Source organism: Muscardinus avellanarius (genome assembly GCF_963383645.1).
Source record: "Muscardinus avellanarius genome assembly, chromosome: 5".
NCBI classification, from domain to species: Eukaryota; Metazoa; Chordata; class Mammalia; order Rodentia; family Gliridae; genus Muscardinus; species Muscardinus avellanarius.
In genome coordinates this window covers 62343922-62406913 of record NC_137790.1, presented here as the reverse complement: position 1 = coordinate 62406913, position 62992 = coordinate 62343922, and the positions used below count along the sequence as shown (strand labels likewise).

The window sequence follows — 62992 nt, the reverse complement described above, 5'->3', positions numbered from 1 at the left end:
AAAAAAAAAATGGGCTGGGAGTATAGATTGGAGGTAGAATACCCCTTGGTTCAATACCAAGTAACTAACACATATACATGAAAACCCTAAAGATATCTATCTTCTCTCTCTCTCTCTCTCTCTCTCTCTCTCTCTCTCTCTCTCTCTCTCTCTCTCTCTCTCTCACACACACACACACACACACACACACACACACACATACACACACACACACATACACCTATTAGGGTTAATAAATTCAGCAAAGCAGTAGGATGCAAGCAAAGTTATCAAAAAATCAGTTGCATTTCTATACTAACAATAAACTCTAAAAAGAAAATTCAGAAAACAGTTCCATGTAGAATAGAAAAAATAAAGTCTACTTAGAAATTACTGTAGTAACGAAAATAAAAAACTTGTAAACTGAAAAATACAATATACTTCTGGAAAAAAAAAGAAAGACATCTCATGTTCATGAATTGGAAGACTTAATTTATTAAGATGCTAATACTATCCAAAATCATCTACAGATTTGCAATTCTTATAAATAATGTCAGTGACTTTTTTTTTTTTTTTTTGCAGACATGGGAAACCCAGATAAAAATTTACATGGAATCTCAAGGGGCACTGAATAGCCAAAACAATCCTGAAAAAGAACAAAGCTGAAGAACTCACACTTCTGAATTTCAACATTTATTAAAAAGCTACACTAATTAAAACAATGTGACAGTGGCATAAAAACAGACATGCAGACCACCAAAATAGAATTAAACCCTCACATATATAGTCAAATGCCTTTTTTTTTTTCCAGTCTTTATTTTTAAACTGGGTCTCACTGATTTGCAAAGGGCCTCACTAAGTAGCTGAGGCTGTCTACGAATCATGATCCTCCAGTCTCAGCCTCCCAAATGCTGGGATTACAAGCGTGTGCCACCACGCCCGGCTGGTATCAAGTATGTGGAGAAACGAGGTTATGTACGATGTTGGTGAAAGTATAAAATGGTACAGCCCCTGTGGAAAATAGTACAGTAGTTCCTCAAAATATTAAAAATCGAATTACTATCTGATATAGCAATTCTATGTCTAGGTATACTCAAAAGGATTGAAAGCATGGTTTTAAAGAGACATTTGTACACACATTTAGAGCAGCATTATGCACAAAAGCTAAAACATGAAAATAACCCAAGTGTCCATCAATGGATAGGCAAAATAAAGCAAATACATGTAATAACTATTATTTGGTCTTTAAAAAAAAGAAAATTTTGATATGCTACAACACTGATGAACATACTATTATGCTAAATGAAATAAGCCAGTCACAAAAAAACAAATACATGATTTCAATTATATGACATACTTAAGAGTAGTCAAAATTATAGACAGAAACTAGAATAATGGTTGAATAATGAATAATGAATAAAAGGTTTCAATTTTCCAAGAAGAAGAGTTCTGGAGATGGACCGAGATGGTAGTTATAGAATATGACTAAGATCTTTAGGCTCATGTAAAATAAATTATACAGTTAAAATGATTAAGATAGTAAATTTTACATTATACATATTATTCCAAAATAAAAAATCTGGAAAAATTAAAACAGTTAACTTACTTTTTAGAAAAACCATTCATATATAAAACTGCAAATTAGAAAGAAAATAGAATCACAGTAAGAAGAGATGAAAAGAATTGTGAGACTCACAAATTCCTATGCAAACACAATACAAAATACTCCTGAAAAAAATGAACCTAGGCAATTTTACTGGTGAGTTTTTGAACTTCAGAAAACATACAGAGATAGTATTTAAATTTTTTTTTTCTTAGAGCACCAAGGCCAGTGGGAACTGACAGCCTGCCTCATGTCATATCTATCAGGGACTCTTAGAGACACGGCTGATCAATTCCTGCAGAATTAAATGCATTACTGGAAATATCAGCAGGTTTTGGCTATCCTGGCACAGACATGATAGTACTTTAAGCAACTAAAATAGTGAATGAGGGCGGAAGTTCTGCAGGGCCATTAGAAGGTCTATTGTAAATCTATTGACCAAAACGTTTTCTCATTTAATTCTCAGCTGAATTCAGAACTTACTTGTTTTATAGCTTTGTATTTTATTTTGTAAACTCATTTTCATTTAAGAAGTATAAATGGAGAATTTAAACTTCATATATATATATATATTTAAGTAGCAGTAAAATAGAAAAAAGGTCTAAGCTGAAATTTCTGAGAAAAAAGTTTTTTCTAAAAGGAGGAATGTGAGTCGGGCATGGAGAATCACAAGTTCAAGACCAACCTTGGCAACTTGGTGAGACTCTGTCTCAAAGTAAGTAAGTAAGTAGGTAAGTAAGTAAATAAATGAATAAAACAGACTGGGGATGTAGCTCAGGTAAAGATTTATGGGTTTATGGGTTCAAATCCCAGTGCTGACAATGAATGAATGGCCTATGGCAACACAATGCATCCCTAGGATTTGGGATCTTGGTCTAAGCCACTTTTCCTTGTATAGCCAAAAGCCACATTCCTGCTTCCCCTCAGGATTAGGTGTATTCCTGGACAAAAGTTCAGTCTTATGACTGAAGACAGAATTTGACCGGTTATCTACTACGGGTCATACTTATGCTCCAACGAATGGCTATTCAGAAACTACGGAGTAAGCAGGGCATGGTGGCACATGATTGTAATCCCAGCATTCAGGAGGTGGAGACCAAAGGATTATAGTTCATCAACAGCCTCAGCTACTTAGCAAGGCCCTTAGCAACTCAAGTGAGACTGTTTCAAAAATATAAAAGACTAAAAAAATAAATAAATAGGGCTGGGGGTATAGCTTGTAGGTACATTGCCCCTGGGTTCCATCTCCAGTACACAATAAATAAATAAATAAATAAATAAATAAATAAATAAATAAATAAATAAATAAAATAGGGCTGGGGATATAGCGCAGAGGTAGATTGCCACTGGGTTCCATTCTCAGGACCACCACCACAACAAAAACAAAACAAAACAAAAAACTAGGGATTAGATTTAGTGCATTAATTATAACTCCTTAGAAGAGAAACTAAAAATAGAAAGGACTTTACAAAATTAGTCTGATTTTTTTTTTTTTTACGAACAAAGGGATCTCTTCTAAAAGATTCTGAAGATATAATCTCTCCTTAAAACATGCAATAATTTATTACATCTGCACTCTGCTCTTTCTGAAGGCTGTTTCTAATGCTGAAAAGTATGATTTGTTGGGAGTTTTTTTATAATGTAAGAAAAATAACTACCCTATAACTCTTATGTAGTTTATTTCTCTAGAGTTGGAAAGATGTCTACTTTTCCACATAGTTGTTCTTCTCTCAGGTTATATACTTGTTTCCAAGAGCACCCAAGATATGGTTTCTGGATCGCTCAGGTTCAAATCCTCCTCCTTTTAAAAGGTGATGCCCATGAAGTACTGTAGAGCATCCACTTTAGAACCTACCGTTTTAGTTTCTGCTGACACCATTAAACCACACATGTGGCAACAAATGGTTTCCAAAAATGAGCGTTTAAAAAAGTGATTATAAATAAGGGCAATTAATTTCCATATTCTTTAATATTTAGTGTATTCTTTGGGTTATACTATTAAAATAGTATTTGTCTGCTGTGTAAGATAAAAATATTTTGTATGTTGTATTTCCTGAAATTCAGGTTCTTCTATACCCTATTTACCATACCTTTAAAATAAATTGCCATAATATAATCTTCATATAACTGATAGGAATGCCTATGATAAAGTATGTGCTTTTGCTATTGTTACATTCAAAATCTACTCAAAGAAAAGTTTTAAAAATCTTTTGAGCTTTTGCCTTAATCTACTCTTTGAAATTAGGTTTCCCATATCTCAACTCATATAACAGAGTGGTGACGCAGTAATATGTTTAATAATTATTTTAATTACACATTCCTAATTCTTGCCAATCATATTATTTTGGATTTCACAGGTAGATTACCTCACAGTATGATCTTATATACATCTGCATGAAAATTAAGAAGAAAAAAAAGAAAATGTTGTAGGCTCCATAACACCTTTATAACTCATATTTACAGTATATGACTTTGTAAACATACAAGCTTGCCAACTAAAGCCTGCCCTTTGCCCTTCTGACTATCCCGGGTGTCTGACCTTGGGCTAGTTACTCTACTCATTTTTAATTATCTATCAACTGACTGCTTTACCTAATAGTTAATTAGTTGCATGCAAAAGTACCTAGAAAAATACTATGCACTTATATGTAAGGACTATTACTATATATAGTTTATTGATTAATGGCTATCCTATTTTATAGTAATATTCATATTTCATTAAAAGTCAGTGATTATTTGCAAAAGAATCATTTTAAAAGCAACTATGAGGCATTGGTCTTATTGACAATCTGATATGATTCTGAAGCCAGTGTGTTGACTCTTGTGAATATCTATGATATAAAGATATACAGTCAAAGCTTTAATAACTAATAAAATAAAATCTTATTAATTCTCCAAAATATCATAATCTAAGAACACTGATGTCAAGATGTTTTAATGTACATACTGAAGAGAGGAATAAAAACCCACAATATCTTAAATGATTTAAAATATATGTGGCAACCATGGTGCTTTGGGAACCCACTTTCAACTATATGAAGCTTATTTGCATATAAAACATCAAAAGAGTGGTGATTTTGTTCAAAGCACCCCCTCATGTTACCCCTGGGTAGCATGAGGCTGTAAATGCTTTCTGTATTCCTATCTTTTTAATAAACTCCTTTAAATCTTCAAAAAAAATCAAAAGACAAATACTAAAAATAAAATTTGCAATGAATTCCTAAAAATTAAAATTCTGAAATTTTGTTTCTGAAAATTACTTCTTTGGCAAAACAGAAATTATCCTAAATCTATGGCATAGTCAGATATTTAGGTCTTTCAGCCAACATTTCTATAGTTTTGTTGCTTTTTAATTGCAAAATTACTGTCTCTAGTGCTTCAAAATTTGAAAGACAACTTAGATAATATTTATAGTGATTAAAAAAAGAAAAGGTTGTGGCATGCAGATAAGAACCATACATCAATATCTAGCAAACTGATATCTAGTTACATATTTATAGAGTCTAGCCAACATGATCATTGCAAGGATTTTTTGGAATCTTGGAAGACAAGGGAAATAACCTGCAAATACATCTTGCTGACTTCTCAAACACCGGGTATTAATATAGTCTCCATGCTGTCATTTCCACATCAATTCCTTAGAAATCAGTCATTCCTTGGGTACTCTAAACTACTCTAAACCTTGAATGATACTGTTTTGGAAGCAATTAGATATATGCAAAGAGTATTATGCTTTAGAACATCCTTGGTTTATCAAAGTGAAAAGATAAATATAAATGTTGAAAATGTGGAAACATGGTTTGTCAGAGCTGCCAACTATTTGGGTGGCAATTAAAAAGTATCTTCATCTGACTCATCACTCTTGGATTTGGTAAGTCTTTCCAGTTCCTCTCCATCCTAAAAGGAAACAGATAAAATCAGTACTTAATTAATACCAAAATTAAAATAAAACGATATATATATATTTTTGCAGAACAGGGCATTGAGCCTAGGGTATTCTACCTCTGAGCTACACCCCCAGTCCTATGTTTAATTCTTTATTTTGATACAGGGTCTCACTAAGTTGTGGAGGGTCTCTCTAAGTAGCTGAGGCTAGCCCTGAACCTGTGATCCTCCTGTCTCAACCTCCCAAATACTGGGATTATAAGTCTGTGCCACGATGCCTGGCACAAAAAGGTTCTATTTTTAAATGAATACTAAAGAGAAGTCTTACTAAATATATAAATCAGAGGTCTTATTCATTAAACCATGGGTCCTATTTCATTAAGGTGAAACATCAATCAATGAATATAAGTAAAATCTGGCTGAGTTGAATAAACATCTGAAAAGTTAACTTTAGAAACATGAGATGATTAAAAAGTAAAATACATTCAACTGTCCTTGAATTTTAAAGTTAACCTGAGCAAAGTAAGGAGCACCATCTGCTGGCCTTGAGAAGAAATGATTAAAGGCTGAAAAACAGACATAAATTAGATCTTGTTGCCTGAATTGCTTTTATTGTACTTAAAAATTAGGGCAAAAAGTATTATCAGCCCTTGGAATCTACAATACTCCAATCTCAGTCTCACAATTACTGAGATTATAGGTGAGCACTGCCATACACACAGCTAAGTGTTTTCATCCTAAAATACATTATATCACCACCTCAGAGCGATGAAATCCAAGAAAGGTCTGCCATGAACTCTAGTTAGCAACAAATTTTCCCAAAGAGTGAAATGGGTTCATTGTGTAAAATAGTTCGTATTTTTGTATATTCATGAAAATTGTAAATCTAAAGCTATATAGTAGAGTTTGTTCCAGTTTTCACTTAATAATGATTTAGTGCTTTAGTTGATATCCAAAAGATTATTATTTACTTATGACTGACCCTTCCAAAGCAATTAGAAACAACTGGCATATATTCAGAATAGCTACATAAACATTTTTCTAGGAAATATTTCTTAGTGAAACAAACCCTGCCTTTCTGATACTCTGTTGTTTATGAGGACAGGAAAGACTAAGGAGCTAGGTTTCCCATTTATTTTTTTCATTTTTTTTATTTTTATTTTTGGTGGTACTGGGGTTCCTGGAAACCCTTCTACCTCCGGGCTACACTCCCAGACCTATTTTATATTTTTATTTGGAAACAGGGTCTCTTAAGCCCGCAGCTGGCTTTGAACCAGGACGATCCTCCTGTTTCCGGCTCCCAAGCGTGGGGATTACAAGTGTGTACCACCACACCCAGCTAGGTTTCCCATTTAATGAAATTGATCAAGGTAAAAGGCCAACTCATCTTACAACTGAGGCTTATTTTTTCCACCTATTGTACAATCGAAAGACCAAAAGATAGGAGTCAGACCTTATGGGGATTTCACTTATTACCCAGAAAGCATTTAGACAGTTTCTTCAATGATAAAACTAGGGAGACTAGACAAGATGACCTATGAAGCATCGTCAAAGGTCTGTGATTCTGTGATATTCTATGTTGCAATCAATACATCCCCCCAAAAAATGCTTAAGACTGTGATGTAAGCTTTTTCTCAATACAAATGCTTAAGACTGTGATGTAAGCTTTTTCTCAATACTTGACAGCATTTATCATGAGTCCTTGTAAACGTCAATCAATGAATGTCTTCTGACTGACTTTCAACAGTCACAGAGAGATCCACTTTTTGATAAATCAATGCTTGTCCACCCTCCTTTTATTGGACAACCATATTTTGAATCTGGAACAAGTAAAAAGTAGTAGCCCCACAAACTTACCCCACTGGACCGCTCCCAAAGATTGCCACTTAGATCTCGGATCCTTTCTTGCCTAGGTACATATTCCAGACTTTGAGGCTTGCTGGCATTATAAATAAATATGGAGAGCAGGACTGATGGGGCTTCCAAGAAGAACTCCAACGAGGGTCTGAAGTCAAAGACCAGGACGGACACTGTTGTGATGATGACAGTGGTGACCTGAGCCATCAAGACATGGAACATGTTATCCAGAAACTTCAGAATAAAAGCCACAGAAAGGCCCTGGAATGCAGTTACAAATATAAGGGCTACTGAAAATACATTGTGGCCATAAAAAAACCCACAGTTCTTAATCTGGTTACGGTTACTGCTCTGAAGGCCCAGCGTCAGCCCATTAAAAAGAATGCCAAAAAAATAGAGTTTGCTGTTCTGGATGAAGATGCTTTCAGTTGCCTGGTTCCCTTCCTTCAATATTTTTTCATTATAGATATTTGCCATTGAAGAAACAAAACACTGTACTATGATAAGAATATGGCCCAAGCCAAGCCGGATATGACTGAAAACTCTGGCTGTGGTGTTCCATTTATCTTCTGGAAAGGTCCACTCCTTGGATGTGCAATTGTTTTTTCTGGAACATTCACTTCTGAAATGAAGGCAGGAATTGGTTGGGCTGAAGAAGGCATCATGATGAAATCCATGTCCTGCTAGGTTATGCTGTGAAGTTTTAGTCCCAGCAGTTAGAGCCACGATAGACAAAAAGAGAATGAGGAGGGAAGCCCACTGTATCCAGTTGAGATGTCGCCTGTCCAACGAGAAACAAGATTTTACTACTGTTTTCCCCCTGGTATTAATGGAGGAAAATATACAGGGATGTGTGCATATATTATTGTATCACTTAGAATTTCGCTATGTTATATAATTATAATGTGCCAATAAATTTTAATAAAGAAATCTTCCATTTTTCTGCATATGGTCAACCAGTTTTGCCAATATTTGTTGAATAGGCTATTTTTTCCCAGTATATGTTTTTGGCCCTTTTGTCAAAAATTAATTGTCTGTAAGTGTACAAATTTGTCTTTCAGTCTTCTATTCTGCTCCATTGGTCTATGTATCTATTTTTGTACCAGTACCATGCTGTTTTTATTACTGTGGCTTTATAGTTTACTTTAAGTCAGGTATTGTGATTCTTCCTGCATGGTTTTTGTTGCTGAGAACTACTTTGGCTATTCTGGAATTTTTGTTGTTCCAAATGAATTTTTTTTTTTTTTGATGGTACTGGGGATGAAACCCTTCTACCTCCAGGCTACACTTCCAGACCTATTTTATATATTTTTTTAAATTTGGAAACAGGGTCTCTTAAGCCAGCTAGGCTGGCTTCGAACCTGCACCATTCTCCTGTCTCTGCCTCCCAAGTACAGGGATTACAAGCATTCACCACCACGCCCAGCGTTTCAAATGAATTTAAAGACTGATTTTTCTATGTCTGTAAGGCATGACCTTGATAATTTAATGGGCATTTCATTGAATCTGTAGATCACTTTTAGAAGTATGGCCATTTTGATATTTATTTTACCTATCAATGAACATGGAAGGTCTTTCCATCTACTAAGGTTTCCTTTTTTCATTATTTTATAATTTTCTTTGTAGAGGTCTTTTACCTCCTTGATCAGTTTATTCCTAAGTATTTTATTACATCATTTACAGGGAAATAAATAGAACTGGAGAACATATTGCTAAGTGAGATTGGCCAATCACAAAAAAATAAGAAATCGGAAGCTCTCCAATTTCTCCACATATGTGGAAGCTACAAAGAAAATGGGTCACAGGAGAAACACTAGATGAAGGAGATACTATAGATGAGTAAATAAAGTGACTTGAGGAAGATGAGAGGGAGAAGAGAAAAATTCCTTAATGTACATGATGTACATTCACAAATATATCAGTCAATCACTAAGCCAAACATGAGAAGGAGGGAAGGGGGAGGGAATGGAGTGGGATTTGGGTAAGGGGTAAATGAGTGATGAGTGCTTGCATGCCTCTACTATCTTGTACTCCATGAAGATGTACAATTACAATGCACCAATAAAAAAAGTTAAAAAGAAGGAAACTTTTGTTCTCCCTAACAAAGGGATCAAATCTTCAAAGATGTCTGTGATGACCCACAAACTATTTAAGAATGTTAGATCAAAAGCCTAATCATAAAACATTATACAGCAAACTACTGGCTGATAAAGCATGAAAAAAATGATATTTGGCATAGTATTTCAGTTTACAAAGCCTTAACAATGTCTTATTTTCTTTAAATAACAACAAACTTGTGAGATAGAGGATATAAATTTTATTCCATTTTGCAGATTTATTCAGTTCAACAGCTGGGCAAACTGGGAAGATAAAATCTGATTTCCCTCCTGAAGAAAATTATACTTTAATAAGCAGCCATAAAACAAAAAGATGACGGCAAAATATGTGACAAGTGATCCATAAAATAACTAACTGGAAGTGATCCATAAAATAACCAATCAGGAAGGAACCCTTGAATCTGTAAGTGAAGTAATATATTGCTTCAAAGAGAAGATGGAACTTGAGATGAAAGATGAAAAGTAAATCAAAGTTTGCCAGGTAAAAAAGGACACTGTGCATATATCCAGGCAGAGGGAAGTGTCTATGCAGAGGCAGCAAGAATATTCAATGTTAACAAAGAAGTGAGAAATTATCTACCTCTGGTTAGGGTAGCCTGAGAGGCTTCTGGGGAGAACAAAGTCTTGACTTAGAAGAAGCCAAGAAAAGAGAGTGATATACCTAAAGGCGTAAGTATAGAGCTATAAGTTATAACCAGAAGTTACACATGTTACAGTATTATTGGAGCGCTTACTGAGCATTATAGGGTCAGGCTATCCCTATTCATAGGGAGCAAAGCTGTCTGAAAAGTTAAGTGACTTCTCGAAGGTCATATATTATGAAAGAGTAAGAAAGAGATTTCAGTCATTGTCTTCTATGTCTTCCTCCTAGACCATTATACCTTTTTATTTACTTATTTATTTGTGATGTTGGGGATTAAACCCAGGGACACTCTACCTACAAGCTTCAACCCCAGTTCTTTTTTCTTTTTTATTTTTTAAACAGTATCTCACTAAGTTGCTAAGGCTGGCTTCAAACCTACGATTCTCTTATCTCAGCTTTCCAAGTACTGGCGTTACAGGCATGTGCCACCATGCCCAGCTAGACCATCATGCCTTTTAAGAACAATTCTGAGCTCTCTGGATGCATGTGTAGGAAAATATGTGATTTCACTAATACCTATACAGAGGAACTTCATGCTATAAAACTGTGAAATGCACAAACTGGCCTTGATAGTAGTATACCTGTGCACACTCTCCTATCTTTTTATATATAATTTTCTAATAATTAGATCTAGAACTTACAGATAGGGCTAGCTATAGCTTTATGTCATGAGATAAAAAAATGAACTAGTCATTAAATTTCTGAAGGCATAGCTGATATATATTAAATAGTAGAAAGCAAATAGAAAATACAAAGATAAAAAAAAGATGCTCAATTTCTTAAAATCATTATATAATCAACTATTATACATAATAAATGAGCCAATAATATAATCTATAAAGCCTTTAGAAGTCTTTAATTCTAGCAGATATTAACATTGAGAATAATGAATCTAAGGAAACTCTTAAACTAAATAATGCCAACTGCCAACAGCTACCCATTCAAGGAAATATTCTAAGGAAGGCAAAGAATTACTAAGGATTATGCTAAAAATGATGGATTTTCAGATAATATAAAGTTTAGTAAATTACTGGGCAAAATCAGCTAAAGATCTGTGCATTTATAAACAATGACCAATTATGCCTGGCGGAGCTCACTTAATCATCTGTCTATTGTGACAGCAAAATATAGTAATTGGTGCATGGTTTGGTGCATGGTGCTTGGAGCTGAAAGCTGTGGCTAGATTACTTTCCTGAGGACTTTTGTTCCCATGAAAATTATTATTAGTATTAGTATTTTTGATACTGGAGATTGAACCTCTCAGTCACATCCTAGCCCTTATTATTTTATTTGTGGTACTGAAGAGGGAACCCAGGGGCATTCTACCTCCAAGCTACACCCCCAGCCTTATTTTTTATTCTTTATTTTGAAACTGGGTGTCACTGAGTTACAAAGGGCCTAAGTAGCTGAGGCTGTCCTTGAACCGTGATCCTCTAGTCTCAGCCTCCTGAATGCTAGGATTACAAGCCTGTGCCACTACTCCTGGCCTCATACTAGCCCTATTTAATTTTTATTTTGAAATAGGGTCTCTTAAGTTGCTAAGGCTGGCCTCAAATTTGTGATCCTCCTGTCTTAGAATCCCATGCAAATTGTTTATTCACAAAATCTTTGTTCCTAAATGTGTTTTTACATGGCAACCTTGTTGTTACCATTATATATATTAACAATAAATAATAAATTATGAAAAGAATTGCTAAATTTTTATAAAAACCAAGTAGAAGGCTTTGGAAATACTGACTCAAAGAAAATCACTCAAAGGATAAAAAGCTGACTGGAAATTACATATAGGTAAACTCACTGAGATAGGTTAGGGAAAATAATAAAAATCTAGACAAGTCCTATTTTTTTTTTTTTTTTTTTTTTTTTTTTTTTTTTGGTGGTGGTACTGGGGATGGAATCGGGCCTTCTACCTCCAGGCTACCCTCCCAGACCTATTTTATATTTTATTTGGAAACAGGGTCTCTTAAGCCAGCTGAGGCTGGCTTCGAACCTGCACGATCCTCCTGTCTCAGCCTCCCAAGCAAGGGGATTACAAGTGTGCACTACCATGCCTGGCTAGACAAGTCCTATTTTAAAAGTGTTTTCAAAGACTTGATGCACTTTAGTGTAACTAAAATCAAAAGGTATGGCTGAAGGACAACAGGTTCACATAAGAAATAAACCAAAGAATTCCAATCAGCAAATTCCACACATACTCAAAGGACAGGCTCCACCCCAACATCAAAAAAGTAAACAGATGTAGATTTATATTTTGAGCTAAAAGATATATGTAAGCAGGGCATGGTGGTGCATGCTTGTAATCCCAGCATTTGGGAGGCCGAGACAGGACGATCATGGTTCCTGGACAGTCTCAGCTACTTAGTGAGGCCCTTTGCAACTCAGTGAGTGATACCCTATTTCAAAATAGAGAATAAAAAACAGGGCTGGGGGTGTCACTCAGAGGTAGAATGCCCCTAGGTTCCATCCTCAGTACTGCAGAAAAAAAATATATATGTGTGTGTGTGTGTGTGTGTGTGTGTGTGTGTGTGTGTGTGAGAGAGAGAGAGAGAGAGAGAGAGAACACTTTATTCTCTTGCTAAATAATGAATATTTTTGTTGAACCAATTTTTTTTTCTTTTTTGGATATGTAATCTCCAATTTTATCACAAGAATCAATATAAAATATTCTTGCTTACATATATTTTTCTTAGGAGTTAATTTTCATCCTATAATGTTAGTTCATTTTGATTTGTAAGGCTTCAAAACATATTTGAAATATAATTACTTAATAGCTACAAAATTATTTTCACAACTCACAATTAAAATAAAGAACATGTTGGGCATGGTGGCGCAGGCAGGCTTGTAATCCCAGTCCTTGGGAGGCTGAGACAGGAGGATTGCTCAGGGTTGAAGCCAGCCGCAGCTACTTAGTGAGGCTCTCAGCAACTTAGTGCGGCCCCATTTTCCAAATAAAATAGAAAATAGTAGTGTAGCCCGAAGGTAGAAAGCCCCTGAGTTCCATCCCTAGCACCACAAATAAATAACAAATGAATAAATGAATAAATACAAAAAATAAAGAACATGGTACTTATAACGTATTTAATGTATTCTAATATTTAAACTGTATTAAGTATAATATTTATTTTATCAATCTCTCAATTTAATGTTTTCTTAAAGTAAAATAAAATGTTTTTAAAATTTGACATAATTTTCATATTAACTGTATCATGGAATTAACATACTTAGACTGCCTGTGTACAAGACATTTATCCTTTTGTACACATAAATTAGGAAAGAACACCTATCATATAGCACAATTAAAAGTTTAAAAAAAGAGAATATAAAATTTAAAACAATGAATATAAAAGAAGTTGATTTCTTCTAATGATAATGATTTTTCATCATCATTATTATTATCATTAACCAATTAAACTGTGACTAAGTACCTACATCTCTGTATCATCCTCAAGCCTAGGTATATCCTGTTCTTCAGTTTGCAGCAAGGTCTATTTACTGAAAAATATTTATAGTACTCAACGATATTCCTGAACACAGTGAAGACTCTTGGTAACATTTTTTAAAGTTTAAAAAGCTAGCCAGGCATGGTGTAATCCCAGTACTTGGGAGGCTGAGAGAGGAGGATCACAGGTTTGAGGCTAACCTCAGCAACTTAGTGAGAACTTCTGTAACTTAGCAAGATGCTGTTTCAAAATTTCAAACAGGGCTGCAGTACAGCTCAGGGGTAGAATGCCCCTGGGTTTAATTCCAGTAAAACACACACACACACACACACACACACACACACACACACACAATTTAAATACCTCAAACTAGAAAATAAAATAGTTGGAGGTGTGGCTCAGAAGCAGAATGCCCCTGCATTCAATCTCCAGTACTGCAAACAAAGCAAAACAATCATTCTCATTTTATTAGTAGATTCCTCATATAAACTATCTGACAGAGTTAAAAATTAAATACTCATCTCAAGTGGTTTAGTAAAGAGCTTGCTGCTCTAACATCTCCAAATATATTACATATCTAGGGTATTAAATATCTTAAGAATCTCTTGGTTCCCTGTTAGTGTACACATCAAAAGTTCATTAATTCTTTGTTGAAATATGGCACTACAAATTAAAGTACCAATTATAACCTAATCAATTATCTTGCTTTCAAAGTACCAAGCCATTTCATACATCTGGTCACAGAGGATGTAGATAGGCTGGTGCTGGAGCTGCTTTCTACATGGGTTAAACGACACTCCCAATGCACAAAGCCAATTAGGATTAAAAACCTGGCTTTGGGATTCTGAGGCTCTGTGCTTTGGGTGTTATAATCTGAAACCAGACTGTGTCATTTTAAAGTATGATATATATGCTTTCACAGTAAGTTACTTACTTCAGCACTATCCTGAATAGAAGAGCTGTTGTTATAATGCTAAAATTTGAGAAGATAACAGCCATGGCCTAGAAAAGAAAGAAGATAGAATTACAATCCAAACAGAGTACTGACCTCAGAAATCTCCCAGTTTGGTAGTTCACCTGACAAAAAGCTTTTTAGTAAAAACAAGAGGGGTTATTAGGGCAGCTATTTCACTAGAGGATTATATTCCATTTTTATGGCTTGTGAAGTTTATGCAGATATGATCCAACTATTGCTTAGGCTTTGAAACTATGTGCTTAAGTTCAGGTATTGCCTGTGTAAATGATCTTATGTGTAGAACTGCAAACACTTATGAATTTTATGCTTGTGAAGCATATTTTTCACAGCTCTCAAAATACTATTAGATCTATTGATATGGTAATAATATTTAGAAGGAGTTTTAAACATTTTTATTATTCTAGGAATTGAATCAATTTTCCAAGTTGAAATAATATGATTCAAAAGACTGTCAGAGCTGATAGTGTTTTGGATTAACTCAAGTTATTCTAAAGACTTAGAAATGTGTTAGCCAGGTCATAGGAGAAACTCTAGCCGAAGAAGAAGATATTATAGAAGGAAATAAGGCAACTTAAATGAGGGGATGGGACTGGGGACGAGGGAAATTCTCTAATGCACATGATGTACATTAACAAACATATCAATGTCAATCACTAAGCTAAACATGGGTGGGTGGGTAGGGCGGGAATTGGGTAAGGACTAAAGGGGTGATGTGTGTCTTGTACCCCATTAAGATGTATGACTACAATGCACCAATAAAATGTTAAAAAAAAGAAATGTGTTAGCCAGATTTAACAGTGGTCTATTTTTGTGAATTGAATTTCTTATGAAAGTATTAATTTAAACATGTATACATTTTTCTCAGAAAGTATAAAATTCTATTATTGCTCTCCTAGACTGGACCTGACAATAATTTTTAAACCTATATCCTATGAATTAATCCAGTTTATCTTCCTCCTTGCTATTACTTTGAGTTGTTTAAACTCCAAAGAGTATGAAAAGTCTTATATAACCACTAATAACAGCAAACATGGCTAATATGCAGCTAAAGTGAAGAAAAAAGGATGGTGGCACACACTTGTAATTCTAGAATTTGGGAAGCTGAGACAGGAGGATCGCGGTTCACAGAGTCTCAGCTACTTAGTGAGGCCCTTGGCAACTCAGTGAGACCCTGTTTCAAAATAAAGAATAAAAAATAGGGCTGGGGTGCAGCCTGGAGGTAGAATGCCCATCCTTAGTATTGAAAAAAAAAAAAAAAGTAAATGCAGCAAAAATTTGTAATAATTCCAAGACTATTAGCATTGTTGTTTTCTTATTGAATTAATAATTTTTAATTGACAAAACAACAACTGAATATACTTATGGGGGTATAGAATGTGATAATTTGGTACATATATATATATAATGTGCAATGATCAAATCAAGGTAATCAGCATTTCTACCTTAACTTTTTACCATTTCTTTGCGCTGGGAGACATTAAATTGGTTTTTTCAGTGTACTTCTCTGTAAGATAAATGCTTAGAAATCCCTGGTGAAGAAAGTAAAAGGAGATGAGGAACATAGCTGGTAAGAGTAGGGAAATAGTGGCCTTGAATAATCACATCAAGGGTAAATACACCTATCAGCCTGGCTGGTTTGATGAATTTTTAAAACTTTCCCATGTAACACCCCACAATTAATCAAACATAAGAGCTCTTTGCCCTCAAACTTTAATGCCCCCAAACTTTTTCTATTTTAATTAAATAGACAAAGGCACAAAATACAGAGTAGGTCATGTGATATGTTTTGTAATATTCACAATTGTACATCATTAGGAAGGAAAAGCAAAGCAGTTAGTACAGAAGAAAAATAAAAAAAGCTGACATTATGCTTTGGCCCTGGGGATGTAATAAAGGGGTATAACTTTAGAGGTAATTTTTTAGATATAAAATATAACAAATATTTATTTACAGAACATAAATAATTATGTTGAGATTAAGATAAGAAGTTGGTCATAAAATGACTCAGAAAATAGGCAGGCTGATTAAGGTTACACAAAGAAGGATGGCTTCACATTCTTTGGGCCATGGAACAACTCCCCCATAGCAATCAGTTTAGTATGGTGATCTTTAACAATAAAAGAATCTGGCAAGTTTATCCGTCAATTCAGTACTCAGATGATTTTTGGAAAATTTCAGCAAGGCCAGTGAGATCAATAGGAAACTAACAAAGCCAAGGAAAATGATAAAAAAGATTAATTTCAGGACTCTTCCCTGTATCTTTTACTGGTATTTTCTCTGTTTTCATATTTACTTACAGGCTGAAGATAGGATAGGACATAGAAGACAATCAAGTTATCCAGGAAATAGAGAAAGGCAGGAACGGACCACTTCATGAAATTAGAAAATTCCTTCCAGGAAGCACATCTCAAATTTCTACTTTGATCTTCTGGAAAAAAAAAAAAAGTAAACAGCAATAAGTAAAAATAAGTAAATAAACTTAATGGGAATTTCTATATTTTTAGAAAAAGTACATTATGTTTGATTACTGATACTATTCTTTAAAAGGGACTTTATAAACTTGCCCCCATAATAGTCACTATTAACATAAGGAAAAAAAAAGATAAAATGAAATTTTATTGGTCTCTTTTTAACCCACCTCTGTGTCCCATCACTGACAACCAGAAAACTTCTTAGGAATACTGATTATCCTAAAGTCTGTTAACTTAAAGCAATAGAAGTAACAATCTCATAAGGTCACTCAGTGATACACAAGTGGTTTCTCTGACTACTATGAGAGCATACAATCAAGAGGAAGATCAACAAGTTAGAATAAGTAAAGGGAAAAAGAAAAATCAAGCCTTCTTCTGGGATCTGCCCCCCACCCCAGACACCAGAAAAATGTAAAAAATCAGTATAAATTGATATATATGGGACTAGAGACAACTATTACTAATCCTAGTGTGAATTATTATACCAGATCCATGGGGAAGTAGCTTGGGGGTAGAATGTCGCTGGGTTTTCGATCCCCAGGAACACACACAAAGAAAAGGAAAAAGAAAAGAAAAGAAAACAAATGTATTCCACTAACTAGAAAATGCAGTTTGAAACCTTCAAGTATGAAATGACATCTTCCTGTACAAGTTTTTTAATTATGTTTACCTTACCAGTGGCAAGAGAGCAAAGAGGCAGAGAGCTAAGGATTCATAACTGGGAACTGATGGAAAATTAATGCACAGATAGTGCCCATACATCCTACAAAAGGCTAATACTCTATCCGAGGAGGGGACTAGTATCCCTATTTAAATAGTTCTGCCTCAGATCATAGCTCTTAGAACAGTGAACTATGCAGGAAACAGCAACTATTTTGCAAAACAAGGCATATCACATCCCATCACCAGAATGATTTAGGAAATCCTGAATTTGAATATAAACTAACTTGCTATGTGAAACAATCACAAGAACAGATAGAGTAGTGGGCACGACACTGGGAAATATGGGTTGGTATCCTAACTGCCCCTTCCAACACAACTCTGCAAGGCACTTTCGCTTTGAGTTCATTTCTCCATTTATAAAACATATTTAGGTTTGTCTTAACTTCCGATATATAAAATTAATGGATTACACTAAATGATATAAAAAATTCCTTCTAGTCCTCATACTTTTTTGATTCTATGAATTTAGCATTACACGGAACCATTTCAAGACTCACCTTTCTTTATGACACAGAGTGACACAAGAGCACAGAAGATGAGCTTCACCAGTTCTGAGCACACATTCACAGTAGTTGGAAGATAATCATACTTGCTCTCTGAAAAGTAACAAAAATGGTGTTAAATTATAAATTTTATTCTATTATTTACATATAGTTCATAATTTAAAATTGTTTTTTAAACTTAAAAAGCTGGATTTGATACTGATTATATTAAACACCTTCCAGGTAGCTTTGCTTTTCTGAATTTTTGAATAAATTCATCCAATGAATTAACCTTCCCTATTCCATTCAGCTTTTCATTACCTTTGAGTTTGGTGAACATGCCTCATGCTTCATCCATGTTACTAATAAATACATTGAGGAGGACAGGGCCGAGGGCAAATTAAGATCTGTGGTAAGGCATTACAGACTGCCTTCTAAAAGTGAACATAATCAACACTCAGTGCCTGACTCATCAAGCAGTTGTGATTTTACCTGCTGAATTACTGTATGTTTCTTCTTGTGTGACTTGTTTACTTTGCTAAAATCAAGGTACACTTACTTTGTCTATAACATTTCCTTAACTTAAAATTTTCTGTTTTATATCATGGTCTACATAAAAAGGTAATATTTTTTTCTCCTTCTGGTATAAATGGCACATTGGGGTAAAAGAAGAAAGCTACTTGAGGCAAGAAGCAACTGGCCAAAGACTTCACTACCTTTGGGGTTAAGAGGAAGTATTTTTAGATATCCAGATCCCCTGATAAATTGGGAAGCTAGATCCTAACTAACAAGTCAACTGAATTAGAAATGAGGTTTGGTTAGCATGCCTTGGTCTCAACTGTTACCTGTCGTCTTCTGTTTGCTAACAAACATGCTTAAAACTCTACCCGATAAAATACACTAACCCTTCTAATTACTGTACCTTCTTCTCTTCACACAATAGTGTCAACTCATTTTCTAGGAAGGTCTTATCCCCAAGCGGTCATGTTTCTGATTTCACAACTGTCCTCAATTATCTAATTTTCTGAGATTAACAAATTATCTTCTAGTTACTAATTCTAAAGGCCATGTTTTAATCTTTATCATACTGTTAAAATTCTGTCTTCAAACCTTTCTTCCTTCCTATGAGTCATATACATTTAGTTCTTTCATCTTTTCTAGCAATTTCTTCTTCAAGTTCTTCTGAGCAATGGTACACAACTCAAATGTTGATATTTCTCAAAGTTCATCACTCTTAGTTGCTCATTCTGCATGAGTCCTCTGCTCCTAGGTTTTATTATCAATTTAATATTAATGTACATAGATCTATATTCATGAACATTTGACTGTGCACTAAGCTTACCAATATGAATAACTACTTACTATTTATTCCTTTAATTGATATTTCCTTAATGTATATGAGGCAAACACTACAAAAAACTATATTGAACAAGGACGTAGTTCCTGGTTTCTTTCTGAAAGGAAAACTGCTGAAACTGTAATTCTCCAAACTCGGTCCAACCTGCTCTTCTTCCTAATCCCCGTTTGCAATTGGAAACCTTATCAGTCCACTCAGAATTCAAATTAGAAGTTTTTGAGCAATCCAACATTTTGTCTCTAATCTCCACATTTGCCTAATTGTCCAAATCATGTCTTCTGTGTTCTGAATACTTTTTAATCTATCTTCATTATTCCTATGTCTTCATCATTTGAGGTTTGAATTCTTTTATAGTTTTATTGGTGCACTGTAGTGTCATATCAAAATGTAATTCATAGTTATGTGAAATACATGCATGCAGAACTTGGTGGGCTTTCCCCAAGCTCCCCCCTTCCGCATACATTATATTGAGATTGGTATTCTCACATATGTACATAATGTCAATGGAAGTATTTCCTTCATTTATTCTCTACCCCTCACCCCAGACCACCTCCCTGGCTCCATTGGAGTTTCTCCTTCACCATCTCAAGTTCCTCTGGTCTTCTCATAATTCCCCTAGCTTCCACATATTAAATATTTGACCCTTCACTTTCTGTGACTGGGTAATCTCACTAAACATAATAACTCCCAGGTCCCTCCATTTTCCTGCAAATCACATAATTTTGTTCTTTTTTATTGCTTAGTAGAATTACATTGTGTATAACCCCATAACTTTGTAATCTCTTATTATATGTTGATGGACACCTATGTTAGTTCCATAATTTGGCTATTGTGAATTGTACTGCTAAAAACATAAATATGCATATATTACTATATTTTGATCTCAGTCCCTTTGGAAAAATACCCAGGAGCAGTATAGCTGGATTATATGGTGGATCCAGTCCCAATTTTTTGAGGAATTTCCAAAGCAGCTGCACTAATTTGCAGTCCCACCAGCAGAATAGAAGAGTTCCTATTTCCCCATAACCTTACCAATATTTATTGTTGTTTGACCTATTGATGACTGCCATTCTGAATGACGTTAGATAGAATCTCAGTGTAGTTTTGATTTGCATCTCCCTACAGCCAATGATGTTGATTTTTTCATGTATTTACTGGCCATTTGTATCTCTCTCTCTCTCTCTCTTTTTTTTTTTTTTTTTTTTTTTTTTTGGTGCTACTGGGATTCCTGGAAACCCTTCTACCTCCGGGCTACACTCCCAGACCTATTTTATATTTTTATTTGGAAATAGGGTCTCTTAAGCCAGAGAGGCTGGCTTTGAACCTGTGTGATCCTCCTGTCTCTGCCTCCCAAGCGCAGGGATTACAAGCATGCGCCACCACAGCCTGGCTGTATCTCTTCTTTATAAATTTATTTTTAAAATTTTTATTGGTGCATTGTAGTCATACATCTTAATGGAGTACAAGATGGTGGAGGCACACATGCACACATCACCCAATTAGCCCTACCCAATTCCACCCCATTCCCTCCCACTCCCTCCTTCTCATCTTTGGCTTAGTGATTGACTTTGATATGTATGTTAATGTACATACTGAACATTAGATAATTTTGTATCTCTTCTTTTGTGAGGTGTTTATATAGTTCAATTGCCCATTTCTTGATTGGGTTATTAGGTTTTTAGTGTTAAGTTTTTGAATACTTTGTGTATTGTAGATAATAGTCCTCTATTGGAGGAAAAGCTCCTGCAAAGATCTCTCATTCTGTGGGCTCCTTTTCTCTTTCTCCTCTCTCTCTCTCTTTCTCTCTCTCTCTGGTGGTAATGGAGGTGGAACACAGGGGCCTTTTACCTCTGGGCTATATCCCCAGACCCATTTTTATATTTTATTTGGAAACAGGGTCTCACTAAGTTGCTGAGAGCCTCACTAAGCTGCTGAGGCTGGCTTTGAACCTGCGATTCTCCTGTCTCAGCCTCCCAAGTACTGGGATTACAAGTGTGCACCACCATGCTCGGCTCTAGTTTCTCTCTTTAGAATCTTGATGGTTTCCTTTGATGAGCAGAAAATTTTTAGTGTAGTGTTATTAATTCTTGTTTTCATTTCCTTATCTTCTTGGGAATCAACTGTCACCTAATCAGGGAAGTGTTTCCCAATCCCTTTGCATTCCACATCATCCTCATCCATCTTCTTTGGTTTCTCCTCTAAAGTGTCTCTTGTAGCAACTTCAGCATATTTCTATTACTGCTTTTATTATATTGTATTTTCTTAATGTGTATACATGTATATCTTAATCTGTGAGTTACGGATAAAGGCCTATGTCTTATGCACTCTGAACTCTATAACTAATACTTAGTCTAGGGCTTGACCGATAAATGTTAACTGAAGTTGAGATATACAGACACATGTGTCTTCCCAAGCAGTCCATTTATGATGATGATGTCATGGTGTTGTGTTGTCAATTACCGAGTGAAAAGTACTGAATACAGTTTTGTGGATTGAAGTATTTGCTTAAATACTTACATTAAAAAAACCCAGAATATTTCTTGAATACCTACTTACCAAACCTTATAATCTGTACTATACCATTGATACAATAATTATGATAGTAAAAAAATCCAGAATATTTCTTGAATACCTACTTACCAAACCTTATAATCTGTACTATACCATTGATACAGTAATTATGATAGTATCTCACCAATGCCAAGTGACCAAATATAACCTTCTGCTGATTTCAAAATATGTTGTAATTATACCTTTGCTATATATCCTAAACACCTGCTGATTGAAGCAGATATTAATGATATGTTTTATATATAGGGTTTGATTTGTATTGGACTAACACAAGTGCCATCATCAGTTTTAATTGATTCTTGTTAAGAAATAAAATGCTTTATGATTCACATGAAGCAAAGTACCCAATAAGGTATTAAAATTATCTCCATTTTATGCACAAGGAAATCAAAGACAGGAGAGATAACATGTGATTAAGTACTTCATGTATTTCAAGTCTTAACTTACCTTCATTGGCAGAATATTTTACCAGTAAGATGCGACTTGAGCTTAAAGCAACAAATAAGGCACCTAGCAGGAATGTATACAATGTTGAGAAGGGGCATAACAGAGGCCGTCTACAGCACTTTCTTTCCATTCCGGTGTTTTCAAATTGTCTTAAAGAGAAGAACACTTTGATGAGGAACTCTACTGGCAAACCTAAAAATTCAGCAAAACAGAAAAGGAAATTTCTAGAAGTTTGGCTACGACTACATCAGAACCAAGAACGCTGAGGACTATAGGAAAAACAATGGGGGAAAGAATTAAAAAAGTCAAAATCTCACAGGGCTGCTGGCTCACACTTGCAATCCCAGCATTTGGGAAGCTGAGACAGGAGGATCCGGGTTCACAGCCAGCTTTAGATACTTAATGCCCTTTGCAACTCAAGTTAGACTGTTTAAAAAATAAATAAGTAAATAATAGGGCTGGGGGTGTGGAGGACAGAAAGAAAAAAAAAAAAAAAACAGGTCAAAATCTGATCGTAGTGGGTACTCTAGAGACAGAAACGGGAGGACCAGACTAAAAATGATGACAAAAGGTAGTAAGTGAGTAACTGACACCTTAGGATAGCACAACTTTTATTCTGCTTAGCAACTTCGCTTTAGGAAAAAAAAAAGATTTTGGAACTGTTATTTTTTTCCCTATTCAGTAGTAGCTCTTTCCTCGAATGAAGAAAAATGACTTGCTGGGAAAGATTTTCTTATAATAATGACTGAGATGGGAAACATCTGAAACACTGCTGTCAATCTTTACTGAGTCAGTAAAGACTCTTTGAGTCTTCGGCCCTCTTTTGACAGCGTGAGAACCCGAAATGCCGGGAATACTTGCCCAAAGCCTCCCAGTGTGCAGGTAGGGGCAGAGAGAACCTGCGGGGACCCGCGAGCTGGGCCAACAAAAGCTGGGGCAGCGACAGGGCCCAGGACCCGCCTCCCTCCTACCCGGAAGCCGCGCCCGGCTCCCTCGCCTGCGCCCCCTGCACATGCGCAGTGGGGCCTCGCCGGACGCGCAACTCCTCGTGCGCACGCGCGGTACCTTGCTCGCGGGGCGCGGTTACCTCAGTTGGTCCAAAAATCTCCCAGTGGCTGAACGCACATCCTAGAGCTGAGACGGCCGCTGTCTAGCTCCGTAGTAGCAGCAGTAGCATTTTAGGGTCCATGGGCGGGGTCGCTATAAGAAAGAAATAAAAACGAAAAAAGCCTCTGCCCCGAGACTTCCTATTCCGGCACCAAAAACGCTATAGGAACCCGACTGGGCAAGAGCGTAGCCGGCGCCCATTGCGCAGGCGCGCTCAGTGTTACGCTTCCGGCGGGAGGGGAGAAGCGGCGCGTCCCGCCCAGCGCGGCCTTTCTCGCGTCACGTGTCGGGGGAAGTCTCGGATCACGTGGGGCCCAGGTGGCGGCGGAACCACAGCACGCGAGTGAGAGGAGCTGGGGGAAGCCGGAAGGGTGCGCGGGAGGCCGGGGGCACAGGGCTCCCGGGAGGGCCAGGGGTGCGCGTGCTCCTGCCTCTCCCCAGCTCGGCGCCGCCGCCCCTCGGGGCCCGTGACAGCCGGGCGGCGGCCCCGCGCGCGAGCGCGCTCTCCCGCTGGCCGCCCGCCCCGTCCGGTCCCGGCGCCCCGCGAGTCGGCGCAGCGGGGCGGCTCCGACCCCGGCCCGGCCGCCCTCCGCACCCCGCCGCCCGGGCCCAGGATGCAGAATGTGATTAACACGGTGAAGGGAAAGGCGCTGGAAGTGGCTGAGTACCTGACCCCGGTCCTCAAGGTAAGCGCCGTCGGAGGCGGCGCGGAGCGGGCGGCGGCCACGCCACCCCGGCCCGGCCCACCCGCCGCCCCGGCGCCGCGCTCGGGCTCCGGCTCGGGCTCCCGCGGGCTTGGGCGCGCCGGGGCCGGCGGCGGGAAGGCGCGGGTGTTAAGTCTTGACTCGAGAACTTGGGGAAACTTTTTAAGCGAGAGTGTTGCCTGTCTTTTTTTTTTTTTTAAGTAATTCAGTGTGTGATAGAATGATGGCATGACACTTTTTCTCACAGGTTTCGTAAGTGAAGGGTAAATTCTGATGGAGGTCTCGACTCCTTTAGGTTTCAGAGGAACGGAGCGAAATTGTTAACATCTCCGCCGGTCACGTTGACCCAAACTAAAAAGCAAAGCTGCTCTTTGCCCGGCTTTTAGAATAGCTCCACCTGATCTTCAGTGCTGAGACTTTCAGTGATGAAATGGAGCAGCTTAGCCCTCCTGAATATGTAATTTTTCTTTCTGTTGACAAGAGTGTAGCGTTTTAAAAGTAAAAGTACAGCTGTTTCAGCCGTGACTCAATGGTTTCTTATTTTCAGAAACAAATTTCTACAACTGCAACTGTTTTGGTTGCCCTCCTGGGGTACTTTTTTGTTGTGACTTTAGTTTTGCTTTCTGAAACGGGAGCGGTGATAATAAATGAATGGCAAGCCCCTGCTTAGTTTTCATTTTTGTTTTGCTTGTTCTGTCCTTAGCTTTTGAATTTAATTTTATTAATCCTAGTGTGGGAATGAAATGTTCCACTATGCTATGGTATACAGTTTTACATTCCTCCTTTTTCTTGACAAAGGGCAATGTTAGGTCTGATATATATATAATTTCGAAGACTCATTTTAAAAATGCCTTGTTGGACTAAGTAAGAAAAAATTTTGGACCAGGTAAAATAAATGAGGATCCTAATTCCTGCTTTTATACATACATACATATATATATATATATATATATATATATATATATATATTCATATTTATATATATTTTTTTACTGTGGGTCATTTTAGTTATGCTATTCAATTATTTAAAATTTGAAAATAATTTTGACTTTGAATCAAGTGCTTTTGCCTGTTACTTGAGCAGGTGGGTATCTTCCCAGGTGTACAGCATTTCAATAACGCATAATTGTTACATATTAGTTTCAGGAAGAAGAAAAATCTTTCAAAATTAAATATAAATAGTTCTTTTATAGGCCATTTGTGTTTTATTGAACTTATGACATGGAATTGCTTTGAAGAATCAGGAATCAGTTTCACAAAACAAAAGAAATGTTAGCATGTAGTAGTATGTATTCTGTATATTTTTAGAATAAAGGGAAACAAAATTAATGACCCTGTAGTTTTTACTTCTGTGCTGTTGATTTACAGAGAATCCTTAGAGTTTCCTGCTAAATTAAAAGAAGGCAAGCAGAAAAAAAGAAATGCCTAGGAAAGAAGCAGTGGCCTTATCCTAATTTGTAAAAGTTAAGAAAAGGCATATTTTGTTTAGAGGATACACATGCATTAAAAGCCTTAGGTCCTGATGGTGATTTCAGAGGCTCTAGTTGATCACTGGAGACCTCACTGTCATCTACTACTGTATCTCACAATCATGCTTGCTTATAGCAGCCTGACCTCTTTAGTGCGCTAAGCACACACTTGCTTCTGACTTTTTGCATTTGTTTTCAAACTGAAACGCTCTTCCTCAGATGGCCTTATTGCTTGTTTATTGACATAGGTGTGGTAAAGTCTTTATTCTCCTTTTAATGTCTGTCTCTTCCGACCACCTGACATATTCTTCCTCTCTGCCTCATTTTTAAATCTCTTTTGAAGGACAAAGATGAATTTATTTTATTCACACATAGAACCCATTGCCTCAGATAGTGCCCAATACATAGTAGTATTTGTTGGATGGATAATGTTGATAAATGGATTTTTTCATTTTTGCAGGCTATCACAAAATTTTACTTACAACTTAAAATTTAGAAAAATGTAGTAAATAAGCATCCTTGCTTTAGAGGAGGGAATACTTCTTTATAACTTGAAGATGAGAATCATGAGAAATATTAGATAATTTCTACATTTGGTTTCTAATATTTAAATAAAACACATCGTGAGTTTAAACATCTTTAATGTATTTTTACAGAACTATTAAAAGTATTCGTTCATTGCACAGAATGATTGTAAAGGTTCATTTTAAACCTTTAGAGCTGTGTTTTATTGTAACACTGATAGAATTATATTGTCACTTAAGTTTCCTATGACAGACTTGTCTTAGTCAAGTACCAGTGACATATATATTCAGTATACACTGTGTGTGTGTGTGTGTGTGTGTGTGTGTGTGTGTGTGTGTTTGCCCGAAAGGATTCCAAGCAAATAGTGTCCCCCCAATTTTTAGTTGAAAGTGGGAAATGTTATAATACTGTTACTATTTTTTTCTTTAGGAATCAAAATTTAAGGAAACAGGTGTAATCACTCCAGAAGAGGTAAGTGTTAAGATATTCTGAAACTTTTCTATAATAGAATATCTTGAATATTTTGGTGTGTGTGTGTGTGTGTGTGTGTGTGTGTGTGTGTGTGTGTGTATTAAGGTCAGGGTGTTTTACCTTTGAGCCCTACCCCTATTTTGCTTTTTATTTTGAAACAGAGTCTCACTAAGTTTCTGAGGCTGGATTCAAACCTATGATCCTCCTCTTTCGGCCTCCCAAGTACTAGGATTACAGGTGTTCACTGTGCCCAACTATCTTGAAATTTTTTACTTCGGGAAAATTAGATTTGAGTGACTGCAATTTATATAGGAATGTTTTTACTTCCTATAGAAGAAAAGATGTAACTTCCTTTTCAGTTTGCCACTTCTCATATTTCTCTAAGGTTCCTCTTTGTTGAGAAACAAAGGTCGGAGAGGGAAAAGATTCCTACATTCTCTTATTCTTTATGCATATCTGTGTTAGATTGAGCTGTGTAGTAGGCTATGTAGTATTTGCTGTGCCTTTGCTCCAGCTATATCAAATTAAATTTTTGTGGATTTCCATTTGGAAACTACTTACTGCTTGGATATAAATTTTCACTTAATATTTAGCTTAAAGATATTATTACATACCTGACACTGTTTTTCTTTCACTTTTTCTACTAAACAAGTAGTATTAAAGCTGTTTAATGCTGGAGCTAACAACTATATCATAGGTGAGCTGAATTTTGTTGAAGTTTTAGTGTAGAATTATGGAAGAATCCTATCACTTTTTCACCAGTTTGTATGGATCAAAGTTCTCTTATATTTAGGTGATTTATCCTTGGAGAAGTAAATACTGGGTTAAAAATCCTTTTAGACTTCATATTATAAACAGGGTTGTATCATACATACTTTGTTAATAAAACACAAATAATTTATTTAAGCTTATTTTTAACTGTCACTGAAAATAGTCATTGGCAGTATTCATTATATTCAAACATTTTGAAATGAGCCATATTATATGATGTGATTGCTGCTTTGGCTGTAAAATTAACTGATCTTTCAGTTTTCAGTTATGATGAAATTTCTCCAATCCCCATTCTAAAACTGCCTTTTTAAAGTGAAAACACGGATGGGTGTGCAGAATGGACTTAGGGAACCTTCTTCATAGCCTCCTTTCTCTAAATTTTGGCAAAATCAATTAGGGTATCTAGGTGTAGGCCTCATGTTTCCTCAGGTGTAAGATGAATGGTTTGGGCTAGACATTCTTTGAAGGACCTATTCTACCTTAGGCATGAGTTCAATGCCTCAAATGCTAAATAAAATTAAGTTTTGATCTTAAGGGTATCATTTTCTTGACAAAGGTATAATTTAGACATGACTATCTGAAATCAAGAGCAGAGATGAAAAAGTATGCCATTCTTGATGCTTTGGCTTTACCTTCACTGTCTGAAGATGACTTCAAGTTAGAGATGCAAGTCCATGGTTAGTGGATAGAATTAAGCTGTTTTAAAATAGGAATTCATGCTAAAATGAGTAACTGCTGCATTTAATAGCATGAAACAAGTTATGATTTTTCCTCTTTAAAAACAAATTCAAGGCAAAGCTAGATGAGTTGGGTACCAAGCACAGAATCTTGGGTTGGGATAGAGCACAACTACAGGATTAAGTTGGATTAGAATGAGCCTGGAGAAGAAAAATGAGACGGCATCATTGTTTTGAGTTAACATTATATGCTGAATTGACTTGTTTATTCACTTATTTTTATTGTTCTTGAACGTCTGCCTATCATTTCTAGCTATGGTCTTCTTTTCATTGAGAGTTATTTGAAGTGTGTTTGTTTGAAAAGACAGGCAGCTAGTATCTAATATTTTATTGTTTGGAAAAAATTAATCTAGGATGTGTATTTGACTATTAGGATTCTATTAATAGAGGGTAGGTTGAAGAATAAAATTGCTCATTAAAATGTAAACATTGATTTTTATTGGAGTTATTCAGTATTATATATTGATAAATCTCACAAGAATATTAATCACTAAGAGCTACAGTAAATATTGATTTTAAATCTGATTCTAGCTCTTATATGTTATTTCATTTGAACATTTGAAGCAAGTAATAATGGTCACTGCTAATGGGGCAAATATACACGTGTTAATTACTAGACAATATAAAAGTAGTTTCCTTACTTTCTAGTGTTATTTTTTAAATAGATACTACCAAGCTGAGTGTGTGCTGCACGCTTGTAATCCCAGTACTTGGGAGCCTGAAACAGAAGGGTCACTGGTTCGCGGCCAGCCTCAGCAACGTAGTGAGGCTCTGTTGCACAGTAAAAATAATAAAATAAGCACTAGGGTTGTAGCTCAGGTAGAATGCCCCTTGGTTCAATCCTCAGTACCACGAAAAAAAAAAAAAAAAAGTTGCCACCAGTGGGACTATGGAATGAAATTAGAGCTTTGTGACTTCAAGGCAGTATAGTTAAATTTATTTTTTGTTTAGCTTGCATTTTGTTAAATTATTACTTTCGGTATTTTTAAGTCAATTCCTGATAACCACAAAGCTAAAAGTAACATTTGTTTGCAGAAACCCCAAAATGTTTAAAACTTGGATGGTTTTTGTCTTTACTTAACCAGCTTACATAATACAAAGACTGTTGGAAATAAGAAACGTGTTTCTTTTAGATAACAGCTGCCAAATATTGGTGATGTGTCATTTTAAAATAGTTTATTCTCAGAATTTTTATTTGATAGTTTTACTCTCTCGGAGGAATATTTTATATAGACATACTACTCAGACAATAGAAGACTAAATATATTGTGATTTTTTTTTTTGCTGTGTAATAAAAGCATGAATACAGTATTTTCAGTTAGAACTGTTGAGAAATAGAAGTATGTGAACACTTGAATTTCAGCATTACAGTTATGTTTAACACACTTTTATTTTCTGTTCTTAAAAATAATCAGGATTTCTATCCTTCAATAAGATCATCTTATGTCCATGTAAAGTGGAATACCTCAAAAGGCTAACCAATTTCTCCCTGAGTCTGTTTTTAATTTTTGAAGAAAAATTAAAACTTAGACATTGTTCCACCTGCTTAGAAAGCACAAGCATTATTAAAAGATTTAATTTCTTAATTTTGTAGGTGTTTTCAGTCAGTCCTGTATCTTCTAAACTTTTTCCCCATTGTTTGCCACATTTGATTGCTTATTAAGAATGCAATAAAGTTTTCAAAATTGACCATTACTTAAATTAAAAAAATAGAGAAGAGTGTGTGCACATGCGTGCTAGGGGTGTAGCTCAGTGGTAGAGTGCTTACCTAGTATATGAAAAGGCTCTGGGAATGAGATAAAAGAAAAAGGAAGGAAGGTGAAAGGGAGAGAGAGACCGAGTGAGCGCACACACAAGACTTTGTCTCAAAATAAGGCTGCGGAAGTAGTGTGTACAGTGCCACTGGGTTCAAGATCCAGTACTGCAAAGACAGTCAGTAACAAGAAGAAGAAACATGCTGTGATATAATAAAAGTAGATTTACATCCTAGGCTTGTACTGTTTGAAACTTTTTCAAAGATTTTCATTGACTTTTTTACTCATTAGCAAGAATCTATTTTTCATCTAAAAAATGATTTTTGACATTTAACCTTGCCTTTGTTCATTTTGTGAAATTATATATTTGGGGCATTATTTAATCCAGTAATAAAATTTTGATTTAAAAAATAGCACTTCATTATATTTCTTCAAGAATTAATTTGAATTTTATGAATATTAAAAATTTTGCAGTTTAATGATAATGGGAAATAAATCTTAAGGCTGATAATGTAGCTTTGGTGCTATTTACATTTCAATTTATTATTAGGTACAAGGTTACTTAGAGTAGTCAGTTTAGTATTTTGCTACTGTGCATTCAGTGATGGTCATTTTTTCTTTCCCCCTTTTTTTGTTCCTTCCAAATCCTGAATAGTTTGTGGCAGCTGGAGATCACTTAGTTCACCACTGTCCAACATGGCAATGGTAAGTAATGATAAGTTGCAAAGAGAAAACTAGTAAAAAGAATGGATTCAGAATTATGGCAAAATAGATTAGTACAGCTGGTGGTGTACTAATTGGTGGTGTGCGTGGTGGCGCACACTTGTAATCCCAGCAATTGGGAGGCTGAGGTAGGAAGATTGCAGTTTAAGGACAGCCTCAGCTACTACTTGATGAGGCCCTTTGCAACTCAGTGAGACCCAGTTTAAAAAAAAAAAAAAAATAGGGCTGGGGGTGTAGCTCAGAGGTAGAATCCTCCTGGGTTCCATCCCCAGTGCAGCCCCCCCAAAAAAAAAAAAATCAGCTTTTTTTTAGTATATTTTTCAATTACGTAGTATCCTATTGATCAAAGTATAATAAAGTATATCAAAGTATAATAAAGAAAAAGATAGGTGTAGGTGTTGTACCTTCATTTTGCTTTATTAGTACAGAGGATGAGTATATTTGAAGTAAATCTATTTACTTTTTTTGTTTACTAGCATTTCATTTTAGTTTCTAGATTGGATCTTAAAACTCTAAACAATAATGTTCAGATGCTTAATAAATTTGATCAGTTTCTTTTTTCAAGTTAACAAATACTTTTTGAACTTTTTCTCTAGTTATGTTCTTTATCCCTTAAGACTTAATGAACATTTTTTATTAAGTTTGAAAAGTATACCTATTGTTTAGGAATTAGCTAAACTTAGAAAGTTCATGATACCAATTAAGGTTTTAACCATAAATCTGTTTACAATAGACTTTTTTTTTTTGGTGGTGGTGGTATTGGGTTTCCTGAAAACCCTTCTACCTCCAGGCTACTCTCCCAGACCTATTTTTTATATTTGGAAACAGCGTCTCCAAAGCCATCGAGGCTGGCTTTGAACCTGTGCGATCCTCCTGTCTCTGCCTCCCAAGTGCGGGGGTTATAAGCGTGCACCACCACACCTGGCAATTTTTTTTCCCCTCTTTTAAGCATTCTTTCAATTACTAAAGTAATTTTTTGTTGTTGTTATTGTACTGGGGATTGAACTCAGGGCCATTCTACCTCTGAGTTACCCTCTCATCCCATATTTTTATGTTAAAACAGAGTCTCACTGTTTTATATCGAAAGAGGGCCCTACATTGCCCTCTAACCTACTAGACAGGACTACTAGATCAAAGAATTCTTTTGGGTTCCATCCCTAGTACCGCAAGGAAAAAAAAAGAAAGAAAATTTAAATGATAGAAGCTCTCAGATTTAGCAAGAGTGGCTTTCCCAGGCCCCATCTTAAATTACCTGTTAAAACTACTGTAGTCTACAATTTCTACAATTTATATACATTTCAAGTCAAATAGTTATAAAATTTATATAGATATATATATATATATAGATGTCTATATATATATATATATATATATATATATATATATAGATGTCTAGATATGTATATATATATATATATATATCCCCCCCATGGTATTGGGGTTCCTGGAAACCCTTCTACCTCTGGGCTACACTCCCAGACCTATTTTATATATTATTTTTATTTGGAAACAGGGTGTCTTAAGCCAGCGAGGCTGACTTTGAACCTGCAAGATCTCCTGTCTCTGCCTCCCAAGCGCGGGGATTACAAGCGTGTGCCACCATGCCCTGCTAAATCATTATAAAATTTTTAATGTGATATTTATTTTGTGAAAAGAATTGATTTAGGATTTCCTCAATATGATAGGCATTTACTTTATTGAGATTTCTTTGTTGTAGCATTTGTCTAGTTTAGGGATCTGATTTTATAGTATTGCTATAAGGGGTCTGTAATTATGGATAAGATTTTTAGAAATTAGTAGTTTAGGGTTCTAATTTATGAATTGCTGAAATATTTTATTGTAACACAACTCATCCCATTTCATTGCCCACACTTATGGGTTAATTGCTATGGCCGAAGGAATGATTAATTTTAAATCAGTGCTAGAAACAGATAATTTCACTCACTTTCTTTTGCTGCCGATTGAAGGCACACATTCAAACACAACAATCAAGGAAACCCTCATTTGGTTCTGCACCAATAAATATACTGCTTGGAGAATGAGACAAGATCCATCCTTTAATTGCAACAGGGATTCACATATCCCAGGATGAAAACAGGAGCAGCTTGTTCCTATATGCCACTGAAACCTACCCAACATTAATAGGCACTGTTGCCAGTAACCTATGATGGATATAAGGGAATGTGAATGTATGTTCAACTCCAGGCTGCAGGTTAGAGATCTGAAGAAAGAGTAACCAAGGCAAACAAGAATGTGGAAGCAGGCCTTTATTTTTGAGCACAGCCCCTTGGAACCTGCATATTTGTTTTCTATCAAAGTTTCCTCAAAGATGATCAAAGTCTTGGATATCAGAGTAAATTTGCAGATATCTTCTCATACAGCCCATTTGTTAATGCAATTATTTTTCTAATAAAGTTTTTTAACCTTTATTGTATAAAAAAAAAGATTAATTCCATGCAATGACTTTGTGAGGACAAGTGCCATTGTGAACTTATTTGAATTTCTTCCCTCAGCACTTGAGGCACTGTCTTGGTAGTATTGAATTTGACAATTAAAATTAGTTGATAAAAGCCTACAAGGCACTCAGGCATTTGCTAGCTTTATCTTACCCTGAAGACTATGGTTTGGAGTTTAAACTGAAGCCTGCAAAGGAAAGCAGGATTCCTTATTCATGTTTGTGAAAGACAACATATGCTACTACATTTCTGGCCAACTCTAGTAGATAGCCTGGAGAATAATTTTTGAAAATTCTTGATGAGAGATGCCAGAATAGTTCAGAAATATTATGTTTTTTGACCTGCAGAGAGAGTAGTTTAAGAATAGGAACTCTGTGCTGGGCACTGGGCATGGAGGCTCATGCTTGTGATCTAGCATTTGGGAGGCTGAGATACAATCGCAGTTTGTGGCCAGCCTCAACTGCTTAGTAAGGCCCTTTGCAACTGGGTGAGAGACCCTGTTTCAAAATAAAGAATAAAAAGTAGGGCTGAGGGTGTAGCTTGGAGGTAAATTGCCCCTGGGTTCCATCTCCAGTACTGCAAAAAAAAAAAAAAAAAAAAAATTAGGAGCTCTGGCATCCCTTGGCTGGATTCTGGCTCCTCGAAACGTTTAGTTTTGTGACCAGAGTTTACCTGACCCCTTTGAGCTTTATTTTATTTGTGTATAGGATGGAATATTAGTGTTACCTACCTCATAATTATGGTAATTGATAAAGCCATATGCTAGAGTTCAATGTCCTGTACATAATTAGCATCCAATTAAAGTAGGTTATTTTGTTTTCTTTTGAAGCATTCTTCTCAATATTATCATCTTAGGATTCAAAGCATCTTTTGTGTCTTAGTTCTAATTTTAATATAGTGGTTAGAATCTTGCCAACCACCTACTTTGTTATGTAACTACACACAGCCTTTCCCCTCCCTCCATGCCTCCCACTTTTCTTCCATTCCTTTTCTTAAATTCAAGATGAATAATGCTTTAGGATTAAAAATCTGGGAAATTATACACTGTCCAAATATAATATATATAATCTTGTCCAAAGCTCACTTGAGTGTAGCATTTGTTTATTTAGAGGCAAACATAATGGCTTCTTAATAGTTCTATTTTCTTGACCATTTTTGTCTAATATTTAATCCAAATTTTTTTTAATCTGTCCGCATCTATTAGTGTATTTCACTTATATTTCTCTTAGGCTTTTTTATGCCCTGACATATATCACTTAAGGATATCTTTTCCCAGCCAAACTCCAAATAATTTCTTAGTAGTGTAGTAGATTCTATAGTTTTGAGATTTATGTGTGATATATTCTGTTCTATATTTGACTTTAAAATACATATTTTGTATCTTGGTTTTAAAGGGCTACAGGGGAAGAATTGAAAGTGAAGGCATACCTTCCAACAGCCAAACAGTTTTTGGTAACTAAAAATGGTAAGAATTATGTTAGTAAATTTTACACAGTTATATTAAAAACATTTTATACTATTCCTGATTTATTCTTAAAACGATTCTTAGACAGAAATTTGGACATATCATAAAGCTTTGAGTTTTCCTTAGTGTTTTTATTTGGGATGTGTGTGTGTGTGTGTGTGTGTGTGTGTGTGTGTGTGTGTGTGTGTGTGTGTGTTTTACCAGGGATTATATCCAGGGCATTCTACCTCTCACCTATACCTCCAGCCCTATTTTATTTCTAAATGGTTTTGCTAAGTTGTAGAGAGCCACACTTAACTAAGGCTGGCTGCAAATTTGCGAGCCTCCTTTTTCAGCCTACCAAATACTGGGATTTTTTTTTTTTTTTTTTTTTTTTGAAACAGGGTCTCTTAAGGCAGCGCGGCTGGCTTCGAACCTGCGCGATCCTCCTGTCTCCGCCTCCCAAGCACGGTGATTACAAGCATGCGCCACCATGCCCGGCCAAATACTGGGATTGTTTCTCTTTTTTTTTTTTTTTTTTTTTTTGTGGTACTGTGAATGGAACCCAGGGGCCTTCTACCTCTGGGCTACACTCCCAGACCTATTTTTATATTTTTTATTTGGAAACAGGGTCTCTTAAGCCAGCTGAAGCTGGCTTCAAACCTGCGCTATCCTCCTGTCTCAGCCTCCCAAGCACAGGGATTACAAGTGTGCACTACCACGCCCAGCCATTTTTACCAAAAAAAAATCTAGTTGCCCAAAATGTGGAAGGAGAGGACCCTAAAGAAAGTTAAATTTCTTCTAATTAGGTTCTTTTTAAGTTGGCTTCAAAATTATAATCTTGGCAGCTATTTGATTTTAATCTTTAGATGTATATTTTTTATAACCAGTGAAATTGACACTGAAAGCTGAAAATTGATGATTTTATTATTCATTGTGCCATTGAAAGATTGCCTACAGGTAAAAAAAATAAAGTTTTAAAGCAAACAGTTTCAAAGGGTGTGATAATTTAAAAAAAATCACATAACAATATAATGATTTCTGGGTTTTTTTTTTTAAACCCCATAACGAAAAAGGGAAAACAAAACATAAAAAAAAGTTTTTGTTTTGTTTTTGGTGGTACTGGGGTTCCTGGAAGCCCATCTACCTCGGGGCTACACTCCCAGACCTATTTTTTCTTTATATTTTGAATCAGGGTCTCGTAAGCCAGCGCGGCTGGCTTCGAACCGGCGCAATCCTCCTGTCTCCGCCTCCCAGGCGCGGGGATTACAAGCGTGCGCCACCACTCCCGGCAAAAAAAGTTTTTAAATTCAAAGATTTTTTTGCAGTATATTTGTTTTTAGAAAAAAATTGAAAACAGGAAATTAACAGTAATTTGTTAACCATATATCATGTTTTTGCCTTTTAGTTGCTGAATTTACTTGGTGTGGGAAAATTTGGCACCATTGTTAAAATTAAGCAGCTTGGTGAATTTTAAGTTATTTTATCCATTAGAATGATTGGAATTTAAATGTGAATTATGAAATTCATAATGACAACTACTTTAGCTAACCCAAGGTCAACTCTGAGTATGATAGGTGGTAGTTTCATAATTTTGAGAAGAAAGCCATTATTATAAAGTAATTATTGTTTGTTAACCTGAAATTGAACAGTGTCATATGGCTTTAGCCTGCTGTTCTTCACAGACCACCATTGTAAAGGAATACATAGGACACTCTACCTTTCTAATATTTAATACAAATTATAACTTTTCCAATTGTTTTTTGACAATGTAATTAGGGAAAGATTAATATGATCAAATAATTGTGTTCTATGACTGAATGTAACTTAATCACTTTAATTAGAAGTGAAATATACATACATCTGTAATCCGAATACTTGGGAGACTGAGACAGGAGGATCATCGGTTCAAACCCAGCCTCAGCAACTTAGGCTGTTAGAAACTTAGCAAGACTTTATTTCCAAATAAAATAAAATAAAATAGGGCTGGGGGTGTAGCTTTGAGGTAGAATGCCACAGTTTAATCCTGCCCCTCCACACACACAGAAGGGAAATATATTCATTGAGTATTTGGTAGTATAAATGTATTTTGTAGAATAAGGTTTTTGTTTTTCTTAATGAATTTGTGGTTAGTAGATTATATACTGTTAACTGAATTTGACATTCTTCTATAGTTCCATGCTACAAAAGGTGCAAGCAAATGGAATATTCAGATGAATTGGAAGCTATCATTGAAGAAGATGATGGTGATGGGGGATGGGTAGATACATATCACAACACAGGTAAGAGATTAAAAGACATATATTTAAATTGTTTTAAATTCTTTCAAAATCTTTTGCAATAGCCTTAAGAAAAAAGAAACAAAGATAAGTAGAACATAGTTTTGTCCCAGTAGACTTTTACCTGAAAGGAATAAGATAAATTGGGAAAAAGAAACAAAGAAAAAATAAAACACAGTTCTTGGCATATAACAGATTTCTGTAGTACTTTATGTATCAGTTGCAATATGAAAATAGGCCTATTTTTACTGTTCTAAATAGAGGAAAAGTTTAACTAATAAAATACCCTAATACATGCAACTTTGCCTTAGACCTCTTCTTTACATGTCATTGCTTGCTGTATCATGAGCACCTCCCTGACAAGAACTATACTGTATTCATATTTTTTCCAGGTAATTGGTATCTAGAAGTAGTTAATAATTACTTGTTGAATGACCATTAGAAGAAATCTAAAGTATTTTAAGCTCCATGAAAGTAGAGAATCTGGGTTGAATCCTCCATATCTGTCTTGTGTCTGACAGATTTCAGTAAATATTTGTTCAACACATTGAATTTAAGGAATTCATAAATGTGTGTTTGCATGCTACTTGAAACTCTGAATTTAGTTTATTATTCCAACTTGTAAAGCTGTTTTGCCCTTGTATTTACTCAGCTATTTAAACCCACATTACTAATTATTGCTTATTACTTTCGTTTTAATGAAGAAAACATGTCTTAAGTAAATATTTGATCTAAAAACAAATTTTTACTCTGAGTTCTAGAGACAAGTAGGTTTATATTCAGCAGTAGTAAAACAGTAGGGTTTTTCAACCTTAACACTGTTGATACACTTAACATTGGGAGCTGGGTAGTTCTTTATTGTAGCATTTCCTGTGCATTGTAGAATGTTTGATAATATTTCTGGCCTCTACTAAATTCCCATAGCATCCTTCTGGTTATAGCAACCAAAAATTCCATTGCCACATATTGGGCAAAATTGATGTTCTTTTTTTTGGGGGGGTACCAGGAATGGAATTCAGGGGCATCGTATCTCTGAGCTACACCCCCAACCTTATTTGTTAGTCTTTATTTTTGAAACAGTCTCACTGAGTTACAAAGGGACTCGCTAAGTATCTGAGGCCATCCGCGAACCGCCATCCTCCAGTCTCTGCCTCCCTAATGCTGGGGTTACAAGGGTGCACCACCATGTCTGGCCAAAATTATTGCTCTTAATTGAGACTCCTGCAGTAGATGGAGGTCTTAGTAATCTGTACATATAGCAGTACCTCCTTAGGTCAGTTTCTCCTCTACTATAAGAAAAAAACATTGCCATGTTTCTTTATAGACATACAGTCATAGATTTAGGACTTGAGCTCTTTGACTTTTAGTTTCAGTTTGTGTGCTTCTGAATGAGTTAAGTGTTATATCAAAGCCTAGAGGAAATAACAGATCAGTAGCTTCTTAAAATAATTTTAAAAATTATCCTATTTTCTCCCACTGATCAATGCTGGTAGATTTATTTTATTCCTGGTCCTTCCAGAATCTTTCAACTGCTCTTAATTTTTTTCATGGCCTGAAGACATAGGCAGCACATTGGTGGTCAATTGCCTAATTGCTTTATTAGAACAATTTGTCATAGCACTGTTTCTGATGTCAAAGTTAATTAATTCTATTGTTTGTTGTGTTCTATTTCACAATCACTACCACAGACTCCAGGAGCATAATCACAAGGTCATTTATTATGGAGATTAGTAGGTGTTAGTATGATAGGCTTGACAAAAACCTATTGACATTTGACAAAAAGTTCACCTTAGTGATAGAGGACAGGTAACATTTTTACATATGGAAAATAACATAGTATTATATTTCAATTCATTTAATGTAAATTCTAACTAATGCTTATATGAGATACTTTTAGAATTTTAGCTTTAGATTATATGTACAAGGCCAGTCACTTTATTCAGCTCAAGTTCCCCTTCATCTCTTCTTTTACTAGATTGATTTGTTTTTCCCTTCCTCCATCCCTCTTCCCCTTTACCTTTTTTCTTTTCTTCTCCCCACCCCCTTCCTTTATCTTCTCTTGTATTAGTTACAGTTTTCAAGAGAGATAAAGCCAACGGGATGTTTATACATGTATAAATTTAGGTAAATTTATTTAAAGAGATTAGCTCACATGATTATGTACATTGGCAACTGAATTTTCCAGGGCACTCTGGTATGCTAGAGACAAAGTGAAGGGTTCTGTTGCAGCTTGAGCACTAAGACAGTCAGTCTGGAAGCCCTCAGTTTTTTTCTCTAAAATCCTATACCTGATTGGATGAGATCCACCTACATTTTGGAAGATAATCTGCTTTATTCAGTACTGATTTAAATATTTGTCATATTGAAAAAAAAATCTTTTCACAGAGACATCTAGACTTATATTTGAACAATCATCTGGATACCACAATGTAGCCAAGTGGACATAAAGTTAGCCATTATACTACTTGAGTGTATTACCCTCATTAAAATTATTGACACTTTTTCTTTGAAAATTACTATAGGAATTTTAGAAATTACTATCAAGTGAAAGCTTTACACTGAACTTGTGGATTGTGACATCTCCCATTTGTGGAAGTGAACTATTTATTCATTGTTTGGTTTAAACACGTTGAACAGATATATCAAATTTTTAGAAGATGAACAAAATATGCTTGGCATATTAGGAGATAAATATATTTTGTATATAGGGGCTTTTCCCTCCCATAATAACTTTTGCTATTGTCTTAGTGAAAGTAGTCTGATTGAGAACACTGATAGTTTTTTTAATTAGAAATGTTATCTAATTTACTAGCACTACTGCCACCTACATACTTTGATTGAGACAGGTAGGTTGTAAGGTACATTGGAGAATCATTGAGCCAAAATTCAGTTGCTATGGATTTTAATCCCAGCTTCTTCAGAGCTGAATATGACACGTCAATGGATCATTTTAACCTCTGTAGTGACTTTGTTTCTTCATGTTATTAACATTTTTGAGAAGTCATGTTTAAACATTAAACACCATATGACTGTAACATGGTATTATGCTACCTTTGGATGTCCTAGATTTCTGAAGCAAATAGCATATTAGTATAACTGATACCTAGCTGAGAAAATTTTGATACAGATTTAAATAAATGAAAATGAGTCCTGTAATCTTTTAATCTGTTTTCTTAGAATATATCATGATAGAGATTGAAACAAAGAAAGAGAAGAATAAAGAATGGAGATAATTCATGGTGTAGATATTAAATTAGTACTTTTAAGTGTTTTTATATTGTTTTATTCAAGTAAATAGGATGTTTAATGGCATAATTTCAATTTTTTTGGCTGAATTTTATGTAGGTATCTCAGGAATAACTGAAACAGTTAAGGAAATTACACTGGAAAGCAAGGTACGGCTTAATTACTATTTCTAAAGTTATTGACCTAGTTATTTGCATATATGTATATTTTAAGGTCATGCATATCTTTCTTATCCAGACACATAATTTCTGACCAGACTCATTAAAATGCTAGCCATCAGGCTGGGCATGGTGGCACACACTTGTAATTTCAGTTTTTGGGAGGCTGAGATAGGAGAATCACAGGTTCGAGATCAGAGGGCCTAGTGAGGCCCTCTGCAACTTAAAGAGACCCTGTTTCAAGATAAAATAGGAGTGGGGGTGTAGCTCAGGTAGAATGACCCTACAGTCAATCCCCAGTACTACAAATGAATAATAAACAAATTACATCTGTCTTTTTTCCTTTTGATTTTCTACATTAACATACTAAAACACTAATTCTTCCCTTATTTTTTTTTTTTTAGTTTTATAATATGCTTTAAAAAACCTTTTTGGGCTGTGGGGTAAGTTCTGTGGTATAATGCTTGCCACTCATGAGCCAGGCCTGGGATTTGATCCCTAGTATTGCAAAAAAGAGAGAAAAACATTTTTAAGATTGTGACTAGTATAAACTAGTTTTCACTGATTGGGAAGACGTCTAGACTAGTTTAAAAGAGATGGGTTTTGCTTTAAGTGTATTTGATAGTAGATGTGTGTACATGGAGTATTTGGGAAGAGTTTTCTACATGCTTACTGGTAGATGTTAATGGTATATTAACACTTAGATTTTGTAGTTAAAATACTATAAGCAATTTAATTCTCTGTATATTTATAAATTACTGGTAATGTGAAGGATTTTTTTGGTTTAGTTTTTGAAATTTTAAATGTATACTTTAGCTTCACATTTTCCAAAATCATGGTACTTTGAATGACTGGAACTAAATTAGTTAAGTTTCATTATATAATTTAGTTTGAGGGGAGGGTAAAGTATATAACTGGGTAGAATTTTTCTGTTTTTTATGTAATTTAGGTTGTACATATTAGTTTTTCCATTTCTTGGAGAGAATGATTACAGTAGTTTTCATATTTTATAGTTATTTGAAGTGATAGGAAAATTATACCAAATGCCTTTATTCTTATATTTTCTTAAATTTTCTTTTTAATCTTAAAGACTCTTAAAGGAATAAAATATTTGGACAGAATAGCTACATCCTTATTTTAAACATTTCTGATAACAGCTACTACTTTGGGGATTTGTAATCGAAGCTTAAAGTAAAAAGTTTTATTTTTCAGTGTTATCACACTTGGAATTAAAATTCAGTTTATTGGCCTAAGAATTCATTATTTTTGCCAGGCGTGGTGGTGCATACTTGTAATCCCAGCGTTTGGGAGGCTGAGACAGGAGGATCACACATGTTTAAAGCCAGTCAGAGCTACTTAGTGAGGCCCCCAGCAACATAATGAGACCCTGTTTCCAATTAAAATATAAAACAGGTCTGGGAGTATAGCCCAGAAGTAGAAAAGCCCCAGGGTTTCACCCCCAGTACCAAACACACAAAATGAAAGAATTCATTATTTTGAATTTCTGTATCTTGGAGAGTTTGAATGCCTATGGGGAAATCACAGAAATGGTTTTACTGCTTTAGACTATCTTACTCTGGCTAAGTTTATATATTTCAAATTCAGAATGATACTTGATATAGTAATGTAGATGACTTTTTTTGGATAGGTTACTGGTATTCCTTTCAAGATTTTATAGAGTAATGTTATGATGCTTACTATCCCACTTAACATCCTTTATGTCCTAAAGGATGAATACTTAAAATAATTTACAACTAGAATATATATTTCCTGTCATTTCTTATTTAATGCTGTATAGTATATATTTAGCACTATATATGCTATGTGTGTGTGTGTGTGTGTGTGTGTGTGTGTGTGTGTATTATAAGTCCTTAGAAAACTTGCCATGTAGAGTCAAGTATTAATGTGTTTTGTTTTTTTGGTGCTGGGAATTGAATTTAGGGCCTCACACATGCTAAGCTCATACTCTTCCTCTATATCACCAGCCTCTAAGTATTAATCTTCATTGTTGATTTCTACTCTGTTCTACTGTATCAACTATGAATATTATCAGATGATTAAAATTTCTCCTAAAGATTAGTTTGTTATATATTAGCTCATTTAATAATTACTCAAGCAGTGAGTAATTATCTTTGTTTTACTTTTGCAGTGTCAAGTTTCTAGTGGTAAATGAAACTAGATGTTCATAATATTCACTTAACTGTACCAATTTTATATTTTCAGAATGCTTGTATTTTGAAAATGATAATTATGTTAGACCTGGCATTAATTAGCATTCTTTGTTAGTAGACATAAAATGGTTAAGAAACTGAATGGGAATCTATGTTATAATAACTATACAGTCTGATAACTTGATTAATTAAGCTAGGATATTAAATTAGAATATAGTAGTATTTGACTTATAATTTATTTCAGTTCATAAATATATTTTGAGATATATATATATGTGTGTGTGTATATATATATATATATATATGCATACTTTATACAGATACAAGTTAGTGAAACTTGGAACCAATTTTCTAATGCCAGTGAACTGGTGTGCTAATTATTATGTTTTATTGGGAGTTCAGTGGGCAACTGTTTTTAAATGGTTATCTTAGATAACTCTTGGTACTATCATAATACCATTTTTTAGTCACAGCACTTAACATTATTACTTCTAATGACTTAGGGGTATGCCATCCTCACCACAGGTGCTTGACTGTCTTGATAAAAACTGCAGTCGCTCCTATTTTCACAGTGGTTAGTTAACACTGTGCTAGCTGTGAGTCTTCAGTGTTTGAACGAATGAACATATTTAGGTGACTTTAAGTACAAGTTTGGCTGGGAATCTGTCTCACTGTAGAGTGCTTGCATAGCATGCATGAGGTCTGAGTTTGATCCTTAGCACTGCAAAATAAGTAATTAGATAAATAAATGAATATAATTAATTTCAAAGGACAGTATAAAACTCCAAGATTGCTCAGTAGTATGTGAAGAGGAAGAAGAAGAAGATGAAGGAGAAGCTGCAGACATGGAAGGTATTTCTGTTCCAGATTTGCTTTAATCCCACCAAAATAATGATTCTAGAATATTTGTAATTCATATAGATTAAGAATTCTACTCTGTTGAGGAATTTTAGTGTTTAGCAGCATAGAGAATATTTTGTTTATTTAAGTTTCCTCAGTGCAAAAATTACTTTGATCATGAACTCTTTTATTTAGAACATCTTGACAGCATTATGGCATTATTTCTATGAGAGTAAATATTAGTCATAAATCTTTAACATTGGATACAGCTGCAGGATACACTAATTCTTTAGTTCAGAGCAGAATAGAGTTTGCTTATATATCTTGTTTTTCTTTCTCCTCTTTGATGATATCTTCCTATTAAAACTGTAAGATAGTTTTAAGTTGGAGTCTTGCTATGTTGCCCTAACTGTAAGTTGGGGTCTTGCTATGTTGCCTAGGCTGGTTTTCAACTCTTGGGGTCAAGATCTTAGTTCCTCAGACTTCTAAGTGCTGAAACTAATGGTGTGTGTCACCCTACCTATTTTTTTTATTTTTACATTTTTTATTTTGTGTGTTTGTGACTAGGAAATGAACTCAGTACCATTCTACCCCCAAACTACACCCTCAGCCCTTCTTATTTTTAGTTTGGAACAGGATCTCACTAGGTTAACTGAGAGTCTTGCTAAGTTGCTGAGGCTGATCTTAAACCTGTAATCCTCCTGTATCAGCCTCTAAAGTATTGGGATTATAGGCATGTACCACCATGCCCAGCCCCTTGCCATTTTTAATGGGACCGTTTTAACCACACAGGATCACCTCACAGTTCTGTAAGATTCTGAAATGAGGTTCATTGCATTAGTAAATTATTATTAACAGGAGTTGTATGTTAGAAGTTGGAAAAAGGAAAAGTATGTGAAGAAAGACAGAAGGCAGGCATTGGAAGCTATGAGGCAGTCAAATCCCACAAATACGTAGAATTTAGGTTGATATAGTTAGTTTTTGTAGCATACAAAAGTAGTAGAAGATGGTGCCAAGCATAGTTAGTTACCCAAAAGGGTAAGTGATGTTTGCTGAATAGTAAGTGCCTTTCAGTTTGTTTTCTATAAATTACGTTCAAGTCTTCATGAAATCTAGCTGTATATCTGTTCCTAGATTTTAGTGGATTTCTTTTCCTTATTTTCATGGTAATCCATTGTTGAGGAAATCTGAATGAGTTATTTGTAATCAGGTAGTTGCTCATAGCAATTCTATTGCCATTCCTATGCTCAGGACTTCTATATCTAAACTTCTATCTCAGGTCTCTTCAACTTCTTATCTACTTCATCAATTTTATTTCCAACTGAATGGCTCACAGTTGGTGAAACTAAACTTAACCCTCTTCTTCCACAAATGCACTTTCTGAATTTTTCTATTTCTGTCCAGTCTGGTTTGGGAGTTGGTGGTACAGAGAACCTTATGAATATTACATTGTTCTTAAAGTACAAGCTGTGAGACTGCCTTAGCTATCTAACATCTCTTTAGTATGTTTGTTAAATTTCTCTTAGATGAAGTTAAAGAAATGTAGTATGTGAAAATTTGCTCATAAGCATTATTAATGGTGTTTAATATAAAAGACAATTTTTATCCATTTATTCAACACCTATTTATTAAGTAATATGGCATCTGTGTATCAGGGACTATTCTTGGTACTTAAGATAAAGAAGAGGACATGATTTCTTGGAACATACATTATAATTAGGGGAGACAAAGAAGAGATAAGTAAAATATATAATGTGTTAGATGTTTATCAGTGCTGGGGAGAAAAAGGAGGGATAGGATATCTTAGGTTGGCAGTGTTTTAGAAATTCATGATATGTTGACCAAGAAAAATCCTATTGAGAGCATGCTGTTTGAGTGAAGCCTGGAAGGGAATGAGTAAACAGGCAATTTTTGGTTATCTAGGAAAGAGTGTAATTGGAAACATGTGTCTTATATAAAATATTGCAAGGAGGGTCTGTCCAGAGAAAAAGTAGTAAAGAGTAGAGTAAGGGAGGTCACCAAGGACCAGATTTTGTATGGTCTTACCTTCGAGTAAGACAAGAAGCCATGGCAAGTTTTTCTAATAGAGCAGTAATATGACTTAATATTTTAGCAGAATCACTGTGACTGCAAATGCAGTGTTTAAAACAGATTGAAGGAAGGAAAGAAACAACATTTAGGAGGATATTTTATAAAGTGGCTTAGTGTAGGGTCAGATTACTGGTAGCAGTGTTAAACAGTAGAATTCTGTAGATTATTTAATGATAGAAACAAAGGAGTTTGCTGTCAGATTGCCATGGGATATAAAAGGCAGATAAGTGTGACTCCAGAGTTTTTAACCTGTCTGGAAAAATGTCCATTAACTCGAGATGTGTGTGGGGATATGGGAGGTTAAGAGTGATTGACATAAAGGTAGTGAGAAGCTCTGTTTTAGACATTGATGTTTGCAGTGCCCATTAGTCATCTAGAACAGTCAAAATAAACAGATATCCATATCTGTAGAGATAAATTTGTGATTCACCAGTATTTAAAGCCATTGAGACTGATTAATTAATTACTTGAATAAGTATGGGTAAGAAGAGACAAAGTTTAAGAATTGAGCCCTTAGTTACTGCAGGACCTTTATTTAAAAAAACAAAAAACAACTTATTTTTAATAAGAGATAAAGGAAATGATACAGCCCAGGAGATAATGAAGGATCAGCCAGTGAGCTGTGAAGAAAACCAAGAATATATAATATTTTAGTAGCCAAGGAAAGAGTTTCAAGGAGGCAATAAATCATGCCCAATATTCTGGGATGTCAACTAAAATGAAAACTGGGAATTTACCACTAGATGCAGCAAAGTGGAAATCACTGATAAACTTTAGTGAACACATTTTATGCAGTTACAGTAGTCTCTATCTGTGATTTTGCTTATTGTGGTTCAGTTACCCATGGTCAACTGCAATCTGAAAATAATGGAAAGTTCCAGAAGTTAGGAAAGTCCTAAGTTTTTATTAAACTATTTGCCATTCTGAGCAATGTAATGAAATCTCATGCTGTTCTTCTCTGTTGCATCCATGACATAAGTCATCGATTTGTCCAGTGTATCTATGCTGTGTATGCTACCTTCCCCTTAGTCATTTAGTGACATCTGAGTTTAGATAAATGTCACGATATCACAGTGCTTATGTTCAAGTAACCCTTATTTTAGTTACTAGTGGTCCCCAAACACTTAAAGTAGTGATGCTGGCAATTCAGGTATGTCATACAGGGAAACTATATGAAAAAGTGAAAGTTGGCTAAGAAAAAAAATTCTTTAACTGAAATTGCTAAGACCTACAATGTTTCTTTATCTCTGAAATTGTGAAGAAGAAAAAAGTTTCTGCTAGTTTTGCTGATGTACTTCACACTGCAAAAGTCAAGGCCATATATGTAATAAATGCTTAGATAAGTTGGGAAAGACATTAAAATTTTGGGGGGGTTTTGTTTGTGGTACTGGGGATTGAACCCAGGCTCATTCTATCTCCCAGCTATATCCCCAGCCCTATTTTTTTATTTTTTATTTTGAAATAGGATCTCACAAAGTAGCTGAGGCTGGTTGTAAACCTGTGATCCTCCCATCTCAGCCTCCTAAGTACTCGGGCATTAAAGTTTAGAGTCAGGAATATCTGTGGAGTTAGGGGTATCCACTGAAGGCCTCGAAATATATTACCTTCAGATTAGTGGGAAACTACTGTACACAAATAGCCTTTGTATATTATGGAATCACCAGAGACTGTATAGTATTATGCCAATTGATATTTCTAATACACCAAGCGTTAAAACATGCTTTCTTTGGGCATTAGTCATATAAGGTATCTGTTGCTTTGGAAGTACAGAATTCACTCATTCATGTCTGTTTAGCATCCATAGTTAAAAACAAATAAACCCAAATTTTGAGTGATACCTTGAAATAATATGTAATTTCATTTAGGTAATTACTTTTAACTTTATTAATATTTTATTCTTTTTATAACAGAATACGAAGAAAGTGGATTATTGGAAACAGATGAGGTTTGTAAATTGAATTGTTAAAGTTAATCTTTAATGAATGAATTTGAGGATTTGTATTCTTAACAATGACATTGATCTTTCAAAGAAATTTTTAAATATTTGCTTACATTGGTTATAGCATATAAGATTTTAGCCTTGAATTGTAAGTTCATTTATGATTAAGAAAAAATACAGAATAGGAATAATGGATTTTTCTAGATTGTCACATATATACTGATTTAAATGGCTGTAAATTTTTCTTCATTTTGTGCTAGGCTACCCTAGACACAAGGAAAATAGTAGAAGCTTGTAAAACTAAAACTGATGCTGGAGGTGAAGATGCTATTTTGCAAACCAGAACATACGACCTGTACATCACTTACGATAAATATTACCAGACACCACGACTATGGTTGTTTGGCTATGATGAGGTAAAGATAAAAAAGGCATACATGTCTATAAAAATGTTTTAAATTGTTGAATTTAATTACTTATGTCTATAGGTCTGTATAAACTGTTTGCTTTATAATTTTATGATTAATATTGAAGTACTTTTTTTTACTGGTGCATTGTAGTCATACACCTTAATGGGTACAAGATGGTAGAGGCATACATGCACACATCACTCAATTAGCCCATACCCAGTTTCTACCCCAATTTCCTCCACCCCCTTTTTATTATGTTCGGCTTAGCGATTAAATTTGATATGTTTGTAAATGTTTGGAATGTCCCTCTTCCCTTCCTCTCATACCCTTCAATTAAATTGCCTTATTTGTTCATCTGTGGTTTTTCTTGTCTAGAGTTCCTCCTATGTGACTATTTTCCTAGCTCCTGCTAGGGAGAACATCTGATTTTTTTACCCTTTGTGACTGATTATTCTCACTTAGCATAATGTTCTCCAGTTCCATCCATTTCCCTCCAAATGACATAGTTTTGTTTTTCTTTATGGCTGAGTAAAATTTCATTGTGTACATATCCCATAGTTTTGTAGTCCATTCATGCATCTGTTGATTGACATCTTGGCTGGTTCTGTAGTTTGGCACTTGTGAATTGTGCGTCTGTGAACATAGATACGCATGCATTAGTTTGGTAGTTTGGTTTCTATGTTTTTGGGTAGATACCCAGAAGTGGTATTGCTGGATCATATGGTAGGTTCATTCCCATTCTTCTGAGAATCCTCCATACTGTTTTCCGAAATGGATGCACTAATTTGCAATGCCACAAATAATGTATTAGAGTTCCCAATCTCCACATCTTCACCAGCATTATTTTTTGTGTTTTCAGTGATTGCCATTTTAGTTGGAGTTAAGTGAAATCTCAGGGTAGTTTTGATTTGCATCTCTGATTGCCAATGATATTGAACATTTTTCCATACATTTATTGACCATTCACATTTCTTTTGTGAAGTGTCTATTTAGTTCACTTTCCCATTTTTTGATTGGGTTATTTATTCTCTTAGTGTTGAGTTTCTTGAATTCTCTGTGTATTCTAGATATTAGTCCTCTGTCAGAGGAATAATTGGCAAAAATTTTTTTTCATTATGGTGGGTCTTTGTTGAGGTTCTTGAATAGTTTCCTTTGCTGTACAGAAACTCTTTAGTGTAATGCAATCCCACATATTGCATATTGATCCTCATTTTAATTTCTTTTGCCCTTGGGGTCTTGTAGGGACGTTTTTACCTGTGCCTGTGTGTTGAAGTATTGGACCTATGCCTTTTTAAGAGAACTGCAATTTTTCTTGTCTGATTGCCAAGTTGTTGGTCCATCTTGAATTATCTCTTGTGCAGGGTGAGAAAGTAAGGGTTTACTTCCATTTTTCTGCATATGGTTAAACAGTTTTACTAACACCATTTGTTAAAAAGGCTGTTTTTTTATCCAGTGTATGTTTTTGGCATCATCATCAAAACCCAATTGGCTGTAAGTATGTGGATTTGTTTCTGAGTCTTCTGTTTTATTAGTCTATGTATCTGTTTTTATGCTAATACCAATCTTTTTATTTCTGTGGCTTTGTAATACTGTATGAAGTCAGTTATTGTGATGCCTTCTACATGGTTCTTGTTGCTGAGAACTGCTTTGGCTATTCTGGCTTTTTTGTTGTTCCAAGTGAATTTAAAGAAATGAAATCACAGACATGATTTTTTCTGTCTGTGAGGGAATGACCTTAGTAATTGAATGCATTGAATCTGTATATCACTTTTGGGAAAATGACCATTTTGATGATATTTATTCTGCCTATCCATGAACATGGAAGATCTTTCCATCTACCAAGGTCTTTTTTATTTTTTTTTTCGGTGTTTAATAATTTTCTTTGTAGAGAACTTTTACCTCCTTGGTTATGCTTATTCTTGAGTTTTGCTTTTTTTGTGTGTGTGGGATATCCTGAGTAGAAGTATTTTCTGTTGGCCTCATTGCTCTGGCTAGAGTGTCAAGTACTATATTGAAAAGAAGTGGTAATGATGGTCATCCTTGTCTTGTTCCTGTTTTTAGGGACAAGTCTTGCAGTTTCTTCATGTCTAATATCTTGGCTGTGGGCCTGTTATATATTGCCTTTATAATGTTGAGGTATGTTCCTTCTATTTCAATTCTCTGCAGTGTTTTTAGCATAAATGGTTGTTGGATTTTGTCGAATGCTTTTTCAGTGTCTATTAAAATGATCATGTGATTTTTATCTTTGGTTCTATTTATGTGATTAAGTACATGGATTTTTTTTTTTTTTTTTTTGTATGTCGAACCAGCCTTGAATCCCTGAGATGAACTCTAATTGATGAAGGTGTATGATTTTCATTATACGGTTTCCAATGGGTTTTGCTAGTATGTTGTTTAGTAGTTTTAGATCTAAGTTCATCAACCATATAGGCCTATAGTTTTCTTTTCTTGAGCCATCTTTATTTGGTTTTGCTTTTAATGTGATGTTGGCTTTGTAGAATGTACTTAGTAGTCTAATTTCTTTCTATTTCCCAAACTAGATTGAGGATTATTGGGATTAATTCTCATATAAAAGTTATATAAAATTTACTTGAAGAAACCATTTGATCGTGGGCTTTTGTTTGATTATAGGCTCTTTGTTATTTCCTCAATCTCTTTGATTGCTATTGGTTTTTTTTTTTGACGATTTAAAGAAGTTTATTAGAAAGATAGAAATACAGAAAATAGAAATACAGCCCCATGCCAAAATGGCATAAGGGGGGTTATTCGAAATGAATACACCACTATTGGTTGGTTTTAAATTTGCTGTATATTCTTGGTTCAATTTATGAAGATTGTATGTGTATAGAAAAGTGTCAGTTTTAAAAGTTTTCTATTTTGTTGGAGTATAGCTTTTCAAAGTATTTTTTGATAATCCTCTGGACTTTCATGCTGTCAGTGGTAATATCCTTTTTCTTCTCTTAGTAATTTGGATTGATCCTTTCTTTTGGTTAGGTTGGCTAGTGGTTTATCTATCTTTTTTATTTTTTTATTTTTAGAAACCAGCTTTTGGTTTGGTTGATGTCCTGTATTCTCTATTTTATTAATTTCTGCTCTAATTTTAGTAATTTCCCGTCTTCTACTTGCTGTGGGATTACACTGTTCCTGTTTTTCAAGTGCTTTGAGGTATGCTTTTAGGTTATTTATTTGGTGATTATATGGTCTTATGTGGGCATTCAGTGCTATGAATTTTCCTCTTCATACTGCCTTCAGGGTGTCCCAGAGGTTTTGATGTGTTGTATCTGTATTTTTATTTGCTTCTAGGGTCTTCTCTGACCCATTCTTCATTTAGCAGTGTGGTGTTCAGTCTCCACGTGTTTGTGTAGTTACTCTGGGTCTTCTTAAAGTTGATTTCTAGTTTCATTCCATTGTGATTTATAAAGATGCAGGGGAGTTTGATACAACTTTTGAATTTGCTAGTGCTCACTTTGTGGCCCAGGATGTAATCTCTCTTGGAGAAGGTTCCATGAACAGCTGAGAAAAATGTGAATTCTGCTGTAGTTGGGTGGAATAGTCTGTTTTTGTCTAATAGGTTTATTTGGTTTATGGCGTTTTTTAGGTCTGAGGCATCCTTACTGACCTTTTGTGTAGAAGATCAGTCTAGTGATGTAAGAGAAGTGTTGAAGTTTCCTAGTATTATTGTATTGGGATCTATGTATAACTAAATGTCACAAAGAGTTTGTTTTATGAAAATGGCTACACCTATGTTTGAGGCATAAATGTTGACTATCATCATTTTCTTTTGCTGGATTTTTCCTTTTACCAGTAAAAACACTTGTTTTGTCTTTTCTGATAAGTTAGGCTTGATGTCTAACTTCTTTGATATCATAGTTGCTTTTCCTGCTTGTCTTCAAGTTCCATTGGCATGGATTGCCTTGCTCCAGCCTTTCATATTTAGTCTGTGACTATCTTTACTGGTAAGGTGTGTTTCTTGCAGGAAGCTATAGATGGATTCTGATTTTTATTCCATTTTTGACACCTTGTGTCTTTTTATTGGGGAGTTGAGGCCTCTTATGTTCAGTGTGATTATTAAGAGATGATTTTTAATTCCTAACATTTTGAGTTTTAACTTCTGTTTGAGGGTTTCTTCTTTGCTTAGTTTTTTGTTTGGAAGTTTTTTTTTCTCTGGTTTTGGCATTTATTATTTCTTTGTAATCTGTTTATTTTCTCTAGAGCTGGATTCGAAGACAAATTTTTTCACCAGTTTTTTGTCATGGAAGATTTTTATTTAGTTTAATTCCAGAGATAGTAATTTTTGGCTGCAGGTTGTTTTCTTTCAATATTTGGAATATGTTGCTCCAGGTCCTCCTGGCTTTCATGGCTTGGTTTGGGAAGTCTGGAGTGATTCTAATTGGTTGGCCTCTGAATGTCACTGACTCTTTTGTTTTTGTTGCCTTTAAGATTCTCTCCTTGGCCTCTACATTGGTCAGCTTGACTATTATGTGGTGGGGAGGGGGCACCTTTTCTCTGATCTTGTCTAAAGGATGGTCTATAAGTTTCTTGTACCTGTGTATCAACCCCTTACTCTGTTTGGAAATTTTCTATTACTTTTTTGAAAAGATTGTTGATCCCTTTAGTTTCACCTCCTTTTTCCTACTCTATGCCAATTATCTTAGGTTAGTTCTTTTAAGATGGGCCCATATTTCTAAAATATTCAATTCATGCTGTCAATTTTTTTTTCCTAAGTTACATACTATGTTTTCGTTTTTGGAGTGATCATCTTCTAGGAGCGAGATTCTATTCTCCATGTGGTCTAATTGTCTATAGTTTGAATTGATGCCTTCACTTCAATTATTGCATCCTTTATTTCTTTCAGACTCTCTCTAAATTATTTTCAGAAGTCCTGTATTATTTCTACATTATATTCCTCATTTGACCTATCCAGTTTCGTGCTCTCGTATTGTTTTTGTGAACTATATACTATACGTTCATTTTTGCAGTGGTCATCTTCTAAGATCGAGATTCTATTTGCCATGTCTAATCTCTTGTTTATAGTTTGTCTTGATGCCTTCACTTCAAGGATTGTATCCTTCCCTTTCTTCAGAGCTTCTTTATGGTTTCTGTTCAGGGTGTCAGATTCTTTGTTTATTTGTTTATTTTAGACTCTCAATTCTCTTAGGAAATCCTGTATAATTTTTATTATTAAAATTATGATTTGTCCTTTTGGCAATCTCTGTGATTCTGTGTTGTCAGGTTCTGTTATTGTGGGGTTTTTGGAGCTCATTGCTTTCTTGCTATCCCTCTTTCTCTTGATTTCAGGTTTCTTAAATTTGTATCCTTTTTGCTTTTGATAGGTTTCACTCTCTTGGTGTCAGCTACTATATACAAGGGCAAGTTGTGTTGTAGTCATTGGTGAAGATTGAGTGAGGAGGAAGATGCTGAAGTAGTAAATGCAAGAATAGGGTAAAGCAACAGATAGAATCAAAGAGAATGAGAGTTGAGTTTAGTAAGGTAATATATAGTAGAGATTAGAGATAATGAATGTTGGAGGATTCTAGTAACCAATGTAGAGTATTTAATAGTGATACGAAGTGGATTTAAATCAAGTCAAAAAGAAAAGGGAACGAAGAGAGTAGATATGAATGAGAGAAGAAGCTTGTAGAAGGGTTGGGGAAGAGAGTAAACAAACAAGCACACACACACACACAAATATCAAAAGACAAAACAAAATAAAGAACCCTACAAATATATGAATACTTGGCCTCTGCAGTCTTTCTGGGTATGCTTAAATTCTTTCCACTGCTTAAGGTTCACATTCTATAATAGATTCTCATGAATATTTCAAACACTCATTTGCTCTGTAACCTATATAATGATGTTTATAGCCCTACTTTTTGGTCTCCTTCAATGATTGGGACCCTTGCCTACTGTGTGTTTCTGTGTGCAGGTGCCAAGTACCTTTGGCAATTTTCCTACTGCAAGCCTGGGTCTTTGAGCTCTCAGTAAGGGCCAGTCTCTGAGATTCTCACAGGCAGCTGATATCACTGGGATGGATTTAGTGTTAAGCTTAGGTTTCCACACTTTCCACAAACCCTGAGCCTGTATATGCAGTGGGTACCACTGGGACCAGATCCAGTGAATATGTAGGAGTGCCAAGTTCTCTACAAATAGTAATGGGTTGATCTGACTTCTTCTCCCTGGTCACCACAATTGGGTGGTTTGCAGAGATCTCTGGAGGCCCTGCTAGGGCTCTGCACCTTGGGGTCTCTAGGCCTTTTTGCCTGATTGGCCCTGGGGGCTGTCTACTAATCTGTGCTTCTGCTGTGTTGGACAGCAGACTCTACTACCACCTTCAGCAGGATAAATTGCAAAGTCTCAGACCCTTTGAGTCCATTGTTTGCTGCGGGAGTGCTTGTGGCCAAGCTTTGCAGGCTTTTGCGAGGACAACTAGTTCACTTACAGTGTTGTTGAATGCCACTCTGGATCTCTGGATGACCAAGTGAACTCAGCCAGCACTGCTGCAGGTTGTAACTGGCATCCAGACAGTAGGATCTTTGTGGAGTGTGGGACAAGGAGACAACTGCTTACAATTCTGTTGAGCTGCAGCTGCTTATATCTCTTTAGGATGTTGGCTTTTTCACTGGGAGTCTCTGGAGGCAAGCAGTTCATGTGCAATTAGGCAAGATGTCACTGGCTTGACCCCCAGGGCCACAGCCTTTGGAGAGGGTATGGTACTTTTCTGTTTCCTATTCTTCCTTTTAGCTTTGTTTCCGGTGCCTCTCAATCTTTGTTGCTTTGTTCAATTTTATGCTGGTTTTTTTTCTCTTGTCATCACAGTGTTTTCACAGTAATAGAGATCAGGTGTGAGCAGGACTGAGATGTGTTGCTTCTCCATAGCCATCTTCTGGAAGTCATCTTCTTTCTTATTTTGAATAAATTATTCATCGTGACACCAATGCTAATAATTTAACACAAATGATCTCTTATTATTTACTCCTTTGCCCCTAACCTTAACCCTTGGAAATATGGGGGGAATTGAACTCAATGGATTTTATTAAATTTTGGGGTGGCTTACGTTTTTTAGATAAATAAGTACCAACTGATCATGGCATGAGTATTTTTTCACTTAAGAACTTTTTAACTCATTGACTTAATTGAATTAAAGATGATTGAAATAAAATCAACTTGTTTAACCTGTTATTCTTTTGAGTTTAAATGGGAAGTGAGAAAATAGGACTAAAAGACAAGCTATAATGTTTCCAATTTGTTTGTTTGTTTATGGTACTGAGGATGGAACCCAGGGGCCTTTTTACCTCTGGGCTACACTTCCAGACTTATTTTATATTTTATTTGGAAGCAGGGTCTCTTAAGCCAGCTGAGGCTGGCTTTGAACTTGGGCGATCCTCCTGTTTCAGCCTCCTAAGTATGGGGATTACAAGCATGCACCACCACACCTGGCTATTTCCAAATATTTGAACAGCCACAACCTTGCTCTTTTTTTTTTTTTTTTTTTTTCAGTACTGGAGATAGAACCCAGGGGCATTCTATCATTGAGCTACACCTCCAGCCCTATTTTTTATTCTTTACTTTGAAACAGGGTCTCAATGAGTTGCAAAGAACCTCACTAAGTTTCTAAGGCTGTCTGCGAACCTGGATCCTCCCATCTCAGCTTTGTGGAATCTTTATTAGGTGGCCATTTGTGTCAAAATACCCTATATGTGCAAATACTTTCCCCTTTTCACCTTTATTTAAATAAATTGTAAACTTTCTCTAAAATAACTTAACATTTGTAAATAGTCTAGGTTTCTTAGTTACAAGTGATGTAATTTGGGAGAAAAAATATAAACATTGAGGTTTAGTCCAAAAATTCTTAAGTTGTAACTACAAAGTATTTTTTTTATGCTTTTAGCAACGGCAGCCTTTAACAGTTGAGCACATGTATGAAGATATCAGTCAAGATCATGTGAAGAAGACAGTGACCATTGAAAACCACCCTCATCTCCCACCACCTCCTATGTGTTCAGTTCACCCATGCAGGTCATGATCAAGAATTTTCCTTAACAAAAAGTTAAATATTAATTTCTTTGGATTTATTATTTCTAACAAGTAACATTGACAGTACATTGAAATATACTCAACCTATTGGCAACAGTATAATGAAATTTCTGATATTCCATTGATTGACTAGATACGAAATATATTTTTCTCATTCCTTTTCTAGTTGTAAAAGTATTTTTAAAGCCTTTAGTATTATCTTCTCATTTTCTGCAACCTTTAAAATCCTAAACTTTACTTTATAGCAAGACTATTCACTCACTTTAATATTGCTATGAAAAGTAATTCAGGAGTCATTAGTTTTACTTTTTTCTTTTTCCTCTAATTCTCCGTGTTCAAAATACAGACCATACATAGGACTTGGGCTAAGGTATACATAGGTAGGTTTATTCTGCCTTCTCTTTCCGTGTAGCCAGTGTAAGGACACAGCCTAGGATAAGCACCAGGAGACCTTAAGGTTTTTATTTTTGAGAGTTAATATATTGGTTTCTTTTGGGGTTTGATATTTTAGGATATTACTTATCAAATGAAGGCATGTCTCTTTTTGAGGTATAAATTTTACTCCATGAAGGAAAAGACATAACTGCTATTGAACATTTTCATGAAATAGTTGATTATATTAAGGAATGGGTACAGATTTAGCAAAAAGCTGAGGACCTACAAAATAAAATTTTAGGATATACAGACCTTTCCAGATTAAGGCTGCTCCAAATTGTGTTGATACATTCATCCTCATCTTCTAGTGACTGCCTCTGTCTTGAAGGATATGTTTATAAAAGCTAAAGTGGCAGTATTTAAGCCAGGATTTATGAAAGACTTTTTTTATAATTTTTTCCTTAGTTTATATTTTAGTTACTTTATACCATTTTTTTTTTATGTAGCACAGAAAGGACACTTTTCTGAAACTCAGTTGTGGCTTTACTCTCAGCTAAATAAATATTTAAACATTCAAAATCACAAGATTATAGACATCTCATCTAAAACCACAAACTTACAGACATCTCCAATTCTTACATGTAGTTCTTTTTTTTTTTTTTTTTTTTTTTTTTGGTGGTGGTGGTGGTACTGGGGGTTGGAACCCTTCTATATCCGGGCTACACTCCCAGACCTATTTTTATATTTTTTATTTGGAAACAGGGTGTCTTAAGCCAGCAAAGCTGGCTTCGAACTTGCGCAATCCTCCTGTCTCTGCCTCCCAAGCGCGGGGATCATAAACGTGCACCACCACACCCAGCTTACATATAATTTTTATTGTTTTGTGTGGTACTGGAGATAGAACCCAGGGGCATTCTCCCTTCGAGCTACACCCCAACCCCATTTTTTATTCTTTATTTTGAAAGAGAGTCTCACTGAGTGCAAAGGGCCTCACTAGTAGTAGCTGAAGCTGTCCTCGAATCACTGTTCATCCTGTGTCAGCCTCACATGTACTGGGATTACAAGCGTGCTCCACCATGTCCAGCTACCATGTAGTTTTTTATTTATGTGGTCTTATTTATTTATATTTCACAGAGCTGACAACCATTGTTCCAAATTTATCCTTTGACATTATTTTCCCGTCTAGTTTTCTGCCTCCCTTTTTTGCCCTCATTATCAGAAAAGTGACTAATACCATTGTGTTTGTTGTGGCTAATGTAAGTTTTTGAAATTACTCCATTACACTCTCTGCATGGCTCAACAGTCTTAACTTGAGAGAAAGAAAAAATATAACTATTATATGTTAAAAATAATTCACCAAGCCAGGCGTGGTGGCGCATGCTTGTAATCCCCGCGCTTGGGAGGCAGAGACAGGAGGATCGCGCAGGTTTGAAGCCAGCTTTGCTGGCTTAAGACACCCTTTTTCCAAGTAATATAAAATAGGTCTGGAAGTGTAGCCCGGAGGTAGAAGGGTTTCCAGGAACCCCAGTACCACCAGAAGTAAATAAATCATTCACCAAGCTGGGCATGGTGGCACACAGTTGTAATCCCAGAATTTGCCTCACCTACGTAGTGAGGCCTTCCGCAACTTAGTGAGACTCTGTTTCAAATTAAAAAGAATAAAAAATAGGGCAAGGGGTGTATATCGGATGTTGAATTTCCCTGGGTTCCATCCCCAGATCCACAAGTAAATAAATAATAAATAAATAAATAAATAAATAAATAAATAAATAAATAACCAAAGTAAGGTAGTTTTCTTCACAAACAAACATGTTTTTTTACTTTGATCTAACTGATCCACACTGAAGATTTAATTTTTGCTTTTAGGCATGCTGAAGTAATGAAGAAAATCATCGAGACTGTTGCAGAAGGAGGAGGAGAGCTTGGTGTTCACATGTATCCTTATCTATGTAATTGGCCACAAAGTGCTTCCTAGGATTTTGTGTTTATTTTTAGGAAATTTAGAGTAATCCTACTGACAAAACCATTGTTTGTAAGTCCTAGTGGGAGTCTATAATTTACTAATTAATTGTACTAATATATTATTACAGACCACATTTAGTTGATTAGAATATATGTCTGTATCAGTTAGCTCTATCTTGTTACAGAGGTAACCTATTTAGAAAACATGAAAACTTTTCCCTAAGTATATTTCAAATTCATGATACATTACCAAAATTGTTTTTTCCCACCAGGTAAAAGTAAAGTTAGGTTGCATCAATCTGTGGTCTTCCTAAAGCAAATAATTCATTTTACACAAATAGATTATTAATTAAAAGGTAAGGTGCAGAAAGTTTAGATATTTTTTAAATATAATATTTTTATTTTCTCTAGTATAAGGAACATTTTTATATTTTACTGTGGGTTAGTAATTAATATTACTGGTAGTAAATTAGTTTAGTTGAATTAAGTCAAGTAACTTCAAGTAAATTGTCAAATCTCAGATATTCATAGCATGTATTTATTAGAAACATTCAAAATTGATAGTTTAGATGCCAGATAGCTTGACTTAGTTTGTACTAGGTTGATATTGAAATCTGTGTTTCATACCACTTAATATTAGGTGTAGACTGAGGGTCACCATTGTCTTATAGCTGCAGATAACCTAAACATTATTAATAAAGCATGCCCTTCAGAAAAACTTTGGGCTTATTTGATATTGAAACAAACTAAGAACTTTCAGTTCAAACTAGATTTATTCTTGGAAATCTTGTTAGGCAAAATTTTTCATTCATTGGAAACTATGTAGCACCTTTGAATACTCTTCTCTCCAGTTCAAAAGAGTCATTGGTTTCACCAATAAAAATTAAGTAAACTCATAATGTTTCCAGGTGTGCCAGACCATAGAAAAATTTCAAGGCGTTGTTAAAGATAGTCTAATCCAGCAGATTTTATGCAGGTACCTATGTTTCTGTCTGTTAGGAAGGATTCAGTCTGTTGTCAAAGATGTTCATTTCATCTTCTCTTTTACTGTGATTGTTTTTCTTTATTCTGCTTCATTTTAAGTTTATATAAGTTCTAGCAAAATATAAGGAATAAAGGGGCAAAGTAAATGAATAAATTTTATATTTATTTAAAATCCTTGTTTTTATGTTAGAGGAGTCTATATGAACTTCTACTCTCTTGAGAAGCTTCAAATTTTAATATTAGAACAGCCGTAAAGTTATAGAAAGCATCTTGCTTGATTTTCTTTCATGGTCTTGATAAATATCTTGTTATTTTTTTCTAAGAAATTGCTTAATTACAATATGAACTTAGAACTATTTACAGATCTTATTTTCCTTAGCTTAAGATTTTCAGGTATCTTCTTATTTTTTTGAAGTTTGTACAAGCTGTCATTCCAACAATAGAATATGACTACACAAGACACTTCACAATGTAATGAAGAAAGTTTTGAATTTATCCTAATTATTGGTTCTGATTTTTAAAGCGTTAACCCCATAGATATGACCCTTGGCCATATTCACCAATATGTAAAATTTCTCTAATAAAGGGAGTTATATGTTTATGCATTAAATAATAAAAGTTCTACTACTAGTCTCATTTGTTTAATAAAAATATGTGTGAAGAAACACTTTTTCTTACTTCTTATTAAAAGATATTAAAACATTTCTCCCAAATAACAATTCTTTAAGTGAAGGCATGTCTAATATAGAATGATAACAGTATTTTTGGTTCACATTTATGAGAATATTAAATATGTAATAGTGTCAAAACTAGTACGAAAAATTACTGCCTGCTGGACTCAACTTTCCTTCTTTCTCTTCGTTTTTGTTCTTTGTTTTCTCTTACCCTCTCATAAGTAAAGTACTTATGAAGTACTTACTGTATGTAGGAAATATGATAAATGCTCTTGCAAAATGTCTTGTTTTCTAATTTATTGATGCCACCAAAATATTTTCTAAGATTCACAAATCTCCCTCTTATCATGATTGCCTTGTACTAGAATTTAAAGAGATCTCTTTGTTGTGTTTTATATGGTACAATATGAAAATATAAACAAGCATGCCATCCTATAATATGCTTCAAATATTCTGTTTGCTCACATAGCCAGCAAGCCAGTCTCCTTTTCTTAATTTAAAACAATCTTCCAGGCCAGACGTGGTGGTGCAAGCTTGTAATCCTCGTGCTTGGGAGGAGGAGACAGGAAGATCGCACAGGTTCAAAGCCAGCCACGCTGGCTTAAGAGACCCTGTTTCCAAATTAAAAAGTAAAAAATAGGCCTGGGAGTGTAGCCCAGAGGTAGAAGGGTTTCCAGGAACCCCCAATACCACCAAAAATAAAAATCTTCCAAACTGATTTTATTGGAATATTTTAAGTACCTTTATGATCTCTAATAATAGATGTTATCATATTATCAGTATTTTTCTTACAGTTAAATCTTAATCATCAAAAGTAGATACCCTCAACTAACTTCCTTCCTCTCCTCTCCTTCTCCTTTTCTTTTGTTAAATAACTATTCATATTTATCTCAGTCACCACTGGGATGGGATACATGTTTTTGGTCAAGCCTTTCTAGTTTTAGATCTTTTTTCAATTGAAATCTTTGTATACATCTCCAATATATATACAAAAGTGTGTATATTAGTGATATAAGTGTATTTTATGAGTTCAGTTTTATAGTACTCATTGGGAACAATGGGTTGTTTTAACATTAGAATTCTTTTTCATTTTTTTTTTTTTTTTTCAGTACTTAGGGGCATTCTACCTTTGGGCTTATTTTAAATTTTAGTTTTACAGCCGGGCATGGTGGTGCACGCTTGTATTCCCACCATTTGGGAGGCCGAGACAGGAGGATCGTGGGTTCGTGGACAGCCTCAGCTACTTAGTGAAGTCCTTTGCAACTCAGACCCTGTTTCAAAAATAAAGAATAAAAAATAGGGCTGGGGTGTCACTCGGAGGTGGAATGCCCCTGGGTTCTACCCCCAATACTGCAAATAAATAAAAATAAATTTGTTTTACAGTTTTGTATTTTGAAATTTTATAGTCGACAGTTAATACAGTGTCACCACACTGTATTTTGTATACCCTTCACCTTTCTCTAATGTTACATAATCATGATACAGTATTATCAAACTAAGAAATCAGCATTGGTGTAATACTATGAAGTACAGATTTATTCCCACTTACCCAGTTTTTCTACTGATGTCTTTTTTTGTATTCCAGAATTTATCCTAGGATGCTGCATTGCACTTAGTTGGGATATGGTTATTGTCTTCCAGTCTGTTAAAACATCCCTGTCTTTTTCTGTCTTTCATGATATTGATACTTGTGAAAAAGTAATGGTCAGAAATTGTGTATAGCATTACTCAATTCGGGATAATATTTTCTCATGATTAGCCGGAGGTTATGAATTTTTGGAAATACCACAGTAGTGCCCTTCTCTGCGTTAATGTGAGGAAGTAAGTAGTTAAGATGATGTTTGTTAAGTCTTTCCACTGTAGAGTTCTTATGTGATTGTTGTTGCATTGTTAGAAATGAGTCAGTAAGATGAAGTTTTAGCCTGGAGGCAGAGGAATAGTTTTTGCTTCCTGGATAATTGAGTATCAATGTGTGTGGGCTATGTTAAAACCATCCCAGGGATTAGTACACTTTGGGAGAGATGTGGTAGCACAAACAGTTTCTCATGAAAGTTTTACTTAATAACTCATAGCATTTATCAGTGAATCTTACTGAAGCAGTTATTACTTTGGTGGTCTGTCTAATGTACCTTGATAAACATAGCAAACCTTGAGATAGATGGTGTAGTGTGAGACCTCCAGCTTTATTCTTGTAAATAATTGTTTTGGTTCTTGTTTCTTTTCCGTGTAAATTTTAGAGTCAACTTGTATATACCAAAAAAAAAAAAAAAAAAAAAAACTGCTGGGATTTTGATTGGAAGTACCTTGTGTCTCTATTTCACATAAGGGAAAATTCACATCTTAAAATTGTCTTCAAACCTATGAATATAATAGATCTCTTGCTTCTTTTATACACTTTTTTTTTTTTTTTTTTTTTGGTGGTACTGGGGTTCCTGGAAGCCCTTCTACCTCCGGGCTACACTCCCAGACCTATTACATTTTTTTATTTGGAAACAGGGGCTCTCAAGCCAGCGCGGCTGGCTTTGAACCTGCGCGATCCTCCTGTCTCTGCCTCCCAAGCGCGGGGATTACAAACGTGCGCCACCACGCCTGGCTTATACATCTTTTATTACATTTATGTTCAAGAGCTTTGTCATTTTTTGTACAATTACATATTTTTTAAATTTCTAATTTTAATTACCTCTTACATATAAGAATACGATTGACTTTCATATACTAACTGAACTTGTGTCCTGCCTTTTTGTCAAAGCTGTATTTTTTATTTATTTATTTATTTATTTATTTATTAGTGTGTGTGTGTGTGTGTGTGTGTGTGTGTGTGTGTGTGTGAGTGACTGGGAGTGGAACCCAGGGACTTTTCTACCTCCAGGTTATACTCCCAGACCTATTTTATACTTTATTTGGAAATAGGGTTTCACTAAGTTGCTGAGAGCCTCACTACCTGAGGCTGGCTTCGAACTTGTGCGATCCTCCTGGCTCAGCCTCCCAAGTGCTGGGATTACAAGCGTGTGCCACCATGCCCGGTAAAGCTATTTTTAATTTTAGTGATTTATTGTATATTATTTTAGATTTTCTAATTAGGTCACATGCAAACATATAACTTATTTATTTACTATT

At 35.2% G+C, this 62992-nt stretch overlaps 2 protein-coding genes across 2 annotated transcripts; one reads left to right on the top strand and one right to left on the bottom strand.

The window, feature by feature from the left end:
• Positions 1-5413: 5413 nt before the first annotated feature.
• Positions 5414-22681, bottom strand: SLC35A5 (solute carrier family 35 member A5; the record flags this gene model as incomplete). The annotated part of the gene is made up of 6 exons (XM_080696042.1): positions 5414-5479; positions 7325-8105; positions 14459-14526; positions 16798-16928; positions 18192-18290; positions 22552-22681. 6 exons carry the CDS (start codon positions 22679-22681, stop codon positions 5414-5416), a joined length of 1275 nt encoding a protein of 424 aa, XP_080552168.1.
• Positions 22682-24272: 1591 nt separating this feature from the next.
• Positions 24273-59676, top strand: ATG3 (autophagy related 3; the record flags this gene model as incomplete). The annotated part of the gene is made up of 12 exons (XM_080695721.1): positions 24273-24344; positions 26786-26827; positions 30745-30794; positions 34663-34733; positions 36887-36994; positions 40337-40386; positions 43337-43418; positions 47408-47442; positions 47697-47852; positions 55735-55862; positions 58122-58190; positions 59595-59676. 12 exons carry the CDS (start codon positions 24273-24275, stop codon positions 59674-59676), a joined length of 945 nt encoding a protein of 314 aa, XP_080551847.1.
• Between the last annotated feature and the right edge of the window lie 3316 nt (positions 59677-62992).